Below are 71,480 nucleotides of genomic sequence, written 5' to 3'. Positions count from 1 at the left end.
ATCTCTTCCCCTCGCTTTCCATTTGGCAACCATTAGTTTATTTTCTATGTATGTGGGTCTGTCTCTTGTTTGTATACAAGCTCATTTGTATCATTTTTTGTAGATCCCACATATAAGTGATATCATATGCTATTTGTCTTTATCTGGGTTACTTCACTTAATATGAAAATCTCTAGGTCCATCCACGTGGCTGCATCGGGCATTATTTCACTCTTTTTTATGGCTCCAGTGTGTGTCTCTGTGTGTGTAGCACATATCTTCTTTGTCCATTCATCTATCAATGGACGTCAAAGTTGCTTCCATGTTTTGGCTATTGTAAATAGCACTGCAATGAACATTGGGGTAGATGTGTCTTTCTCAATTATGATTTTCTCTGAATATATGCCTGGGAGTGGGTTTGCTAGTTCATACAGTAGTTCTCTTTTTAGCTTTTTAAGGAACCTGCTTACTGTTCTCCATAGCAGCCACATGAATGTACAGTCCTACCAACAGGGTAAAATGGTTCCCTTTATCCCACACCCTCTCTGGCATTTATTATTTGTAACTTTTTGATGATGGTCATTCTGACTGGTATGAGGTAATACCTCATTGTAGTTTTGATTTGCATTTCTTGAATAATTAGCTATGTAGAGCACCTTTTCATGTGCCTTCTGGCCATCTGTATGTTGAAGTGAAGATCTTAATTTTAAATTAAAAACTAGATGTCATTAGGGATGGCTCTATGAATGTCATTTTGATAAATCAATGAGGAATTAAAAACTGATTCCTAGTACTACTTCCCTTCAGGTGTTCTCCTCATATTTCCAACATCTATATAATTTAAACACTACAGAACATGTATGTTATTTGTGCTAGTAGTTATGATCTTTTAAGGATCTGGAATGACCTAAAAGAAATCAGAGAGACCAGTCCAACTAGGGTGATGTTGGACCAAATTCCAGAATCAGCAATCTGAACAAAGTCTTTCCAAAACGGGGTGGGCGGGAGGGGGGGGGGGACTTTCACCCAATGCAGCATTCCCTCCTCCCTTCCATTTGTAGTTTCTTCTAGACATCCACAAGTTATAATGGAAGAAAAGGGATGGGGTAAATCAGCACACATGTCTCCAGGTGGTGCATTGGTAAAGAATCTGCCTGCCAATTCTGGAGACGCAGGAGACACAGGTTCGATCCCTGGGTCGGAAGATCCCCTCAAGTAGGAGATGGCAACGCACCCCAGTATTCTTGCCTGGAGAATTCCATGGACAGAGGAGCCTGGTGGGCTACAGTCCATGGGGCTGCAGAGTCGGAGGTGACTGAGTGGCTGAGTATGCATGTAAGTCAGCGTGCCACCAGGCCGTTTTCTGTCACACCCAGATCTGGGAAGGAAGGACCTTTGCTCAGGGACTCGGGCTTTAGAGGGCCAGACTCTGGCCTTCTCTACTGTGTCCTTCCCCTCGGGGAGAAGATGTGTTGGACCCAGAGGACAAGCCGCCAAGACACCAAACCTGTAGAACTTTCTACCAAAATGGCACTGGGCTTACACCCAAGGCCTACATGAGGCTCTCCCCTGAGTCTATCCCCCACAGTGTGTGTGCTCCTGGGCCAGGAGGTCACGAAGGGGCATTTGCCTACTAGGAAGAGGACCAGAGCTTGGACACATCATCTGTAGTGCCCACACTCGTTCACTCCATGTCTGGGGGCCCCTTCCAATGCAGACTGGAGTGGAGTGGGGCAGGGCGGGGAGAGAGGAGCAGTGAGTCCCCGGGTGAGGCGGGGAGAGCGGGGCGGGAGTGGATGGTGGGCCTGGCCATGCTGCAGTGCTCTGACGTAGAACTCTGAGTGAAACAGGAGGGAAGGGGCAGGGCACAAACTCTAAAAGAACGACATAGCCCAAAAACATGACACAAATTGATCAGAATCAAATGGGTCCAAGATGTCGGATGAGTCGACTTTCACTAGACCTTGGGCAGTATACACTCAGTTAGTATATTAAGCTTCCCAGGTGCTGCTAGTGGTAAAGAACCCACCTGCCATACAGGAGGCATAAGAGTTGTGGGTTCGACCCTTGAGTAGGGAAGATCCCCTGAAGTAGGAAATGGCAACCCATTCCACTACTCCTGCCTGGAGAATTCCTTGGACAGAGGAACCTGATGGGCTACAGACTATAGGTTCACAAAACGTCACAGAGTTGGATGTGACTGAAGCAACTTATCAATATATTTTTGTTGTTCGGTCGCTCGGTTGTGTCTGACTCTTTGCAACCCCATGGACTGCAGCATGCCAGGCTTCCCTGTCCTTCACCAACTCCTAGAGTTTCCTCAGATTCATGTCCATTGAATCAGTGATGCCATCCAACCTTCTCATCCTCTGTTGTCCCCTTCTCCTCCTGCCTTCAGTCTTTTCCAGCATCTGGGTCTTTTCCAATGAATCAGCTCTTTTCCAATGAATCACATCAAGTGGCCAAAGTACTGGAGCTTCAGCTTCAGCGTCAGTCCTTCCAATGACTATCCTGGGTTGATTTCCTTTAGGATGGACTGGTTTGATCTTCCTGCAGTCCAAGGGACTCTTAAGAGTCTTCTCCAGCACCACAAAAACTAACCATGCCGTATTTCTGTGTATCTCTAAGTAAATCCACTTCTTACCTGTCACTTTGTCTCTCACTGAATTCTTTCTGTGATGAGACAGCAATTACTTGAACTTCATCAAGGCTTGAAACCAAGTGTGTGATCTCAGCTGAAAGACTAGGCTCCAGCCCCAGGGAGGGTTTCGCCAGGCTTGAGTCCCTGCCTTGTGGGTGCCAAGTCCCAATCTGAATCACAATTTCACGAGGACTCTGAAAATTCCAAATTATGAGAGCTGGTTTGTCAAAACATGAGGGCAGGACTTCCCTGCTGGTCTAGTGATTAAAAACCCACCTGCCAATGCAGAGGACACAGGTTCAATACCTGGTCCAGGATGATTGCCACTGGACAACTCAGCCCACGCAGCACGACTACTGAGCCTGCATGCCCAAGAGCCCAGGCTCTGCAGTGAGAAGCCCGCCTCGGCAGGGAAGACCCAGCGCAGCCAAAAAATAATAATAAAGTGAACCATTTTTTAAAAAGTAAGAGGGCAGAATGTATCCTGTGTAACGGTTTCTATGACTGATTCATAACGGTACCTCCATCTGCTGCTGTCTCCATACAAGCTGAACAGGAACAGACTCCGGGCTGTTTAGGCTCAGTTCAGAGTAGCTCGTTCCGGGTCGTATACACTGATCTACCTGGAAGCTCTCGCTGTGAACGGTGCCTTCTCTTGGCAGAACTCCATTCGCCTTTGCCCTGCTTCATTCTGTATTCCAAGGCCAAACTTGCCTGCTACTCCAGGTGTTTCTTGACTTCCTACTTTTGCATTCCAGCCCTCTGTAAGGAAAAGGACATCTTTTTTTGGTGTTAGTGATAGTTTACAGTGAACAGTGTTGGATTCTTGATCTCCAAAGAGGAAGATTTAGCTTCGGAACCAGGGACCAGGCTTGATCACTTGAGAGCTTTTGTGTAGCAGAGTTTTATTAAAGCATAAGAAGGACAGAGAAAGCTTCTGATGTAGACATCAGAAGGGGGACGGGAGTGCCCCCTCACTAGAGTTAGCAATGGAGCTACATACTTTTTAATTAGTTATTACAATAAATCAAAAGAAAGTCTCAAGTTTGTGACAATTTTACCAGACCCGATCCCACAATTTACACTTTAGGATTAGAACTTAACAATAGAAAGATCCTACCAGACCCACTCCCATAATATACATTCTAAGATATCAGGTTTAGTGAGAAGATTTTCAGGAAGGAGAAACTGTCCTCAAGCAGGATACATTGTTACTGTTGTGGTATAATCCCTAGTACAGAGTTTAAACTGAGTTGTTTGTTGTGTAATCATCAGATTCAGATTTAAAGGAAAAAACCATTTTATGTGACTAAAAATAAGGAATGTAGAGAAAACAAAGATGTTTGTCCCTTTCCTCCATCTTGAGAACCCCAGTTCCCCTCTCTCCTTGGGGACCCCTGGACTACTTATCAACCTGCCTAGGAATTGACTCTCTCATTAGTTCTAGAAGGTCTTGTAGGTCTTCATAGATCCATTCAACTTCAGCTTCTTCAGCAAAGCTATGGCTTTTCCAGTATTCATGTATGGATGTTAAGAGTTGGATTATAAAAAAAGCTGAGTGCTAAAGAATTGATGCTTTTGAACTGTGGTGTTGGAGAAGACTCTTGAGAGTCCCTTGGACTGCAAGGAGATCCAACCAGTACATCCTAAAAGAGATCAGTCCTGGGTGTTCATTGGAAGGACTGATGCTGAAGCTGAAACTTCAGCACTTTTGGCCACCTGATGTGGAGAGCTGACTCATCTGAAAAGATCTGGATGCTGGGCAAGATTGAAGGTGGGAGAAGAAGGGGATGACAGAGGATGAAATGGTTGGATGGCATCACCGACTTGACAGACATGAGTTAGAGCAAGTTCCAGGAGTTGATGATGGACAGGGAGGCCTGGCGTGCTGCAGTCCATGGGGTCGCAAAGAGTCAGAAATGACTGAGCAACTGAACTGACCCAATCTGAACCTGGAAGCTCTTAAGATCTTGTGTAGCTCAGCCAATGACCTTGAAGGATCTGGGTTTTACTAGTATCTTGGTTCACTCCTCAGTGTTCACCTCTAGTCAATAAAGCAAATAACCAGAATTACATAAGTCCTGTTTATCAACGTGTACAGAAGCAGAACAAAAGGAGTACAGAGTACAGATTATCTCAAATGGATCTGCTTGATTAGATAAACAAATACCAAGTAATAGATGACTCTGAATAATGGGTGACCTTGACTCCAAACCTCAGATGCTTAAAGTCTGAATTCTCTCTCAATCTTGCTGGAATCCACCTCAATCTTTTATTTTCTAGTAAACATATAACATTTATTCTAATGTGATTATCAGCTAATACACGTTATTAATTTATTATTTGGCTTAAGCATCCGGGGCAGTTCCTTTCAGCAAACATTTGACAACCTCTCACATGGCAAGTATTTTACATGGTGCAATAGGAGATACAGTGTGAACAAGGAGGATTTTGAACCTATTTGCAGGGCAGGAATAGAGATGCGGACGTAGAGAACAGATTTGTGGGCATGGGGGGAAGGGGCTTGGATGCACTGAGACAGGAGCACTAAGACACACACATTACCATGTGTAAAACAGATAGCTAATCTGAAGCTGCTGTGTGGCACAGAGGCTCGAATCTGGCGCTCTGTGAAAACCTGGAGGGGTGGGATGGGGTGCGAGGTGGGAGGCAGTTTCAAGAGGCAGGGGACATATGTGTACTGGTGGCTGAGTCACACGGCTGTATGATGGAAACCAGCACAGCAATGGAAAGTGATTATACTCCAATTAAAAATAAAATTAAAAAAAAGAAAGATATAACCTTGCCTTTGAGGAACTCACAGTCTGGCAGAGAGATACACATTAAATAAACACAGTTAAATAATTCTGGAGATAACTAATAGTAATTCTCATAAGTGCTGCAAAGGAAAGTACAGACTACCCAGACAGTAGATAACAGGGGAACATAACCAAGTCTCGGGATGCAGAGAGAGCGACCCTGAGGAAGTGCAGTCCCCTCAGCCAGTGGGGATGTGTTCCAAGCCCCCAGTGGAGGACCGAAACTGAGAATATATCAAACTTTGCATATACTGTTTTTCCCTATAGGTACATTGCTGGAGTAAAGTTTGGCTTTCCTGGTGGCTCAGATGGTAAAGAATCTGCCTGCAATGCAGGAGACATGGGTTGGATCCCTGGGTCGGGAAGATCCCCTGTAGGAGGGACCAGCTACCCACTCCAGTATTCTTGCTGGGAGAACCCCATGGACAGAGGAGCCTGGGGCGCTACAGTCCATGGGTCGCAAAGAGTCGGACATGACTGAGCGACTAAGCACAGCACGCAGATAAAGATAAATGTGCAGGTTAGGCACAGTAAACGACTAAGACAAGAAATAATAAAATAGAACAACTATGACAACATACTATAGTAAGAAGTATGTGAATGTGGTCTCTCTGTTCCAAAACATCTTGTACCAATATTATGCCCTTGCCATTTTAACTAAGCACTTTTCATGCACTGTGACCTTAACTTTGGCAGTCTGAAGTGTGACAGGCAAACTAGCACGAATTTCTTCTTCCTTCTTCACTATTTCACAGGTAAAAGATTTGTTCCTACTGTCAGTCTTAGCAACTTCAGCATATGATTTTTTTTCTTTCCTTATTAAGCCAAGAACTTTCATCTGTTCACTTAAAGGAAGCACTTACTGCTTCCCTTTGGCATGTGGGAATGGCCAGCATCACTACCCTGGCGCTTTGGGGCCACCATTAAATGAACTGAACAAGAGCGCCGTGATGCCATAACAGTCAGTCTGGGAACCTGGCAGCTGCTGGCTGATGGGCCAGATACACCTGACAAACGGGTGATTCAGGTCCCAGGCTAGATGGAGCCATTGGCGTGAGAGTTCATCATGCTACAAAGAGGCGCACACAATTTTAAACTAATGAATTGTTTATTTCTGGAATTTTCCATTTAACATTTTTATACCATGGGCTCACAGGTAACTGAAAATACTGGTAGCCTGGACAGTAAAGAATCCACCTGCAATGCAGCAGACCCTAGTTAGATCCCTGGGTTTGGAAGATCCCCTGGAGAAGGGAGTGGCTACTCATTCCAGTGTTATTGCCTGGGACATTCCATGAACAGAGGGGCCTGGCAGGCTACAGTCCATGGGCTTACAAAGAGTCAGACACAACTGAAACCGCAGGGGGTTTAAATACTGTGGTATTTAAGCTGAAGGCTGGGCTTCCCAGGGGGGCTCAGTGGTAAAGAATCAGCCTGCAAAAGCAGGAAATGCAGGAGACGTGGGTTTGATCCCTGGTCAGGAAGTTCGCCTGGAGCAGGACATGGCAACCCACTCCAGTATTCTTGCCTGGAAAATCTCACAGACAGAGGAGTCTGGTGGGCTACAGTCCATGGGTTCCCAAAGCGTCGGACACGGCTGAGCAACCAGGCGCTCGCGCAGGAGCGGGCCAATAGAGACCAGGAAGTATCACCGCGTGAAAGCCAGCATTCTAAGGAGGAAGGCGCACGTGCAAATACGCCTGAGGCAGGAAGAAACCTGGCTCAATAGAAAAACCGGAGAGAGCAAGGATGGGACCTAACATACCAGAGGGCTCGGGAACGCGGGAGGGAGAGGCCAAGGTCAGACGGGACAGGTCTTTGGAGACCACGTATAAAATAGGAGTTTTCACAGATACAGAGAAGAGACTTGTGCTTGCCAAGGGGCAGGGGAGGGGGGGAGAGACGGAGTGGGAGTCTGGTTTAGTAGAAGCCAATTATTATATATGGAATAGATAAACAACAGTTCCTACCGTATAGCACAGGGAAGTATATTAAATATCCTAGGATAAACTACAATGGAAAAGGACATAAAAAATGTCTGTATATAAACTGAGTCACTTTGCTCAGCAGAAATTAATACAACATTGTAAACAACTGTATTTCAATAAAAACAGATTCAAAATGAAAAAGTAAAATATGGAGTTTTATTCAAAGAGCAACAGAAGCCTTCAAGGTTTTGTTTTTTGGTTTTTTTTTTTTTTTTTTCATTTATTTTTATTAGTTGGAGGCTAATTACTTTACAATATTATAGTGGGTTTTGTCATACATTGACAAGAATCAGCCATGGTTTTACATGTACTCCCGATCCCGATCCCCTCTCCCACCTCCCTCTCTACCCGCTCCCTCTGGGTCTTCCCAGTGCACCAGGCCCGAGCACTTGTCTCATGCATCCCACCTGGGGTGGTGATCTGTTTCACCATAGATAATATACAGGTTTCGATACTGTTCTCTCGAAACATCCCACCCTCGCCTTCTCCCACAGAGTCCAAAAGTCTGTTCTGTACATCTGTGTCTCTTTTTCTGTTTTGCACATAGGGTTATCATTACCATCTTTCTAAATTCCATATATATGCGTTAGTATGCTGTAATGTTCTTTATCTTTCTGGCTTACTTCACTCTGTATAACGGGCTCCAATTTCATCCATCTCATTAGAACTGATTCAAATGAATTCTTTTTAATGGCCAAGTAATATTCCATGGTGTATATGTACCACAGCTTCCTTATCCATTTGTCTATTGATGGGCGTCTAGGTTGCTTCCATGTCCTGGCTATTATAAACAGTGCTGCGATGAACATTGGGGTGCACGTGTCTCTTTCAGATCTGGTTTCCTCAGTGTGTATGCCCAGAAGTGGGATTGCTGGGTAATATGGCAGTTCTATTTCCAGTTTTTTAAGAAATCTCCACACTGTTCTCCATAGCGGCTGTACTAGTTTGCATTCCCACCAACAGTGTAAGAGGGTTCCCTTTTCTCCACACCCTCTCCAGCATTTATTGCTTGTAGACGTTTGGATAGCAGCCATCCTGACTGGTGTGTAATGGTACCTCATTGTGGTTTTGATTTGCATTTCTCTGATGATGAGTAATTTTTAGCATCTTGTCATGTGTTTGTTAGCCATCTGTATGTCTTCTTTGGAGAAATGTCTGTTTAGTTCTTTGGCCCATTTTTTGATTGGGTCATTTATTTTTCTGGAATTGAGCTGCAGAAGTTGCTTGTATATTTTTGAGATTAATCCTTTGTCTGTTGCTTCGTTTGCTATTATTTTCTCCCAATCTGATGGCTGTCTTTTCACCTTGCTTATAGTTTCATTCTTTGTGCAAAATCTTTTAAGTTTCATTACATCCCATTTGTTTATTTTTGCTTTTATTTCCAATATTCTGGGAGGTGGGTCAAAGAGGATCCTGCTGTGATTTATGTCAGAGAGTGTTTTGCCTATGTTCCCCTCTAGGAGTTTTATAGTTTCTGGTCTTACATTTAGATCTTTAATCCATCTTGAGTTTATTTTTGTGCATGGTATTAGAAAGTGTTCTAGTTTCATTCTTTTACAAGTGGTTGACCAGTTTTCCCAGCACCATTTGTTAAGAGGTTGTCTTTTTTCCATTGTATATCCTTGCCTCCTTTGTCGAAAATAAGGTGTCCATAGGTTTGTGGATTTATCTCTGGGCTTTCTATTCTGTTCCATTGATCTATATTTCTGTCTTTGTGTCAGTACCATACTGTCTTAATGACTGTGGCTTTGTAGTAGAGTCTGAAGTCAGGCAGGTTGATTCCTCCAGTTCCATTCTTCTTTCTCAAGATTCCTTTGGCTATTTGAGGTTTTTTTGTATTTCCGTACAAATTGTGAAATTATTTGTTCTAGTTCTGTGAAAAATACCGTTGGTAGCTTGATAGGGAGTGCATTGAATCTATAGATTGCTTTGGGTAGAATAGCCATTTTGACAATATTGATTCTTCCAATCCATGAACACGGTATGTTTCTCCATCTGTTTGTGTCCTCTTTGATTTCTTTCATCAGTGTTTTATAGTTTTCTATGTATAGGTCTTTTGTTTCTTTAGGTAGATATACTCCTAAGTATTTTATTCTTTTTGTTGCAATGGTGAATGGTATTGTTTCCTTAATTTCTCTTTCTGTTTTCTCATTGTTAGTGTATAGGAATGCAAGGGATTTCTGTGTGTTAATTTTATATCCTGCAACTTTACTATATTCATTGATTAGCTCTAGTAATTTTCTGGAAGAGTCTTTAGGGTTTTCTATGTAGAGAATCATGTCATCTGCAAACAGAGAGAGTTTCACTTCTTCTTTTCCTATCTGGATTCCTTTTACTTCTTTTTCTGCTCTGATTACTGTGGCCAAAACTTCCAAAACTATGTTGAATAGTAGTGGTGAGAGTGGGCACCCTTTTCTTGTTCCTGATATTAGGGGAAATGCTTTCAATTTTTTACCATTGAGGGTAATGCTTGCTGTGGGTTTGTCATATATAGCTTTTATTATGTTGAGGTATGTTCCTTCTATCCCTGCTTTCTGGAGAGTTTTAATCATAAATGGGTATTGAATTTTGTCAAAGGCTTTCTCTGCATCTATTGAGATAATCATGTGGTTTTTATCTTTCAATTTGTTAATGTGGTGTATTACATTGATTGATTTGCAGATATTAAAGAATCCTTGCATTCCTGGGATAAAGCCCACTTGGTCATGGTGTATGATTTTTTTTTTAATATGTTGTTGGATTCTGTTTGCTAGAATTTTGTGAAGGATTTTTGCATCTATGTTCATCAGTGATATTGGCCTATAGTTTTCTTTTTTTGTGGCATCTTTGTCTGGTTTTGGAATTAGGGTGATGGTGGCCTCATAGAATGAGTTTGGAAGTTTACCTTCTTCTGCAATTTTCTGGAAGAGTTTGAGTAAGATAGGTGTTAGACCTTCTCTAAATTTTTGGTAGAATTCAGCTGTGAAGCCATCTGGGCCTGGGCTTTTGTTTGCTGGAAGATTTCTGATTATAGTTTTGATATCCTTGCTTGTGATGGGTCTGTTAAGATCTTCTATTTCTTTCTGGTTCAGTTTTGGAAAGTTATACTTTTCTAAGAATTTGTCCATTTCTTCCAAGTTGTCCATTTTATTGGCATAGAGCTGCTGGTAGTAGTCTCTTATGATCCTTTGTATTTCGGTGTTGTCTGTTGTGATCTCTCCATTTTCATTTCTAATTTTGTTAATTTGGTTCTCCTCTCTTTGTTTCTTAATGAGTCTTGCTAATGGTTTGTCAATTTTATTTATTTTTTCAAAAAACCAACTTTTAGCTTTGTTGATTTTTGCTATGGTCTCTTTAGTTTCTTTTGCATTTATTTCTGCCCTAATTTTTAAGATTTCTTTCCTTCTGCTAACCCTGGGGTTCTTCATTCTTCCTTCTCTAGTTGCTTTAGCTGTAGAGTTAGGTTATTTATTTGGCTTTTTTCTTGTTTCTTGAGGTAAGCCTGTAATGCTATGAACCTTCCCCTTAGCACTGCTTTTACAGTGTCCCATAGGTTTTGGGTTGTTGTGTTTTCATTTTCATTCATTTCTATGCATATTTTGATTTCTTTTTTGATTTCTTCTATGATTTGTTGGTTATTCAGAAGCATGTTATTTAGCCTCCATATGTTTGAATTTTTAACAATTTTTTACCTGTAATTGAAATCTAATCTTACTGCACTGTGGTCAGAAAAGATGACTGGAATTATTTCAATTTTTTTGAATTTACCAAGACCAGATTTATGGCCCAGGATGTGATCTATTCTGGAGAAGGTTCCATGTGCACTTGAGAAAAAGGTGAAGTTGATTGTTTTGGGGTGAAATGTCCTATAGATATCAATTAGGTCTAGCTGGTCCATTGTGTCATTTAAATTTTGTGTTTCCTTGTTAATTTTCTGTTTAGTTGATCTATCCATAGTTGTGAGTGGGGTATTAAAGTCCCCCACTATTATTGTGTTACTATTAATTTCCTCTTTCATACTCGTTAGCATTTGCCTTACATATTGCGGTGCTCCTATGTTGGGTGCATATATAGTTATAATAGTTATATCTTCTTCTTGGATTGATCCTTTGATCATTATGTAGTGTCCTTCTTTGTCTCTTTTCACAGCCTTTATTTGAAAGTCTATTTTATCTGATATGAGTATTGTGACTCCTGCTTTCTTTTGTTCTCCGTTTGCATGAAATATTTTTTCCTGCCCTTCATTTTTAGTCTGTATGTGTCTCTTGTTTTGAGGTGGGTCTCTTGTAGACAGCATATATAGGGGTCTTGTTTTTGTATCCATTCAGCCAATCTTTGTCTTTTGGTTGGGGCATTCAACCCATTTACATTTAAGGTAATTATTGATAGGTATGGTCCCATTGCCATTTACTTTGTTGTTTTGGGTTCACGTTTATACAACCTTTCTGTGTTTCCTGTCTAGAGAAGATCCTTTAGCATTTGTTGAAGAGCTGGTTTGGTGGTGCTGAATTCTCTCAGCTTTTGCTTGCCTGTAAAGCTTTTGAATTCTCCTTCATATCTGAATGAGATCCTTGCTGGGTACAGTAATCTAGGTTGTAAGTTATTCTCTTTCATTACTTTAAGTATGTCCTGCCATTCCCTTCTGTCCTGGAGGGTTTCTATTGATAGATCAGCTGTTATCCTTATGGGAATCCCTATGTGTGTTATTTATTGTTTCTCCCTTACTGCATTTAATATTTGTTCTTTGTTTTTGATCTTTGTTAATTTGATTAATACGTGTCTTGGGGTGTTTTGCCTTGGATTTATCCTGTTTGGGACTCTCTGGGTTTCTTGGACTTGGGTGGCTATTTCCTTCCCCATTTTAGGGAAGTCTTCAGCTATTATCTCCTCGAGTATTTTCTCATGGCCTTTCTTTTTGTCTTCTTCTTCTGGGACTCCTATGATTCGAATGTTGGGGCATTTCTTATTGTCCCAGAGGTCCCTGAGGTTGTCCTCATTTCTTTTTATTCCTTTTTTTCCTCTCTGCTTCATTTTTCCACCATTTTATCTTCTACCTCACTTATCCTATCTTCTGTCTCCATTATTCTACTCTTGGTTCCCTCCAGAGTGTTTTTGATCTCATTTATTGCATTATTCATTTTTAATTGACTCTTTTTTATTTCTTCTAGGTCTTTATTAAACATTTCTTGCATCTTCTCAATCTTTGTCTCCAGCTATTTATCTGTAACTCCATTTTGTTTTCAAGATTTTGGATCATTTTTATTATCATTATTCTAAATTCTTTTTCTGGTAGATTCCATATCTCCTCCTCTTTTGTTTGACTTGGTGGGCATTTTTCATGTTCCTTTACCTGTTGGGTATTTCTCTGCCTTTTCATCTTGTTTAGATTGCTGTGTCTGGAGTGGGCTTTCTGTATTCTGGAGGTCTGTGGTTCCTTTTTATTGTGGAGGTTTCACCCAGTGGGTGGGGTTGGACGGTTGGCTTATCAAGGTTTCCTGGTTAGGGAAGCTTGTGTCGGTGTTCTGGTGTGTGGAACTGGATTTCTTCTCTGTGGAGTGCAATGGGGTGCCCAGTAATGAGTTTTGAGATGGGTCTATGTGTTAGGTGTGACTTTGGGCAGCCTGTATGTTGACACTCAGGGCTATGTTCCTGCGTTGCTGGAGAATTTGCGTGGTATGTCTTGCTCTGAAATTTATTGGCTCTTGGGTGGTGGTTGGTTTCAGTGTAGGTATGGAGGCTTTTGGATGGTCTCTTATTACTTAATGTTCCATGTAGTCAGGAGTTTTCTGGTGTTCTCAGGTTTTGGGCTTAAGTCTCCTGCCTCTGGATTTCAGTTTTATTCTTTCAGTAGTCTCAAGACTTCTCCAACTATACAGCACTGATAATAAAACTTCTAGGTTAATGGTGAAAAGATTCTCCACCATGAGGGACACCCAGAGAGGTTCACAGAGTTATATGAAGAAGAGGAGAGGAAGGAGGGAGATAGAGATGAGCAGGAGGAGAAAAGGGGGACTCAAGAGGAGAGAGACAGATCTACGCAGTTGTCTGTTCCCAGAGTGTTCTCCGTAGGCCAGACACCCACAGAGATTCACAGAATTGGATTGGGAAGAGAAGGGGAAAGGAGGAAATAGAGGTGATCTGAGATAGAAAACGGAGAGTCAAAAGTGGGAGAGAGTAATCAACACACTCCTGAATAAAAATGGGAACTGAATATATGGATTCTTAAACGTCCAAAATTTATATCACATACTGAAAAACAAAGTTTAAAAATCTAGAGTAGAGGTTAGACTCTTAAAGATACAATATTAAAAACAAAAACACAAAAAATTTTAGAGATATATATAAAGTTCGATTTAAAAATAGGGCTTTTCTTTTTTTTTTTTTTGCAAGGTTATAGTGAAATGAAAATGAAAATTAAGGAGTAGTAGAGGAGTAATAGAGGACTTTAAAAGAAAATAAGAGAAAAAGAAAAAAAACAAGAAAAAAATTTTTTTTCCTAATTAAAAAAATCATAAAAATATATGAAAATGAAAGTTAAGGAGTAGTGGGGGAGTAATAGGGAATTTTCAAAGAAAATAACAGAGAAAAAAATAAAAAAGAAAAGAAAAGAAAATTTTTAATTAAAAAAAAAAAAAAGGTAAAAATATATCTAGGAATTTCTCTGGAGCTGTTGCGGTCAGTGTGGGTTTGGCTTAGTTTCAGATAGCTCCTCATTCCAGCTTACACTTCTCGATATCTACAGGCCTCTTCCGGTGTAGTTGGTGTTTTCTAGAGGGATTTTAATCTGTTGCACCAGTCCCTTCTGAAGCGGTTCCCTTTGTTTATTTGGCTTCTGTTTGCCGGTCTCTTCAGAGCCTCATTTCCGCCCTGACACAGGCGGGCGGAGGTGGTCTCTTGTTCAGGTTCGCTAGTTCCGTCGCGCTGTGGGGAGGGGCGCTGCTTTCCTGGTCTACGCTGCTCAGGCTCCCGGCTGCTCTATATGTAGCGGGCCCTGCGCTGCGCGCGGTTCCAGTTTTCGGGTTTTCCACAAAAGCGCGGACTCGGTTGCGCCTGCGTTTTGTGCCTTCCCCAGCCAGAGCAGCTCAGGTGGCCAGGAGCTTGACGGGCGCACTCTCCCCGGGTGTGGCGCGTCTTCTCCCCTCCGCGGCCCCAGCCTCAGTTTTTGCCCGTGCTGGTCGGGTGCATGCGCCTTGTGTTTAGCCGCGACCCTCCCGGCGGATGTCGACCATCCAGAATCTCAGGAAGTCTTTGGATAGAAACTGGAGGCCTGTTTGCAGTGTGGTAGGGGATGCCGTCTTTGGGGCCGAGTTTGCCCCTTTCCCCTCCCCCCTGCCTCCTGCCTCCAGCGGGGCTGGGCCGGTCCGTAGCCGGCTAGCTCCTCTGGACTTGCTCGGTCCCTTTGTTCTGCGAACGGCCAGCAATGTGTTCGGGCCGGTTAATTTTCTCTCTCTCTTTTGCTGTCCCACAGTTTAAGTTGGAATCTCACGAAAGCTCCCTCCGATTGCCCTCAGGGCACTCAGGCCCGGTCCTTACCCTAAGCAACGCCGCCCGCTCCTCTCCGTCCTGTCCCCACTTGCTGGTGGCGGATGCGGGTGTCTGGGGTACTTTTCTGCTGGGAGTTGTTTTTAGGCATGTAATCTGTGGGTTTTATTTATTTTTCCTCCCAGTTAGGTTGCCCTCCGAGATTTGAAAACTTCCCCCAGACCCGCCAGTGCGAGGGTTTCCTGGTATTTGGAAACTTCCTCTATTAAGACTCCCTTCCCTGGACGGGTCTCTGTCCCTAGCTCTTTTGTCTCTCTTTTTATCTTTTATATTTTGTCCTACCTCCTTTTGAAGACAATGGGCTGCTTTTCTTGGCTCCTGATGTCCTCAGCTAGCGATCAGAAGTTGTTTTGTGAAGTGTGCTCTGCATTTAATTGTTCTTTTGATGAATTTGTGGGGGAGAGAGTGGTCTCCCCGTCCTATTCCTCCACCATCTTGGCTCCTCTTCTCCATCAAGGTTTTAACCAGGAAGCAACTAATCATAAATATGGTTCTGAAAAGTTATGGTTTTAGGTGTGAAACTGAATACTCCACGCCCAAAGAGTCATAGACATATTTTCAATTGTAAGGGGATTTAAAGGACTTTTTCACACTAGATCAGCACAATGATAAAATATCTCTTCAGCAAGGAAAATTCAAAACTGACATTTTTATACATTAAAATCTTAGGGGAGTGTATGTCAAACTGTGTTCCTTGAGAATTCCTTTCCTTTAAATGGTGTCTATGTATTAGCCAAGTTTGATAATTACTGCTCTAGCAGGTGGATGGAGAATGAATTTGAAGGGTGTACACGTGGCTATGAAATGAAAAGACACTTGCTCCTTGGAAAAAAGCTATGACCAACCTAGACAGCATATTAAAAAGCAGAGACATTACTTTGCCAACCAAGGTCCATCTAGTCAAAGGTATGGTTTTTCCAGTGGTCATGTATGGATGTGAGTTGGACTATAAAGAAAGCTCAGTGCCAAAGAATTGATGCTTTTGAACTGTGGTGTTGGAGAAGACTCTTGAGAGTCCCTCAGACTGCAAGGAGATCAAACCAGTCCATTCTAAAGGAAATCAGTACTGAATGTTGATTGGAAGGACTGATGATGAAGCTGAAGCTCCAATACTTTGGCCTGCTGATGTGAAGAATCGACTCATTGGAAAAACCCTGATGCTGGGAAAGATTGACGGCAGGAGGAGAAGGGGATGACAGAGGATGAGATGGTTGGATGGCATCACTCGTGGACATGAGTTTGGACTCGATGGACTCGATGAACATGAGTTTGAGCAAGCTCCGGGAGATGGTGATGAACAGGGAAGCCTGGTGTGCTGCAGTCCATGGGGTTGCAAAGAGTTGGACACGACTGAGTGACTGAACTGAACAAGTGGCTAAGACGAAAATTTGGAAGTTATGATGAGGGTGCAGAAATTATGGTAATTTAGATTAGAGTCATGGCACTAAAGGCTGAAAGATGCAGGTTCCTAAAGGCACAATGTTTGACACTGGTAAGATCAGTGATTGGGGAAGACAGAGGTTATCAGGCTTGACAACAAGATGTCAGGTATATACAACTGAGTTGATAGTTATTAGTGAGAAAATGAGTTAACAATTATACTGCCTTTTATGTACTAGGTACTATTCTAATCACCCTTTTGGTAACCAATCATATTTTTACAAATCTTAGGAGACAAGAGCTGTTAGTATTTACAGTTTACTGACAGGGAAACTGAGATCCCAAGAGGTTAAAGCACGTACCTAAGATTACACAACTGCTAAATAGCAAAGATGGTGAAATGAAAAAAGTCACTCACATGTGTCTGTCTCTCTGTGACCCCATGGACTGTAGCCCACCAGGTTCCTCTGTCCATGGGATTCTCCAGGCCAGAACACTGGAGTGGGCTGCTGTTCCCTTCTCCAGGGGATCTTCCCAACCCAGGGATCAAACCCAGGTCTCCCACATTGCAGGGGGATTCTCTTCTGTCTGAGCCAGCAGGGCAGCACAGCAAAGATGGCAGTACTAAAGAAGGAGCGAGTTATCAGGAGAAGAAAAAGATTTCAACTCTGGGTACTCTAATTTTGAGATTCTTAAGTTATAATTCTTTGAGTTATGCAAGCAGAAATGTGGAGAAAACATTTGGCTATAAGTTGGGGCTCAGAAGGGAATCTAAGACAGGAATAAAAATTTGGGAAATATTTGAATATTTGAAGGATTTGACCTGGATGTGAGAACACCTAGAATATGCAGCTTGAGAAAAAATAATAGTTTAATACAAAGCCCTGAGAACATAAAGCATGTAAAGTTTAAATATATATACAGTGAGGACAAAGAAGGAGCAGTCAAAAAAAAAATAAGGAGGACAATCAGGGGTGGAGGTTGGTGCTATTGCTAAAGAAATGATGTGGGAAATGTGTCTCAAATTGGAGCATCAGCTATATTCAAGGCTTTTAGAGTTCAGGTAGAAAAGACGGCCAACAGAATGGGAGAAGTTATTTGCAAATCATATATAAGGGACTTGTATCTAGAATATACAAGGAACTCTGCAACAAAATACTAAAGAGATAAATGATCCAATTTAAATATGGGCAAAGGATCTTTTTGGAGTGGTGAAAATGTTCTATAATTGATTGTGGTGATGGCTGCACTGTCTGAATACATGGAAGACCACTGAACCAAAAACCATTGAAACTACCTTATATGGCTCAATTGTATAGGATATAAATTATATCTCCCCACCAAAAATCTGTTTTTTTTAAAAAAGTGATCAAGTTAGGAAAAAAGTGAAAGCTTTAGGGGATCCTAAATTAGCCAAGATCAGATGACAGTACTTAACCATCAAAGACAAGATTGGAGCAATTACTATAATTAGTAACAGAACCAGAGTGACAATGAGAGTGTTTTGCCTGATAGACATTATTTAATGAATAATGAAGTAGCTAGAAATTAAATAGATGGTCAGCTTACAAAAGTATTGCTTGAACTATATAACTGGAAAAGCATGGTATCTAAGCATGGCATCAGTTATATACTGTGGCATAGCTAACTACTCCTAAACCTAGTGGATTAACAATCATTTTCCTAAAAGTCTGGGTCAGCAATTTGCTCTGGGTTTAGCTAAATAGTTATTCATGTTATTTTATTCATTTGGTGGCTCAGCTGATGTGAAACGATCTAAAATCACCTCTCTCCATGTCAGGAGTTGGCAGCCTGACAGCTAGACTGTCTCGGTTCCTCACTATATGGTCCTTCCAGTAGGCGAGCTTTATCCACATACAGTAGGTCTTCAGATCTGCACAACAGAACTCAGTGCAAAAGCAATTTTTCAACCTTCCTGTTACATCACATTTTCTAACTTCCTGTGGACCCAAGTAATTCACATTGCCAAGCTCAAATTCAAGCCTAGAATTAAGCAGATCTCCTGTAGGGAGACATAAATTTTACAAACATTCATATCCAGGTGTCACTTAAAGCCTTGAGATTTAGGGACTTTCCTGGCAGTTCAGTGGCTAACACTTTGTCTTCCAATGCAGAGGGTGTGGATTCAATTCCTGCTCCAAGAGGTAAGCTCCCATATGCCTTGAGGCTAAAAGACCAAACATAAAATAGAAGCACTTTTGTAACAAGTTCAATAAAGACTTCAGAATTTTTTGTTGTTCACTCAGTCATATCCGACTCTTTGCAACCCCGTGGACCACAGCACACCATCAGGCTCCTCTGTCCTCCACTGTCTCCTGGAGTCTGCCCAAATTCATGTCCATTGAGTTGATGATGCCCTCAAGCCAGCTCATCCTCTCTCACATCCCCATCTTCTCTGGCGCTCAGTTTTTCCCAGCATCAGGGTCTTTTCCAATGAGTCAGCTCTTCGCATCAGTTCAGTTAAGTTCGGTTCAGGTGCTCAGTTGTGTCTGACTCTTTGCCACCCCATGGACTGCAGCACGCCAGGCCTCCCTGTCCATTACCAACTCCCGGAGTTTACTCAAACTCATGTCCATCGAGTCGGTGATGCCATCCAACCATCTCATCCTCTGTCGTCCCCTTCTCCTCCAGCCCTCAATCTTTCCCAGCATCAGGGTCTTTTCCAATGAGTCGGTTCTTCATATCAGGTGGCCAAAGTATTGGAGTTTCAGCTTCAACATCAGTCCTTCCAAAGAATATTCAGGACTGATTTCCTTTAGGATGGACTTTAGGATGGTTGGATCTCCTTGCAGTCCAAGGGACTCTCAAGAGTCTTCTCGAATACCATAGTTCAAAAGCATCAATTCTTTGGTACTCAGCTTTTTTTATAGTCCAAATCTCACATCCATACATGACTACTGGAGAAACCATAGCTTTGACTAGATGGACCTTTGTTGGCAAAGTAATGTCTCTGCTTTTTAATATGCTGTCTAGGTTGGTCATAACTTTCCTTCCAAGGAGTAAGCGTCTTTTAATTTTATGGCTGCAGTCACCATCTGCACTGATTTGGGGGCCCCCAAAAATAAAGTCTGCCACTGTTTCCACTGTTTCCCCATCTATTTGCCATGAAGTGATAAGATCAGATGCCATGATCTTAGTTTTCTGAATGTTGAGTTTTAAGTCAACTTTTTCACTCTCCGCTTTCACTTTCATCAAGAGGCTCTTTAGTTCTTCTTTTCTGCCATAAGGGTAGTGTCATCTGCATATCTGAGGTTATTGATATTTCTCCCAGGAATCTTGATTCCAGCTTGTGCCCCATCCAGCCCAGCATTTCTCATGATGTACTCTGCATAGAAGTTAAATAAGCAGGGTGACAATATATAGCCTTGACATAGTCCTTTCCCAATTTGGAACCAGTCTGTTGTTCCATGTCCAGTTCTAACTGTTGCTTCTTGACCTGCATACAGATTTCTCAGGAGGTGGGTCATGTGGTCTGGTATTCTCATTTCTTTAAGAATTTTCCAGTTTGTTGTGACCCACACAGTCAAAGGCTTTGGTGTAGTCAATAAAGCAGAAGTAGATGTTTTTCTGGAACTGTTTTGCTTTCTTGATGATCCAATGGATGTTGGCAATTTGATCTCTGGCTTCTCTGCCTTTTCTAAATCCAGCTTGAACATCTGAAAGTTCACAGTGCACGACTTTTGAAGCTGGGCTTGGAGAATTTTGAGCATTACTTTGCTAGCGTGTGAGATGAGTACAATTATGCACTCATCTCATCAGGTGGCCACAAAGTATTGGAGTTTCAGCTTCAGCATCAGTCCTTCCAATGAATATTCAGGGTCGATTTCATTTAGCATTGACTGGTTTGATCTCCTTGTTGTACAAGAGACTCTCAAGAGTCTTCTCCAACACCACAGTTCAAAAGTATCAATTCTTTGACCTTCAGCCTTCTTTATGGTCCAACTCTCACATCTGTACATGTCTACTGGGAAAACCATAGCTTTGACTTCCTGTGGATCCAAGTAATTCACATGACCAAGCTCAAATTCAAGTCTAGAATTAAGCAGGTCTCTGGTGTGAAGATATAAATTTTACAAACATTCATAACCAGGTGTCTCTTAAAGCCTTGAGATTTAGGGACTTCCCTGGCAGTCCAGTGGTTAAGACTTCACCTTCCAAAGCAGAGGGTGTGCAGATTCGATTCTTATTTGGGGAGGTGAGATCCCACATGCCTCATGACCAAAACACCAAAACATAAAACAGAAGTGATATTGTAACAAGTTCAATAAAGACTTTAAAAAGGGCCCACATCAAAAAAAAAAAAATCTTAAAAAGCCTTGAGATTTAATGAGATCTCTAAGGAAAAAGAAGAATTCTAGGAACCGAACCCTAGAATGTTATAACTTTTAGAAAATCAGGCACCTTAGGGTACACCAGTGAGAGGAAACCAAAAAGTATCAGTCAGAAAATTAGGGGGGAAACTCCATAAAAGGATGGTGTTCCAGACTATTAGAGTAAGTCTTTAACAAGAAAAAGAGTACCCAATTCTCAGGTGAGGTAAATGAGAATTTTAAAACCATGTTGAACATAGCAGTGTGGAAGTGACACGTGCTTGTGACTTGAACACCCCACCACACCCCAGGTTCAGAGAAGGAGTAGGGGATTTCAGGTCTGAACAGAACAGTTTTAAGACAGAAATGAGAACGTAGTTGGTAGCTGCAGGACATTGTTTCTGATATAATAACTAGGATAGCATGACACATTTTAAAAACCATATTTTGAAGAGATTGGAGAACTGTACAAGTAATACAGACAAAATGAAACAGAGGTGGTAGAATATTACCAGTAAGTGAATCTGTCCATTGTAATGGGCAAATGAGGCAAACCCAGGGATGATCAATATATTAGCCTTAGCAGAAGAAAAAAATGGAGGAAAAGACAGCATAATTAAGTCCATAGCTAAGCTGATAGATTCTATTTCTCCCAACTTTACTGAGATATAATTGTCAAAAGTTGTATATATACATTTAGGTGATCAACAAAATGATTTGATATACACATATATTATTAAATGGTCACCATAATCAAGTAATTAACATATCCATCATCTCATATGGTTACCATTTTTTTATATGTGAGGGGGAGAACATGTAAGATCTACTCTTAGCAAAATTTCAAGCTTACAATATAATGTTATTAACTATAGGCACTACGCTGTACATTAGATCCCCAGAATATATTTATCTTATAGCTGAAAGCTTGTACCCTTTGTCCAACATTTCCCTGTTTCCCCCAAGCCACAGCCCCTGGCAACTACCATTCTACCATCCACTTCTATGAGTCTGACTCTTTTTAGATGCTTTTCTCTAACTTATTTAACTTAGCATAATGCCTTCAAGATCCATTCATTTTGTTACAAATGGCAGAATTTCCCTCTTTCTCATGGCTGAAAAATGTCCCAGTGTGTGTGTGTGTGTGTGTGTGTGTGTGTGTGTGTGTGTGTGTGTGTGTATCCAGTTTCTTTATTCATTCATCAGTTGACAGACACTTAGGTTGATGCCATAATCCTGGCTATTGTCAACAATGCTGCAAAGAACATGAGGCTACAGATACCACTTTGAGGTACTGTAATCATGCTTGTTTCACAACCAAAGAATTGCCCATGGTTAAAGCTCGGGGGTTTGGTGGACTGGTTCCTTGTTCACTCAGACCTTTTTGCTCTCTTTCTGTCTTTGTTCCTGTTTTTTGGGAAATATATGACTACTGGCCCATAGAACAAACGTACTGACCTGGACAATGTAATGACCACAATCAAGTTCCAACATGAAGGCATCTCATGATGAGAAGAGCAGCGTAGCCCCAGCACATAGCCTGCAGCCATTTCCTGCTCCCCTTCTTGTGTAAATCCCGGATAACACCTGGGGCATTGGGAGTTGGTTCTTTCGGACAGTAGTCCACCTCTCCCCAGGTTGCAAACTTCCTTAAAATAAAGCTACTTTTGGTTTACCCAGCACTTGTCTCTCAGTAAGGTTTCTTGAGGAACAAGCAACAGAGTCCGAGCTCTGCAACAATACTGATTTCATTTCCTTTGGATGTACACCCCAAACTGAGATTGCGGAATTGAACAATAGTTCTATTTTTTATTTCTTAAGAAAATGCATGCTGTTTTTCATAACAAAAAGCTATGACAAACCTAAACAGCGTTTAGGTTTAAAAAGACCAGACATTACATTGCTGACAAAGGTCTAGTCAAAGCTATGGTTTTTCCCGTAGTCAAGTATGGATGTGAGAGTTGGACCATAAAGAAGGCTGAGTGCCGAAAAACTGATGCTTTCGAACTATGGTGTTAGAGAAGACTCTTGAGAGTCCGTTGGACTGCAAAGGAGATCAAACTAGTCAATCCTGAAGGAAATCAACACTGAATGTTCATTGGAGGGACTATTGCTGAAGTTGAAGCTATAATACTTTGGCCACGTGATGCAAAGAGTTGACTTATTAGAAAAGACTGATGCTGAGAGAGATTGAGGGCAAAAGGAGAAGGGGGCAGCAGAGGATAATATGGTTAGATAGCATCAGTGACTTGACGGACATGAATTTGAGCAAACTCCCGGAGGTTGCGGAGGACAGAGGAGGCTGGCGTGCTGTAGTTCAAGGGGTCACAAAGAGTCAGACACAACATGACTGAGGGACAACAACAACCTTATCAGATATAAGGTATCTAATAAACATTTTTTCTCCCATTCTCTAGGCTGCCTCTTTAGTTTGCTGATGATTTCCTTTGCTGTGCAGAAGCTTTTCAGCTTGATATCGTCCTGCTTGTTTATTTTTCTTTTTACTATTTACACTCTTGGTGTCATATCCAAAAAAATCATTGCCAAGACAAATGTCAAGGAGTTTCTTCTTCCCTCAGTTTTGTGTACATCTGTCAGGCCTATTTACTGGTTTCATTCGGTGGTGTCATGTCTGCCTGCTTCTTTGTAAACTCAAGTCCGTTTCCTTTGGTTTGCTTTCTCAATACAGCCCTCCTTGAGGACTCCACTGGGGTTTTACAACATCCTACCTGAAACCTGAAGTTTTCAGGTTGGAACTTTTGTCCATGAATGACTGCTAAAATAACTATTTCTATGGGGGGCTGTATCAGAGACTTTGTATTCCACCACCTTGCTGACCCTGAGCAAACCTTTTAAAGCCAGAGTATTCATTAGTAGCTTTTGGAAGAACCAGGATGGACATTTCTTACACGTGGCGTGGAGCATCCTTCCTGGCACCCTGAAAATCCACATCTGATGTATATCTCAGTGTTTTCCTCCTGGGCCAGAAAACTTTCAGGGAAAACTCTTAGGGAAAAAAATCTTAGGTCAAAAACCACTGTGCCTAAAATGTTTTTAAATAAAAAAAAAACAAACAAACACAACTATGCCAAAGATCTTCCCATATGCCAAGCTCCCCCATCCTGTCTGCTCCAACTTCAGAATTACAACTTCTGTTTCCATTTGTATATGTCGTAAGCCCTGCCCCCATCACATTTAATCTCTCAGGAGACATAATTTGCTTATACATCCAGAGTGAAATGGGAAGGAGGAAACATTACTGAAAACAGTCATTCACATAATTTATTCTCATTGGACTGAAGGGAATTTGAACCCTAATGGTTTAAGATGGGAAATAAAGAAATATTATTTCCTCATTCTCCCTAGCCATACCTTTCAAATCTTCCTGGTTTATTACGTTACTTGGGCAAGCGCACTTGACCACACCTCCTGACATTACTCAATATTTGCTTAAGTGAAAGAGACTGAGACAAATGGAAGGAGGAGCACCCAGCACCCTCTGTCCATCACCCATAAAGAGCCAGCCCAGCCTCACCACTCCTGAGCGAGCTGGAGAGATGAGACCACCACGCCAGCTCCCCCTAATGGGGCTGCTATTCTTTTCTCTTATTCCAAGTCAACTATGCCAGATCTGTAGTGAGTATGCTTTGAGCTAAAATTGCGCTAAACTTTGAGCATTTTGAGCTATGAGCTAAAAACAGCACGACAGTCTCCTGGAGGCTACTGTGTCGTTACCTGAGGAAAGGCCCGACTCCAGTGCTGGGCATCGCTGGACTCTGCGTGACTGAAGGGTGGCAGGGGGTGGTGGGGACAGGTCTACGACGCGTGTTGTTCTAAGTGGGCTCAGAGGTTCAGGATTTACGTGTTTCACTCTTCTTCCTAGACTAAGATCCTTTCTCCCACAACAGCCCTGTCAAGGAGCTGTCTTTGCTCGTTCCTTTTTAAGAACAGAAAACTCATGATCTCAAAAAGTTTTCAGATCATGGAAAGATATCTTGTGACCTTGAGATACAATCTATTTTTAAGAAGTTCAACCCAGAGGTTTTGGGTTAACTCCTTGTAACTACACAGAAAAAAGTAATGTTAATAATGTCTTTCAAATAATGAAGATTGCTCTCTTGTCCTTACTGAGTTTAGATATTCTAAGCGGTACATCTTCCTCTTTTCAACTCTTCCCCAGAGGACATGGGTAAAAACCCATCATCTCTCCTTTGGGTATAGGCTCCAGAGAGTATGTGATTCTATTAAAAAAAATACTGAGAGAAAGAAAAGCTGGTCTCAGGTTTAGTGTGACCCCTTAGTAACTGAATGTACCACTGTCTTTTTAATGTTTATTTATTTGTTTATTTGGCTGTGCTGGGTCTTAGCTGTGGCATGTGGGATCTAGCTCCCTGGCCAGGAATCGAGCCTGGACCCCCAGCTTTGGAAGCACAGAATGTGAACCACTGGACTGACAGGGAAGTCCCATGGATCATTTTAACTTCATCCAGAAATGAGGAATAACCAGAGAAGGTTGTTGAAGCAGGTGATTTGTTAAAGTATTATGTAGCTCCACAGGTATGATTTCTCTATTGGAATTCTTTACCATGGAATTGAGCTTCAAACCAGGCCAAAGGTGATGCTACTATGTGGTACCACCTGTGGCTACATCTCCCTGGTCTCTCTAGCCTACAAGAAGAAATCCATCCCACAGTGGGAAGATGAAAGCTCAGAATCTGCCAGCTCTTAATTCTTTCTCCTGGCCTGTTATTTCCTCAGTTGTGGCGTAAGAACAGGGGTTCTCCATCGAGCTTTGGAAGCTTCATTCACAGTAGAAAATAATTAACTTTGCTTTTAGTGGGTAAGGAAGTTGACCTCAGTTGTTCCTTTACCAGGAACTAAAGAAGTCTATTTCAGTGCCCAAAAAATCTGCTGAACTGAATCTCAGAGGTGACTCACAATTGTCCAGTTATGCCTGCTAACAAACCATGACCTTTCTCAATCACTCTGTTCAGATCTTCCTGACTCTCTCTATTAAAGGCAGATGGGCAAGAAAAATAACATTTCCTGGACTCGCTAAGGATAGTGACAGAAGCTAGAGTTGAGCTAGAAGTAATAATACATACAGTATCTTATGGCTTATTTGGTGGTTTCTTGTCCATTATCTTTGGCTATTTCTTGACTTCTTGAAGTCAGGAAAGTTGCATAACTTACCCCCAGTTATAAGTTAAAGAATAAAGACCCCAGCAAAGATCTTCCTGAGCCCAAGGTTCACATTCTTTTCACTATTCCCCAAGCCCATGAGATAATCTGGAGATGGGAAGGATTTTCTTAGGTGATGGTCAAGGTATGCTGAGAAATATTTTCAGTGATGGTTAACTCTTCTTCTCCTCCAGGTTTATTGGGAGCTCTGGATTCTCTTTTTAATTCCACAGTATAGGAGGACTCCCTCCATCCTTGCCCCTGGGAATTGGACACATTGTAGGCTAAAACTGGAAGGTTTTCAAAGGGTCCTCCCTGCTGAATAATACCTTGATCTTGATGCCTGGCCAGTTGGGCAATCAGACAATGCAGCTCTGGGTCACTGCAGTCAATCACTAATGACATGTAGAACTTCTGCTTTCTCTTCTCTCTCCTTCTTGTCAGCATTAACCCAGGTGAATAAGAAGAAGATGGAGGAGAAAATGACTGAATCCAAAAAGCAGATGGGGTTACAGGCGGGGACTTGGAAGATGTGCATTGCAGTCTCAGTTAGAGCTCCAATTACCAAGGCCCCTTAAGGACTCCCTCTGGGCCTTAGCGGCTAACATACACACACACACACACACACACACACACACACACACGAGCTACCAGGCAGGACACAATGGTAAGGCTGAACCAGTTGTTTAAATATTTAACACTTCCATGCTGGTTGGCAAAAAAACAATACATGGCAGAGTGGGGCGCCAGACCTCCCTTGCATCATTCCAGCAACATTGCCAGTGGCCACCAAGTGGGTCTGTGTCTATGCCATATCTGTTACTAAATATTTTACTATCATTCCTGTTCTTAGCCCTAATATTCTATGTGTGTGCCTCTTATTTCCTCTCTCCCTTCCACAGAGGTAAATAAAACAGACTTCAGGTGTCTAGAACCTCTGATAAACACGATGCTAAAGGCAAACTACACCAAAGGGATCCAAAATGCCAACGTCCTGTTGACCCTCAGACTTGTTGGGATTAAGAATCAAAGCCTAGAACAACAGCTGAGTCAACAAATCAAAGAAGACATAAATAGCAAAGGTGAGTGCCTATATTCCCTGGAATATTTAGAGAAAGACTTACCCATCTATAAAGATCATCTCCAGTGAGTCCTAAAAGTTGTGTGTCCAATTCATCCCTGGTACATCCATCTTAGCTGTAGAAAACTTGAGATGAACAGGAGTAGAAATAAAATATTGTACACGTGAAACTTACATAATGTTATAAATGTTACCTACATTTTTTTTTTTTAAATCTAGTCCAAGTATGTAGTGGGGTTTTTTTTTTTTAAATAAAGTTTACATAAGATTTTTTAAAATTGAGGTGACAAAAAGGTACCTCAAATCCTCAACCCCCTGCCGCTTACTGTAGAGTGAAGCTTTCCTTCTCTGGGCCCTGAAAATAGGAAAAGCAAAAGAAATTGTACACTCTCATCCATTGAGATTTACATCATTAAGTTGAGTTCACGACCAGACAAGAGCATGGGCCACAACCAAGAAAGCTGACAGCAGAGAGGTGACCATAGAGTTGTGGAGATATGGACTGGAATTGAGACCAGATTCCATATTGAAACTTTCATTTCAACACTGAGCTTTCTAACGAGTATAAGGGGAAGATACAGCCACCGCTACCTACCCAACAATATTATTGTGAGGATAGGAGGAGCCTGAGAATTTGGATATTTTAAATACAGGTCGATTATTCCTATCCTGGCGAGAAGGCACCCTCAAGGAGGAAGATCCCAAGGCTTTATTATTTATCTATTTCTATTCTTTGTTCAAGGATTTCTTGATTCCAAAAACAGCCCACAATTTCATGGGAAAGACTAAGATCTAGGTTGCATTTATACAGTACTGCTAGAAAAGGCTCTGTTTGGGGGGGATAAAGAAGAGGACAATAAAACATTAACAAAGAGTAGAACAGGACAAAAAAAGTGACAGCAATATAAATCACAAGGAAGACAGGAGGCCAAAAAAATCACAAGCATGTGCCTTGTTTAACTTGAATACTTTTCTTTTCAGAGATGGAGTTAACCTCGGGACAGCTTGCCTTGGGTATTCTGGCTTTGGGAGCATGTGAAAATCCGGATGAAGAGTTTATACATGGTGCTCATCTGGTTAGCAAACTTGGAGACAAATTCCAAGCAGAAATTCAGAATATGGGTGAGAATCACATGCTCAGAGACCCTGGATGTCTTTGTCTCCTCCACTGATTCAGAACTGTATGAAGTTTCTACCTACTCGTTCCTTCTCTTCTTCACTCCACTCATCCCACGTGTAGAAGATCTTCCCTTTGTACCTCCCCCTGTTCCTTTGAAGACCACTTTCCCTTCTTTCTTTCAGATGTGTCTTGAGTTTTCTTTTCCAATATCTTCAGTTAAGCATTGACCCTATGTCAAGCTTACCTTACACTGGATGATAAATACACACACCCACATGCAAACACATGTGAATTAGTGTTTTCTCAGGATACATGCCCAGGATTGGGATTGCTGGGAGAACAGTATTTTTATCTCTTTCATGCTGAATTGCCTCAGGCATAAAATAAAAGGAGTTGAGTTGAATTTGGTGGCCCTGGAAAGTGAAAGTGTTAGTTGTTCAGGCATGTCTGACTCTGAGACCCCATGGACTGTAGCCCGCCAGGCTCCTCGTCCATGGGGATTCTCCAGGCAAGAATACTGGAGTGGGTAACTGTTCCCTTCTCCAGGGGATCTTCTCGACCCAGGGATCGAACCTGGGTCTCTTGCATTGCAGGCAGATTCTGCACTGTCTGAGCCGCCAGGGGGGCCCTTGGTGGACCTTAAAAGCCTTTAAATGTCTCAAGTTCGCTGTTTCTCTGAGCAATCTCTCCCCTCTCTCATTCATCTCTCTTTAAATGTAAAGAAATGGAGATAGAGTATGTAGAAATAAGCTTAAAATGTACTATTCCAGTACCACCTGTGTGAATAAGGTATTCCTTTGCTCCCCGACAGAAACACACGATGGCAACCCACTGACTAACTATTACCAGCTCAGTCTGGCCCTGTTGGCCTTGTGTCTGTTCAATGGGAGCTATTCAATCACCAGTGTTACTTATTACTTCACTCCTGAAAATAAGAACTATTATTTTGAGGACCAGTTCTCAGTAGGTAAGTCATTAAACCCAATTCCCTTGGTTTCAAGGACATGGGCACTGGGAGGCTTTGTCTTTTATATTTTTCTACCAATAAGTGCTTGAATTTTTTCTTTCCTCACTACCCTAGTCTTCTCAGAAGAGAATTTTTTTTTAGGAGGGCAGATATGGGATGGTTTTTAAGCCTCTTTCTAGGTGTGCAGTACAGAGCAAGGACCCAGTTCCTTCTCCCCCTTTTCTCTGAGTAACCAATGGATGTTAGCTCTCAACTTTAATTTTCCCACTGGTAAAATGAGGCTAGATCATGAGGATCAATAAGGCATCTTAGGAAGCATAAATGTTAGACAAAGGGGGTGTGGTGGAATTCACTTATCTCAACGCTGCATCATTCTCTAACCCATTGGGATCATTTGGATGCATGGGCTTACTTGAACAATACAATCTCTCCACTGGTAAGATGCAATATTTTGATCAATAAAGTGTGTATCCCCCATGGAAAAGGACCAGAAATTTCCCACTGGATCAGCTTACACATCCAAAAAGAAGTCCACTTTAGACAGATCCACAAACTCATTTTTCCCCAAGAAGCTCTAAGAAAGCCACCGTTCAGTGTCTCAGAGTAACAAGGAGAATGTGAATTTCTTACATTTCTCTTCCTATGAGAAGGATGGCACCAGGCCTAAAGAAAACAGAAGGAACCAAGAAATGAGCCAGAAAAACAGATCTTATCCCATTCTTCTAATCTCTTGCCATATCCTCCCCATTAAGAGTGTTTACTGAATAAACAGTTCTCCTAAGTGCTATTTTCAAATCAGTCTAATGAAAAACTTGGAAATTTAGAGACATTTTTGTTTGGTACGTCATCCTCGGTTTTCTCAATTTCTTTGCCAACGTGGCTGAAAGATGAAAAAGATGAGAACAACCACATTGTAAAGGCAGACTGCTTGTATGTTTGCACCGACAAATTGATAAGTGTTTCTATGACCAAGATGTGAGCCCCTGAGTGCAAGGCTCGTGGTTATCCACATAAGGAAGGAATCTTGACATACTTGAGAGGTCAGGGCGAGAGGATGGCTACTGTATCTGGAAATTCTTCTCTTGCATCATTAACTAGCATGACCAAGCATCCCATTCTGCCCAGAGTCCTCCTATTGTTAGTTCTGAAAGTCCCACATACCAGGAAACCACTTAGCCCAGGATGAACCCAGGAGGATTAGTCACTCGGTCACCAGCGTTTTGCTTCCTGACAGATACTGGAGCGATGGCCGTTCTTGCTCTAACCTGTGTGCAGAGGAATAAAACACAAAAGAAAATGGAAGCAAGTACAGAGGATAAAATCAATAATTATACAGCAACACTGGCAAAGAAGATCCAGTCTGAGGGAAAACAGGGTCTCTTCAGAAACATATTTAGCACGGGAGAAGCTATGCAGGTAAGTCAGAAGGCAAAACAGGAGACAGAGAACCGGGTCATGGCAGAAAGCAGCTCCTTCCTCCCTCCCTCTTGGTCTCCTGAGGACTTGCTATCCACCTGACTTTGTTTCAATCACGTGATGTCCCTCCCCTGCCTGAAATGTACCCCCTCTCTGTCACTCTCCACATCCAATGTCTCTATGCAGCTTTTCCTGACCACATTAAGAAATGCTAGTGCCTACTGCAATCTATTTTGTTTTTCTTTAACATGTCATTTCCCGCTTTACCACATACCATTGTTCAGTGTTTCATCTTACCTCCCAAATTAGGTTATTGTTATGGAAATAAGAAGTAGTAGAGGCAGTAACAGCAGCTGATAATTATTGACATTGTCACTAATGCACAACCACCCAATGGAGAAAGAATTTTTACCTCCATTTCCTAGAATAAGAGCATGAATCACAGAGTACCAGTAAATTGCCTAATAGAACAAAGCCAAAGGGTGATGGAGAGGCGATAGGACCAAAATAATTGGTGTCAAAACTCACATTCAATGCTTACACTGTCCTGTATATGTTCTTTGAAGACCAAGAGTTTATTCCTGAGTTTAGTCATTGATCAGCTCAACTCTAAGGGGTACATACAAGAAGAGATGAGGAAAAGCATATAGGTGGAAAAAAGGATTTCACCAAGTCTTTGGTATGAATTGGGGCCTGCCAGGCTGACCCAGGATGAGAGGACTTTCACAGGGAGAGAAGAAGCGAGGAAAAAAGTGCAGAGGCACCTTCGGTAATTGAGGGAGATCAGAGCGTGCAGCCCAGCCAGTACAGGGCTCCTGCGAAGAACAAGATGAGGCTGACGATGTGAGTCAGGGTCCAGTCTTAAAGACTGTCCGTGTAGCTGTTCCTCTTTACACTTGCTCTGCTAGAAATTACTACAGAGCAGAGGCTTCCTGTTCTGGGTGCACATCTGATTTCCCTATGGAGAGGAGCTTTCAGGAAGTGCTCATGTTTACACCCCACACCAATCAGTTAATACACAATTTCAGGTGTGGAGCCTGGGCTTGGTCTTGATCAGCCTGTAGGTGGTATTCATTCATGGCAGGATCAAGAGCTGCTTACCCACCACATTGTTTATAAAAGAAGATATAATGTGATGAGTTTTTTCAGGATGACCTTTTTAATTTTTATTTATTTTTTTGGTCATGTCCCAAAGCATGTGGGATCTTAATTCCCAGACCAGGGATCAAACCTGTGCCCCATGCATTGAGAGCATGGAGTTTCAACCACTCCACCCCATGGAGTTTTAACCCCTGGACCACCAGAGAAGTCCCTTATGAATTTCCTTTCTGTGTTGTTTTTAATAACTCACACACAAACACAAAAAAACACCCTGATTGACCACTTGGTTATCTTTAACAGTCTTCAAGAAAAGATAAAAAGGGGAACTGTCCTTCCTCGAGAAACTCCAGAACAATATCTTCAAGCTCAGTCCATCTTAGTCCTTGTCTTACTCTTGTTGTTGTTTAGTCATTAAATCCTGTCCAACTCTTTTTGGACCCCATGGACTGTAGCCCCCAGGCTCCTCCGTCCATGGGATTTCCCAGGAAATTAATTAATACCCTCTTAAATTTTCCTACCCTGTAATTTTGCCCCTTGAGTCCACTTTACATCTGCTGCCTGGAGGGTTTCTGTTCAAGAACCTCTTAGACTTCCCACTGCCCAGCAATCACCCCATGACACTCAGGGTCGGCCGACCCGGCTCCAGCCCTTGTCTCCAGGCTGTCCTCCTGCGATGCTTTGTGTGTGCTCTCGACACCAGTCCTCCGAAGCCAAGAGGAATCCTCTGGGGAGCTTCCTGACACTCAGACACTGTCACCACAAACAGGCCAGGCCCTGGCCGTTCCTACGCCCTTCAGTCAGCTGTTCACCTCCGCATGTCGCCTGAGACGCCACCATGGCGCCAAGCCCTGTTCACATATCGTCTTCCCTGCCAAGCCTTCCTCCGTCTCGCTGATGTTTAGGAGCTCTTCCCCTTCAGAAGGACCGTGCCGCTAGGCGCTTCTCTTAGGCTTGCGCTGTGCTTAGTCGCTCAGTCGTGTCTGACTCTGCAACCCCATGGACTGCAGCCCGCCAGGCTCCTCTGTCCATGGAATTCTCCAGGCCAGAACACTGGAGTGGGTTGCCATTCCCTCCTCCAGGGGATCTTCCCAACCCAGGGATCAAACCCAGGTCTCCCGCATGGCAGGCAGATTCTTTACCAGCTGAGCCACAAGGGAAGCCCAAGAATACTGGAGTGGGTTGCCATTCCCTCCTCCAGGGGATCTTCCCAACCCAGGGATCAAGCCCAGGTCTCCCGCATGGCAGGCAGATTCTTTACCAGCTGAGCCACAAGGGAAGCCCAATACTGGAGTGGGTTGCCTATCCCTTCCCCAGGGGATCGCCCCAACCCACGAATGGAGCCAGGGTCTCCTGCATTGCAGGCAGATTCTTTACCAGCTGAGCTACCAGGGAAGCCCTTCTCTTAGGGCAGAGGTCCTCAACCTTTTTGGCACCAGGGCCCAGTTTCATGGAAGACAATTCCATTTTTCCGTGGAAGGGGGTGGGGGGACGTTTCAGACAGTTATGCAGTCAGAGGTTCAGGAGGTAAGGTGGGCGATGGGGAGGGGTAAGGGAAGCTTCCCTGATTTGTCTGCCACTCACCCCCTGCTGTGCGGTCCCCAGGGTGGGGGTGGGCGTTGGAGACACCAGTCTTAGGGCCTTTATCTTAGGGACTCCTTTACAAGAATCTGTTAACACTATCTGACAGTATTTCATACGGTTAACATTATCTCATAGTTAACACTATCTCATATGGTTTCAGTGTCAGCAATAAAGAGTAAATACGGTAGAGAAAGACTGTTTTCATTGACACTATGAAAGTTTGAGTGATTAAACAATCCCCACCTCCCCACCCAAACTAGCTCATAAGCTTCTTGAAAGGTATCTTAGCAGTCTAAGGTGGTTCCCATGTAGTCAGTGTCCAAAATAGATTTACTAAATTAGATTCAAGCTTTCCCACGATGTGAAGTCTCTCCCATTCATTCTCATTCTCTCTCCTTCTCTCTCTTTCTCTCTCTCACACACACTAGGCTCTCTTTGTCTCATCGGACTATTACAAAAGTAAAACAAATTGTCAAGAAACTCTACGCACAGTATTTTACAACATTTCTCAGAAAGCATTTTCCCTGCCGATTGCTGCAGCCCAGATCTTACCTGCCTTGATGGGAAAGACCTATTTGGATGTCACCAACACTTCTTGCAGCCACAATCCAGGTATAGCACTAATGAGCAGACTGTTCTGCCTTTCAGCGTAACACCCACAGTGTGTAAGACTGAGACGTCCTCGGGAGCCAAAAGGGACCAGTTAAACCTCTAAAGTATAACAGTTCCCAGACAGATCCCAGACAGAACTCTGTCCTCCATGTCATCAGGGACCATAACTGCCAGAGGATTTGTCCTTATCAAGGTAGTACACACTCTTCTTGGTTCAAACACTGACAACAAGGTAGCGTTGACTGAAGGATAAGCATGCTTGCTGAGTTGTGTCCCACTCTTTGGGACCCCCCCTGGACTGTAGCCCAGCAGGCTCCTCTGTTTATGTGATTTCCCAGGCAAGAATGCTGGAGTGAGTTGCTGTTTCCTGCTCCAGGGGATCTTCCCTGCCCAGGGATTAAACCAGCAGGCTCCTCTGTTTATGTGATTTCCCAGGCAAGAATGCTGGAGTGAGTTGCTGTTTCCTGCTCCAGGGGATCTTCCCTGCCCAGGGATTAAACCAGCCTCTCTCGGGTCTCCTGCATTGGCAGGCGGATTCTTTGCCACGAAGCCAGCTGGGAAGTGACTAAACGGTGTCAGTGTCTCAAGGGGTGCTTTCTGATTTCTGGATACAGAGAGATTTTCTGAGCATCATTCCCAACCTAAAAAGTATAATGTCTCTGGCTTCTCATTAGGCTTGATGCGTGCGCACCCAGAGACAGGCCGTTAATGGGGAAAGAATGTGGCAGTGTTATAAGAAAGTTACAGCTTGAACCATTAATCAAACCACTGATTTTGCAACAAGGTATAAAGAAAGGAGACTTTTCCTTCTGTCTTGGTCATTTCCGGTTCAGCCACATATAGGTTTACGGAGCTTGGACAAAACCTTAAGCTTAAAAGTTTTCTACTATAAGAAATGTAAATGATAATAGTATGTATCAGGCATTAGTAAGGATTGAAGAAGATAATTCATGCAAGATGATTAGCACACAGTGCCCACACGTAATGTTCTCTATAAATGTTAATAAATAAAAGGGCAGGGAGTTGGGAAAAATCTGGGAAGGATGCTAAGAGACACAAACTTCCTGTCATAAAATAAATACTTCATGGCAGTGTAGTGTGCAGCATGGAGAATATAGTCAATGGCATCGCAGTGACTTTGCGTGGTGACGGGTGGTTACTAGAGTCCCAGTGCCGACCACCTCCTCATGTATATAAATGTCGAATCGTGTTTTACATGTGAAACTAACATGATGCTGCGTGTCAATAATCCAATGGAAAATGAACAGGCCCAGGGCCTTCCCTGGCGGCTCAGTCACGCGGGATCCACCTGTCCCTGCGGGAGACGTGGGTTCAGTCCTGACCCGGGACGGCCCGACATGCTGAGGCGCACCTCGGCCGCGCACCGCGGCTCCTGAGCATCCGCGCTCCAGCCTGGGAGCCGCGGCCCCTGGAGGCCGGGTGCCCTGGAGAAGCCGCGGCAAGGAAAACCAGAGCGTTCTCACCTCGCAACTAGAGGCAGCCACCCCACTCACCGCGTCTAGAGCAAGGCCCACACAGTAGCAAAGACCCAGCACGGCCAAAGCTAAACACATAAATAAATGACTTATTTTTCAAAATCACAAAAAGGAAAAAAATCAAAAATCACAAGAAAAAAGAAAAGAAAAGGGCGGGGGGGAGGGGGGGCGGGCATTATTGTATGCTGCACCAATGCAAAACAAAAAAGAAAAGTCAGGAGCCTCTGTGAGAAATGGGAAATGGGGCAACTGATCTGCTGCAACAGCTGGAAGTTGAGGCAAACACAAGCCTTCACAAGCCGGTGAGTATCTGGTTTTAATTCGTGCTTTAGTTGTTTGAGAGATAACCCCCCCCGCTCCCCCGCCCCCAGCTCCGATTGCTGACCCGGGCTCCTGGTATAAACCCTCTTCCGCATTAACCGGGAAAGAGTTGTTGCACAGGGTTGGAGAGGTGTGCAGACTCTGACATCGTTTTTATTCTTCTGAATAATAATTCTCCTCTACTTTTCTGTCTCTGCCAGTCAAATTCAACATCTCCCCTGAAAAGCCTGCTGCTGTGGCGCCTACGACAGCACCCTTGAATATCTCAGTCAAATACTCTGTGCGAATCAACCAGACAAGTCACACCGAAGTCACCTTGAGAAAGGGTTCTGTCTTCCTTGACGTCATGAAGGCCGCTCAGGAGAAAAATGAGACTCTGTTTCGGTACGTCTGTGCAGTCCGTGGAATTCTCCAGGCCAGAATCTTGGCGTAGGGAGCCTTTTCCTTCTCCAGGGATCTAACCCAGGTCTCCCGCATTGCGGGAGATTCTTTACCAGCTGGGTCACCAGGGAAGCCCAAGAATACTGGAGTGTGTAGCCTCTCCCTTCTCCAGGGGATCTTCCCAAGCCAGGAATCGAACCAGGGTCTCCTGCGTTGCAGGCGGGTTCTTTACCACCTGAGCTATGAGGGAAGCCCGATAGATAACCTAAGATTAAGGAACTTAATGTGATCATGACTCAGCAGGAACACATCCGCACCAGAGTACAATGTGCATTTAAAACACTTCTCAGCAGCTTCGCTGTTCATCCTCACAGCACAGCAGGGGTTTAAAAAAGGGAGGTGAAACCTTTCCTCTTCCAGCCCATAGCAGATATTAATAGATAGATAAATAAGTACCAGGGATTGCTCTTCCGTCAGTAGAGCTCCTTCAATTAACAGAATCTAAGTCAGACGTTTTGTGTCTAGAATAGTGGTTCTTAACTGTTTTTTAATCACTGACCCCTTTGAAAGTCCGATGAGTGGGATTCTCATCCCAGAAAATGAACAAATGCATAAAATGTGTCATTTGTCATTTTTCATTTTGTATTGGAGTGTGGTTGATTAACGATGATGTGTTAGTTACAGGTATGCAGCAAAGTATACCCGTAAGAGTCTCTATTTTTTTCAGATTCTTTCCCCATTCAGGCTGTTATAGACTGTAGGGCAGAGTTCCCTCCGCTGTCCAGCAGGGCCCTGCTGGTTGCCTGTTTCACACACAGCAGTGTGGGCATCTCAGTCCCAAACTCCCAGCCTATGCCACCTCCCTCCTCCGCCACCCTTTCCACCCTGTTAACCACGAGTTCGTTCTCTAAATCTGAGTGCAAGACTTGTCACTTGAATCTGAGGTTTCACAGACCCTGGGAAGCTTCTCCAGGCCGCCTCCACCTTACAGGAGATTCAGGGACTCCTCAGCTAAGGCTCCCTGGCCTAGAGAGGTCAAATATTAAATTGAAGATATTGACTTTGCCTCTGAAAAATATGGCTTAAATGGCTCCTTAAGCCTAACTGGCATTTATTGTGTCTAATAACATGCTCTAAGATGCAACAGAGAAAATCATATACAAGGAAATATGTATCTGTGTGTATATATATATAAAGCCTGTTTTCAAGTGTTCCCAGGAAGGTAGAAAAATCTGACTAAAGAATATGAGACAAATACCAATTATGTCACTTCTTGATAAGTAAACATGAGCTATTAAATTATCCTTTCCTTTTTCCCGAGTACCTCTAGGACAACTGGTTAACACTTTCTTGTACTGTTTAGCATCTTCAACTGTTACTGTCTTGGGTAGAAGATTAGGAACTGTTGATGTCAAAGTGTCTACTATGGCAGGAGAGAGGGGCAGAAACCACGGGCAGTGTTTCTATAATGTGCATGGGTTGTAGACTGCCTGCCTCAGAATGACCTAGAATGTTGATAAAACATGCAGATTCCTGGTTCTGGCCCAGATCTCCAGAATCAAGGTATCTGGGAAGAAGGCCAGGAGGTCTGTGTAATATCTTCCAGTGACTCTTAGGTGCACAAAAGAAGTGCCCGTGGGAGGGTTGCCTTTGAACATCCTGAATCCGTGTACCAACTCACTGTTCCCCACAGCTTCACAGTGGAGGAGACCTCGTGGGGCCCCTACGTCACCTCTGTCCAGGGCATAAGGGCCAGCAGTAGTGACAGAACCTACTGGCAACTTCTGAGCAATGGCCAGCCACTGAGCCAAGGTAAGGCGGAGGACGAGAACAGCCCTGCAGAGCAAGGCGCCCGAAGCGTTCACGTGTGCGTGTGTGAGCTTCGGCGGGGACATGTCAAGGGTGTGAGCGTGTGCCCAGCCTCGCAGCCGTGTCTGCCTCTCCATGACCCCGTGGGCTGTAGTCCGCCAGGCTCCTCTGTCCGTGGGATTTCCCAGGCAAGAACACGTGGTGGAGGGGGTTGCTGTTTCCTTCTCCGAGGGTCTGGGAGCGCCAGATCCATTATTTGATGATTTGGTGATCAAATCATTGGATCCACGTCTCCTTCTTCCTTTTCAGGAGCTGGGAGTTATGTTGTCCAAAATGGAGACAACTTGGAGGTTCGTTGGAGCAAATACTAATAAATTCAAACCTCCCTCAGCTGGGTCTGAGCCTTCTGTGGTACAATTCTATGTGGAAATTGATCTTACACATTCCTTTTTGTTTATATCTCAATCCTCACAGCACATCAATAACCTCTACTTCTCTCTTTGAGTGTCCAATAAAAGACCAACAGCTACACAAGAAGAGCACGTTCTAATCATTTAATATCAAAGGGAATTACTATTAGAGGGAAGACTACCTCAGGAAGAAGCGAAGTGAGAAAGATTAGACCCACCTGTCTGAGAAGTTGAGTTCTGCTCACGGTTCCCCTGGTGACTTTCTGGGTGACCTGAGGCAACTGGGGGAAATGGAGAGAAGGTTCTGAGTCAGACGGCACAGCAACAACCAGTGAAATCAGGAGGCGTCTCATGGGGAGACTGAGCTCTCTGAGACCCGGGGCGAGGGAGGAACTGAGGAGACACATTGGCCTCACACAGGCAGCAAGTGGGTAGAGAGAAAAATACTGCCCTAGGCAAAGTAAAATGTGAGGCCTGTCCATAAACGTCAGAGCACAGGGTTTGAGGAACCACTTCATCCCCATCTCCAGCAGCCTTCCCTAGGTCCCACTTCTCTTATTTCACCATGAAAATCTTATTTCTTATTTTTCTCTTATTTCACCACGAAAATCACTCTCATAGTCACGTCACCAAATCCACATGCAAAAAAAGAAATGACTCCAATGTTCAGTTCAGCAGAACTCACCTTAAAAAAAAAGCTGAATCGTGTCTAAGCCTGAACTGGGTTACACCGTATACTGAGTATCTGAGCTGTGGGCACATTCAGTTAGGAACCAGAGATGCCTTTAAGATGCCAAAGGTGCTTCAGATGAAGCACAAAGCAACCCATTTAAAGTCACCTGCAAGGGACTCCCCCGGTGGTCCGAGGCTGAGGCGTCACCTCCCAGGGCCGTGGCGCAGACTCGGTCTCTGGGTGGGGAGCTAAGGCCGCCCGTGTCTCATCCACAGGGGAAAACAGTAGCAGCATTTTAACAGGTCTACTAAAGACCTCACAAATGGTCCACATTAAAAAAAATCTTTAAAAAACATGATAGTAGTCTCCAAAAGGAAGAGGCCTGCAGGTCGAATTAGTGAACTTGTTTCAGCAACATCTCTCTCATTTCTCCTTGTGTTTTCAAGATTCTCTTCTTTCCTCCCCCAACCAGCAGCCCTGCTTTACAGTCAGGGGCTGAGCGCTCCTCCTGCCCACTGCTTCGGGCACTGATCGTCGACTCTCAGATCCACCCCTGCCCTGGTCTTCATGAACCGGTGTGAACGCGGTCTTCTCAGCTGCAGAGCGATGGATTCCATCCTCTGGGGTCTGCGTCACATCCTGAGAACTCAATTAGAGGCAGGGGACTTCCATGGTGCTGTGAGCATGGGGTGCCAGCTGTCAGATATATTTATAGACTATACAATCTACGTGAAATTGGAGAATAACGGCTTAAGAGTCTTGTTGTTGTTCAGTGACTCAGTCGTGTCTGACTCTGTGACCCCATGGACTGCAGCACGCCAGACCTCCCTGTCCATCACTCTCTCCTGGAGCTTGCTCAAACTCATGTCCATTGAGTCAGTGATGGCATCCAACCATCTCATCCTCTGTCATCCCCTTCTCCTCGTGCCCTCAATCTTTCCCAGCATCACAGTCCTTTCTGTTCAAAATCTCAGAACTGGCATTATTGTCCATCATAGTGGGACCATACAGTTTATCATCCAACCACAACTCTGTTAAAAGTGAAAGTGATATGGAGAACAGTATGGATGTTTCTTTTAAAAATTAAATAAAGAACTACCAAATGATAAAAAAAAAAAAAGTGAAAGTGAGTACTATTAATAATTACACTCAGAAAAACAACAGGTTAAAAACGGGGACTATTCTGGAAAAACCAGTACAATGTTGTCCATAAGAAAGCTCAAGTAAAAAATACAAACACATATATGTCAAAATGACAGAAAATACTGCCCCTGAAATTAACCAATGAGACTTAATCTCAATATAACAAAGCTGGAATAGGTCTCTCCAAGATCCCTAACTCTCTCTCAATAATTCTCACTCATTTTCTTTTCTTTTTTTCGGCTGTGTCATGCAGCCTGTGGGATCTTAGTTCCCAGACCAGGTATCAAACCTGTGCCCCCTGAAGTGGAAGCACAGAGTCTTCACCACTGGATCACCAGGGAAGTTCCATCTAGCTTATTTTCAATAATATTCAGTCAATAACAGTAAAGTTCAGATCAGTTCAGTCGCTCAATCATGTCTGACTCTTTGCAACCCCATGAACCACAGCACACCAGGCCTCCCTGTCCATCACCAACTCCTGGAATTTACTCAAACACATGTCCACTGAGTCAGTGATGGCATCCAACCATCTCATCCTCTGTCATCCCCTTCTCCTCCCACCTTCAATCTTTCCCAGCATCAGAGTCTTTTCCAATGAGTCAGCTCTTCGGATCATGTGGTCAAAGGATTGAAGCTTCAGCTTTAGCATCGGCCTTCCAATGAACACCCAGGACTGATCTCCTTTAGGATGGACTGGTTGCATCTCCTTGCAGTCCAAGGGACTCTCAAGAGTCTTCTCCAACACCACAGTTCAAAAGCATCAATTCTTTGGTGCTCAGCTTTCTTTATAGTCCAACTCTTACACCCACTGGAAAAACAATAGCTTTGCTTAGATGAACCTTTGTTCGCAAAGTAATGTCTCTGCTTTTTAGTATGCTGTCTAGGTTGGTCATAACTTTTCTTCCAAGGAGCAAGCGTCTTTTAATTTCATGGCTGCAGCCACCATCTGCAGTGATCTTGGAGCCCCCAAAAATAAAGTCTTTTACTGTTTCCATTGTTTCCCCATCTATTTGCCAAGAAGTGATGGGACCAGATGCCATGATCTTAGTTTTCTGAATGTTGGGTTTTAAGCCAACTTTTTCACTCTCCGCTTTCACTTTCATCAAGAGGCTCTTTAGTTCTTGTTCACTTTCTGCCATAAGGGTGGTGTCATCTGCATATCTGAGGTTATTGATATTTCTCCCAGCAATCTTGATTCCAGCTTGTGCTTCACCCACTCCGGCCTTTTGCATGATGTACTCTGCATATAAGTAAAATAAGCAGGGTGACAATATACAGCCTTGACGTACTTCTTTTCCAATTTGGAACTAGTCTGTTGTTCCATGTCCACTTCTAACTGTTGCTTCTTGACCTGCATATAGGTTTCTCAGGAAGCAGGTCAGGTGGTCTGGTATTCCCATCTCTTTCAGAATTTTCCACAGTTTATTGTGATCCACACAGTCAAAGGCTTTGGCATAGTCAATAAAGCAGAAGTGGATGTTTTTCTGGAACTCTTGCTGTTTCAAAGATTCAGTGGATATTGGCAATTTGATCTCTGGTTTCTCTGTCTTTTCTAAATCCAGCTTGAATATCTGGGAGTTCACAGTTCATGCATGGTTGAAGCCTGGCTTGGAGAATTTTGAGCATTACTTTGTTAGTGTATGAGATGAGTGCAATTGTGTGGTAGTTTGAACATTCTTTGGGATTGACTTTCTTTGGGATTGGAATGAAAACTGACCTTTTCCAGTCCTGTGGCCACTGCTGAGATTTCCAAATTTGCTGGCATATTGCATGCAGCACTTTCACAACATCATCTTTCAGGATTTGAAATAGCTCAACTGGAATTCCATCACCTCCTCCACTAGCTTTGTTCATAGTGATGCTTCCTCAGGCCCACTTGACTTCACATTCCAGGATGTCTAGCTCTAAGTGAGTGACCACACCATTGTGATTACCTGGGTCATGAAGATCTTTTTTGTACAATTCTTCTGTGTATTCTTGCCACCTCTTCTTAATATCTTCTGCTTCGGTTAGGTCCATATCATTTCTGTCCTTTATTGAGCCCATCTTTGCATGAAATGTTCCCTTGTTTTCTTGAAGAGATCTATAGTCTTTCCCATTCTATTGTTTTCCTCTATTTCTTTGCATTGATCACTGAGGAAGACTTTCTTATCTCTCCTTGCTAGTCTTTGGAACTCTGCATTCAAATGGGTATATCTTTCCTTTTCTCCTTTGCCTTTTGCTTCTCTTCCTTCCTCAGCTATTTGTAAGGCCTCCTCAGACAACCTTTTTGCCTTTTTGCATTTCTTTTTCTTGGGGATTGCTGCCTCCTGTACGATGTCACAGATCTCCATCGATAGTTCTTCAGGCACTCTGTCTATCAGATCTAATCCCTTGAATCTATTTGTCACTTACACTCTATAATTGTAAGGGATTTGATTTAGGTCATACCTGAATGGTCTGGTGGTTTCCCCTACTTTCTTCAATTCATGTCTGAATTTAGCAATAAGGAGTTCATGATCTGAGCCACAGTCAGTTCCAGTCTTGTTTTTGCTGACTGTATAGAGCTTCTCCATCTTTGGCTGCAAAGAGTATAATCAGTCTGATTTTGGTGTTGACCATCTGGTGATGTCCACGTGTAGAGTCTTCTCTTGGGTTGTTGGAAGAGGGTGTTTGCTATGACCAGTGCATTCTCTTGGCAGAACTGTTAGACTTTGACCTGCTTCCTTCCATACTCCATGGCCAAATTTGCCTGTTACCCAATTTCATTAGACTGATTTCCCCAAAAGTGGTGTAAGAAATTAATCTCCTCAGTATATCAACATGGAATCAAACACTATGCCCTCATAGCATGAAAGTCATTTTCTTTGCAATTCTCTTTTAATTCTGAGTGGGTAAAGCATCAAACCTCACTTTATGCACAATGCTTTCCAACACTTCCCTTTAGCACAGCTAGCCTCAATTTCTGGCAGAGAAAGATGAGTTTCTCCCAGTCAGTGGTCTCTAAGTAGAAGGTAGTAACACTGCTGTCTGATAGAAATGGCCTCAATCTCAGAAACAGACAAGAAGGTCAATGGAGTAACATTCCTTTAGCATGTCACTAATATTGGTAAGTGAAACCTAGTTCTAGCCACACTTGCATTCTGAGAAACTCTTATAGTTTGGGATTATATCAGAACATAGATTGAGTCTGAAGGCAGAAACTTATGCCTGCAAAGAAGTAATTAACACAAATAAACCTTTCAGATATCCAGAGAGACTCTGGGTACTTTGATACCAAAAAATGAGGCACAGGAAAAAACAAAGAAAGAAGTCCAGTCAAGAGTTAGCCAAAGACTGTCAAAACATACTCCTTAAGAAACTATCGGCTCTGTGGTTCCTGTTCTGGAAGTTGTTTGTTAATGGAAACAACTGTGTCAACATGAAGCAACCATGGCTGTAAGAGGTAATGTACAAGAAAGTGGATGTTCAAACAGAAGATACATCAAGGGTGCATGGGTTATCTCAGGCTGGTTACCGCAGGCTCTGGAGCTCAAGGTCAGCATCATGCTGGTTCCCAACCCTGTATGAAATTCTTACTGCTGCTGTAACAAATTCCCACAACTGTACTGGCTTAAAACAGTATTATTCTCACACTTCCGGAGGTCAGAAGTCTGAACTGGGACTCTCTGAGCTGAAATCAGAAGTGTCAAAAAGGGCTGTCTTCTTCTAGAGCTTCTAGGGAAGAATCACTTTCTCTCATATTCCAGCTCCTGCAGGAATCCTGCATTCCTAGGCTCTCAGCCCCACCATCTTCAAAGTCAGCAGTCAAATCATGCTGACCTCTGCATCCTTCATCACATCTCCTCCAACTCTAACTCTCCTGCCTCCCTCTTCCGCTTACAAGGACCCCTGTGATGACACTGGGCTCATCAAGATAGTCCACAATAAAAATAAGGAATCTCAAGCAAAAAATACAAAGAAAATATAAATAATTACTAACCAGGATTCTTGGTCTCTTTAATCAAAAGAAGTTGATCAGAGGCCAGAAAAGATATTCAGAAAAGGCTTTATTGGGACCCCTGCAACAGCAGAGGGCAGCAAGAACAAATAACAGAGTTCCCTGCTAGCTCGTTCCCCCAGCAGAGGCGAGCTGATTCCTTACATGAGGGTGAAGGTAGTGGTGTGTGTCCACGGGTCAGGCAGGAGGGGTAGCGTAGGTGATTTGCCCACCTCTTTGTGGCTTTGTGCACAGAGGGGCCTACATAGTACCCTGCTTTTGCTCCCAGCTCTTTAGAAGTGCGAGCTGAGCTTTTTTGATCTTTATGTATCTTTTGTCCAGAATTTGTCCCCATTGCGCATGCATACAGTTATTTTCAGTCCTTTATCATTTCTTTCTATTTTGTGGCTTGAGGAGACTTTGTCCAGGTTGAAACACTGCAGCAAAGGGTCCCAGGTCCCAGCCTGTCTCACCTAACCTAATCCATTCACAGATTCCAGGGATTAGGACGGGCACATCTTAAAGGTGTGAGGATCATTCTACTCCTTCACACGGTGGACAAGCCTCTCCAGAAATGCAGACCAAAACTGCTTCAGTTCAGTTCAGTCGCTCAGTTGTGTCTCACTCTTTGCGACCCCATGATCTGAAGCACGCCAGGCCTCCCTGTCCATCACCAACTCCCAGAGTTTACCCAAACTCATGTCCATTGAGTCGGTGATGCCATCCAACCCTCTCATCCTCTGTCGTCCCCTTCTCCTCCTACTTTCAACCTTTCCCAGCATCAGGGTCTTTTCAAATGAGTCAGCTCTTCGCATCAGGTGGCCAAAATATTGGAGTTTCAACTTCAACATCAGTCCTTCCAATGAACACCCAGGACTGATCTCCTTTAGGATGGACTGGTTGGATCTCCTTGCAGCCCAAGGGACTCTCAAGAGTCTTATCCAACACCACAGTTCAAAAACATCAATTCTTCAGTGCTCAGCTTTCTTTATAGTCCAACTCTCACATCCATACATGACTATGGGAAAAAACAATAGCCTTGACTAGACGGGCCTTTGTTGACAAAGTAATGTCTCTGCTTTTTAATATGCTATCTAGGTTGGTCATAACTTTCCTTCCAAGGAACAAGCATCTCTTAATTTCATGGCTGCAATCACCATCTGCAGTGATTTTGGAGTCCAGAAAAATACAGTCAGCCACTGTTTCCTCATCTATTTGCCAAGAAGTGATGGGACTGGATGCCATGATCTTAGTTTTCCGAATGTTGAGCTTTAAGCCAACTTTTTCACTCTCCCCTTTCACCTTCATCACCGCCCACCAAATACTGTGTATTAGTCACATATTGCTGTGTAACAAGTCGCCCTAAAACTTAGTGGCTTAAAACAACAACACGTCATCTCACAGTTTCTCTGGGTGAGGAATGGAGGGACAGGTTGCCTGGGTCCTCTGGCTCCAGTCTTTCATGAACCTGCAATCAAGATGTCAGCTGGAGAGACTTCCCTTGAGGCCCAGTGGCTGGGTCTCCGAGCTTCCACTGCAGGGGCCATGGTTTTGGTCCCTGATTAGGGAATTGGCATTTAGCAAGCTGTGCGGCAGAAGAAAAAAAAAAAAAAAAACTCAAACTGAATAAAAATGAAAATATAACAAATCAACTTTAAAAAATAAATTAAAAAAAAAAAAGATGTTGGCTAGGGCTACCTTCATCTCAAAAACTCAAGTGGGGAAGGAGCTGCTTTCAAGCTGCTTCACGTGACTGTGGCGGAATTCCTCCCTGCCTGGCTGTGGGCTGGAAGACGCTCTCAGCTCTTCCCCACACAGGCTCTTCCATAAGGAAGCTCACAACACAGCAGCTGCTTCATCAGAGCAAGAAGCAAGAAGAGCCAGGGACTGCCAGCCAGACGGAGCTGCTCTTCTGCCACCTCATTCCATCACTTTTCCTGTATCATGATTATTAGAAGCAAGGTCAACTCATAAGCTAAAGAAGTTCAGTTCAGTCGCTCAGTTGTGTCCGGCTCTCTGTGACCCATGGACTGCAGCACGACAGGCCTCCCTGTCCATCACCAGCTCCCGGAGTCCACCCAAACTCATGTCCATTGAGTCGGTGATGCCATCCAACCATCTCAAGAGGACTGATTATATAAGGGCATGAACGCCAGGAGGTGGAAACAGATGATGTTAGACGTGTATCACACCCTAATATGTATCCTGTGTTCTCACCCACACCACCACCGACATTGTCCAAGAAAGAAAAAAAATACTTTATCACCTATGCTATATATTTGTTCATTAATTCACTCATTCAAAAAGTATTCATTTGATAATGCTGTTTGTAGCAACACGGAGAGATGTAGAGATGATCACACCAAGTCAGACAAAGACATCATTTCTTATGACATCATTTATATGTGGAATCTAAACTGTGATACAAACAAACTTACTTACAAAACATTAACAGATACACCAATTTAGGAAACAAATGTACTGTTACCACAGGGGAAGAGGGGTAGGGGAGGGATAACTTAGGAGTTTGGGATTAGCAGATACACACTGCTATAGACAAAATAGATAAAGGTCCTACTGTATAGCCCAGGGAACTATATTCAAGATCCTGTAACAAATCATAATGGAAAAGAATATACATATGTATAACTGACTCGCTCTGCCGTACACCAGAAACTTACACAACATTGTAAATCAACTATATTTCAATGAAAAGAGAAAATAAAAAACGTTTAAGTATTCCTTTGATGCAGACTAGGAGCGAGGCAGCGTCTCACGTCCCTGGGACAAAGCCGTGGACAAAACAGAGGACGTCCGGGCACTGTGGAGCCGACACCCTCGTGGGAAGGAGGCGGGCGGGACACGCCGCGCGCAGTGTGACGGAGGGTGAGGACCGCAGCAGACGCGCGGCGGGTGTCGGGCGGAGGCCGACCCGCACACAGGCGTCGGGGAAGGCGTCTCTGAGCGCTGACCTTTGACAGGGAACTCCGCTCCGAGCTCCGTGGTGACCGCCGGGAGGAGACCCCAGGACGGGCTGTGCGCACACACGTGGCTGATTCGCTGTGCCCGGCAGCAGGAATGGACGCCTTGTGAAGCAACTATACGCCAATTAAAAGTTTAAAATTAAAAGGGTAAAAATGAAACGGGAACAGGAAAATAAATAGAAGCTGGCCTTTGGGCTTCCCTGGTGGCTCCGTGGCGTGGAATTCGCCTGCCAACGCAGGGGACACGGGTTCAGTTCCTGATCCGGGAAGGTCCCACGCGCTGCAGAGCAGCTAAGCCCGCGTGCCACAACCACTGAGCCTGCGCCCTGGAGCCCGCGAGCCCCAGCGACTGGGCCGCGTGCCCCAGAGCCCGCCCTCCACGGCAGGAGAGGCCTCCACAGCGAGCGGTCCACGCCCCATGACCAGCGAGCAGCCCCACCTTGACGCACACGGCAAGGAAGATCCAGCATCGTCAAAAGTAAAAACATAAATGAAATTGAAACCCTGAGCCCTGAGCAGAGTAGTGAAAGAAGTGAGGGAGCCATCTTGCCAGTACTTGGAGTAACCATGTGCCGGGCTTGGGGTGCAGCAAGACCTAAGGTGACCGACGGTTCCAGGAACAAGGGTGCTGCAGAAGCTGCAAGGGCGAGGCAGCGAGTGGATGGAGGTGAGGTCCAGAAGGAAGCCAGAGGGCAGATCTCGCAGGGCCGGAGGTTGTTTGAAGGACTTTGAATCTTAGTTTAAGTTGGGAGTCACTGGAGAATGGCCTCCTAAAAGAAGCTACTTAAAATAGGTCGTTCAGTTCAGTTCAGTCGCTCAGTCGTGTCCGACTCTTTGCGACCCCATGAATCGCAGCACATCAGGCCTCCCTGTCCATCACCAACTCCCAGAGCTTACTCAAACTCATGTCCATCGAGTCGGTGATGCCATCCAGCCATCTCATCCTTTGTCGTCCCCTTCTCCTCCTGCCCCCAATCCCTCCCAGCATCAGGGTCTTTTCCAATGAGTCAGTTCTTCGCATCAGGTGGCCAAAGTATTAGAGTTTCAGCTTCAGCATCAGTCCTTCCAATGAATATTCAGGACTGATCTCCTTTAGGATGAACTGGTTGGATCTCCATGCAGGCCAAGGGACTCTCAAGAGTCTTCTCCAACACCACAGTTCAAAAGCATCAATTCTTCGGCACTCAGCTTTCTTGATAGTCCAACTCTCACATCCATACATGACTACTGGAAAAATCATAGCCTTGACTAGACGGACCTTTGTTGACAAAGTAACGTGTCTGCTTTTTAATATGCTGTCTAGGTTGTTAGAAAAGAAAAAAAGTAGTTCCCTCCTTCATAATCTCATTATTTTCAGTTCTCCATGATAAGGAGGCTTGGTTTGCTTTATTATACAGCCACAATCCTAAAAAAATTAATATATACATATTACTTAATATAGTTCATTGATCCCATGTTTTCCAATTACTTACTTTAAAAGACAATACCTGAAAGCCCTGGGTGTTTGAAACTGCTTTCTTCCTCAGATAAGAAAGAGAAATTAAAAAATAAAAAATTCTGGGGAACTGGGGAACCCAAGTCATGATGACTTAGTTCGTTGCATAAAGCCAGCCCTCACCCCCGACGCTCACCTGAGAGCCTCAGAGGACTTCTCGTGAAACAAGTGCCTCAGACTGTAAGTGAGGGGTTGCTGTTCATCACCAAGTCATGTCTGACTCTTTGCAACCCCATGGACTGCAGCACACCAGGCCTCCCCGTCCATCACCATCTCCCAGGGCTTGCCCATGTCTCCCCTTCACAGATTCCATCACCATCTCCCGGGGCTTGCCCATGTTTCCCCTTCATGGATTACTGCCTCCTTGTGACGAAGGGGCTTGCATAACTCAACGAAGCCATGCTGTGCAGGGCCACCCAAGATGGACGGGTCACAGAGGAGAGTTCTGACAGAATGCGGTCCACTGGAGGAGGGAATGGCAAACCACTCCAGTATTCTTGCCACGAGAACCCCATGAACTGTAAGTGATGTGGGGCCTTAGGAATCACCCCAACTTCAATGAAGTGGTTGCCGATAAATAGCCAAGAGGTTTCTGGGCATGAAAAGGCTTAGGAGAAAGTCTCCTAAAGACTCGCCCATTAGCCAGCCTCCCGGGACTTTAGTAAAGGACACTTGGCCTTCGTCGTATACTAAGTCCCGAGTGATTCCTATGACCGTGCTGCCTAGACATGACCTTCAGACACCCTGGAAGGTCTGGAGTAGCTAAGCTTACATAAGCAAACGGAAATCAGCATAAGCGGTTAGGAGTGGCTGGGATGGGGAGGCAGGCAGACTGCTTTACAAAGAGCAGCATACATAAGGGGAAGTAGAGAAACGCGAAACCTGCATACACTGGGCTTGGGAACAGGAGACGTGGACACACCAGCAGACAGTGGGATGGCCCGGGCTGCCCTCCAGCTCCTGACCCTTCTCTGGGCTGTGACAAGGACCAGCACCCAGACCCAAAGCTCATGCTGTGAGTAGGGCATTTTTTCCAAGGAGGTCAAGGAAGCGGTTACCCTGGGGACAGGCAGAAACCTCAGACACTGACATCTAATGATGAGAGAGCGCCTGAAAGTAGCAATCGTGACAGGAGTTCCACTACAGGGTGTGTGTGTATGGTTCATCTCTCCTGACTTAATGGCATGAGTTCTTTGAGAGGCAAGTCTCTGCATTTTACATTAAGAGAAATTGAAATACTGTTGCAGGAATGATGGTCGATGATTTGGGGGGAGACCCTCAGTGACTATTCTGACCATGTGCCACTAGCAGTGAGAATGTTGGGTACCTGCTGAGGATAGGTCAGAGCCCAGATCCTTCTTATATCTCATGTAAAAGTGAGAAAAAGAGGGATGCAAGGAAATCAGTGATTTCTGGGAACATGCTAGAAATAGATGAAATGTCTGTGAGCCATAGCATTTGATGCTGCTAAGTGAAAAATCACTTTCTTAAAGATCACAGTTCTTTGGAAAGATGTAGGGACTAACTGGGGTTTCCCAGGGGCTCAGAATCTGCCTGCAATGCAGGAAACACAGGTTCGATTCCTGGGTTGGGAAGATCTCCTGGAGGAGGACATGGCAGCCCACTCCAGTATTCTTGCCTGGACAATCCCATGGACAGAGGAGCCTGGCGGGCTACAGGCCATGGGGTCATAAGAGTCAGACATGACTGAAGCGCCTGACCATGCATGCAGGGACTGACTGGCCTCAAAAGGAAACCTCAGCGTTTTCTCCATTTCTCTTTAATAATCACCCCTAATGGGGGCATCCCCAAGGATACTAAGAGATGCTTTCTCCTAAGTGATGCAGAAAACATTTCTGAGAAGAGACAGTGAGGATGAGGGGTTTAGTAAATGGCTTTGCCCTTTGCAGCTGTTCCCTCAGCAAAGCAGCCTTGGGTCAATGGCATCCAAGTGATCATGGAGGACTCGGTGATCAACTCCACCTTCCCAAACCCCACCATCCTGATTGCCATGAACCTGGCTGGAGCCTACAACTTGGAAGCCCAGAAGCTCCTGACTTTCGATCTCATGGCCAGTGACACAGCCGGTGAGAAACCAGAGCCCCTTAGCGGGCTCCCTGAATCTCCACTCCCAGACCCCCCTCCCCAAGTCCTTCCACCCCAACGCTACCTGTGATGGGGCTTGAATCACCCAAACACCTTGCCCTGCAAGGGTGTTCCATCCCTGGAAGGGTGGAACCTCGAGTCCGGGCACTCACATAGGAGGGCAGTAAAGCAGAAAGAGCTCTAGATTAAACATAAATGAGCAGGCTTCCAGGTCTGACTCTGCCACTTATTAACTCTGTGCCCTTGAAGTGGTCACAGATTCCCGTCAACCTCACCTCTGTCATTTACAAAATGCTGGTCATTCGAATAGCAATAACACTAGTAGCAGGATTTCCTTGACGGTCCAGTGGTTAAGACTCCACACTTCCAATGTAAGGTGATGCAAGTTCAATCCCTGGTTGGGGGAGAAACTAAGACCCCATGTTCCATATGGCATGACTAAAAAAATAAACACGAACAGCAATAATAACAAAAGCAATAAAATCTCTGTTCTGCCTACCTCACAGGAGTTGCCTTGAGGTCCAAGTTAGAGAAACGAGTAGAGTTAAAAGTGTCTTGTAACTAGACATGTTTCCATGTGAATTTGCAGGGGTATTCTTGCTGCCTTTCTAGGAAATCCGAATGAGGTGGTCAAACCACATAGAGGCCACCAGGTTGAACATTCCTGCAGTGTTTTCCCCCACCTCTTTCCTTAAGAAAGGTCAAAAAAACTATCTGATCACATTATTTTTGAAAAAATGAAAATTATCTGGAAAGAAGCAGAGAGCTCAGCCTGACCACTGGAGCACTCGCCTCTGGGAATGCCTTTGTTTAACGGTTTTCTCTCCTCCACAGGTCTGACCACTGGTCAGCTTGCCCTCACCATCATGGCCCTCATCTCCTCCTGCCGAGACCCTGGGGACAAAATATCGACTCTGTGGACACAAATGGAGGACTGGACACCTTCCAGTAAGACCTCATCAGAAGGGGGGCGGGGAGTGAGGCCCTTCCTGAGAATTTCTGTAAAGAGAAGACGGAAGGGTGGACATGGAAGGAAGAGACCCGGTGTTCCTCCACTCAGGGACACTCTGATAATCCCCACGTGAGGTCCCCACTTCCGGTCCAACGAACTAGAAAGACCGCCCTCCCGGGAGGACATGACTGCATGCCTTCACCTGAAGACAGCAGCCTCCCTTTTATTCCGCTCCCCTGCCAGCTGCCATTCTTGTTCTGAGACACAGGAAGTTATCTCTTGCTGATACGGTATCTTTCTTTTTGGACAGGATTTCTAGCCATGTCCATTTCAAAGGTCTGGCTTTTCCTTTTTCACAAACACCTTCCTTGTGGTGAACGTTAGTCTTACGCAGGCTCCTGTCCCCTCTCAAGGCCTCGATTCCTATGCTTCCACCTTCTATGGGCCCAGTTTGGCCATCCTGGCTCTGTGCCAGAACAACCCAGAGACAGCCTTACCCATAGCAGCCCGCTTCGCCAAGATCCTGCTGGCCAGCTCGTCTCCCTTTGACGTGGGTAAGTGGCCGGTTTTTAACGCTGCCCTGAGCTTGGAACACCAAGGTCACTGAAGGGTAGAGCTGGGGGTGCTGTGCGGGGCGGGGAGCTTTCCACGGAGGAGGAGGGGAGGACCAGGAAGATGTCCGCAGGTGAGAGATGCTGGGCAAACACTTGGTGGGCGTGTGAGGGATAAACGAAACGTAAGGCACACACGAACAGAGAAAGGAAAACAGAAAACCAGGGCAAAACTCGACGTGTCTGGCAGTTACAGGATCTCCATGGGAACCAATAAGCGTGTCATCCAAGTCAGGAGTCATTCCCAAACAGCAGTTAAATTATTAAACCAACGTCTAGACTCAGCCCCACCCTGAGCCTCCCCTTTAAACCCTACTGAACTCCGGGAGTTGGTGATGGACAGGGAGGCCTGGCATGCTGTGGTTCATGGGGTCGCAAAAAGTCGGACACGACTGAGCGACTGAACTGAACTGAACTGATGCGTCCACACTCTGTTCTTCTCAGGGCTTCTCCTTACAATGTCCAAACATTCTCTTTATATTAAACAGCTCCTCTCTGAACCTTAAAGCCATGGCGCTCTCCTTCAAGGGTGCCCTGGAACCTTCTTATTCCTGCATCCTGCAAGGCTGCCTATGAACGGAGACTCTCTCCGCCACCCCGTCACACATAATGACCCCTTCTCGGCACGATGCCCTCTGTGAGGTCCCTCATCTGTGGTCATCTTTTCTCCTCCACCACTGTCTAAGCAATGGCATCAGCTCACGTTTTCACCCCTCACGCATGATAGGCAGCTTCAGCGGCCTCTCTCATTCCAGCCTCTGTTAGACCAACACTCAGGTCGAGGTTTGCTCAAGTATCTTCCCTGTGGGTCAGACACAGACTGGCCTCTGTTTCTCATCAGGGACTTTCCCATGACTGGGGCATCTCTGCCAGTTCAGGAAATTGGGACTTCTCGGCCAACACTGTCATCCTTAGTGAGATGATGCAACTTTTGGATGGAGATTAGGGTGGGGAGGAAAAGATTAGTGAGGGAAAAAAATGCCATCTGGCGAGTCTCTGGTTTGTTCCGGTCTCACTGTACCAGAGTTTGCCCATTTAGTTCACACGTAGTAAGAAGGAAAGGGATGAGGACCCCTGTAACCGGGTACCCCGGAGGAGGCAGGCCCCCCCTTCCCCTTCATCCAAGAGTTCACCGCCAAGGACCCCTGTATCAGGTACCCTGGAGGAGGCAGGCCCCACCGGCCCCCCTCATCCGAGAGCAACAGGAGAGAGGGCCAAGAGGGAAAAAGAGGTACAAGCAACGAATGCTGAAGGAGTTCAGAAAAGAGACCGCGCCTGTTGGGTGGGATGACAGAGGAGGCTTCACTGAGAAGTGACGACGGCTGGGACTCCACCAAGCACTGACTTTTTGAAAGATAAATGCTGGGACGTGGGAAGCAGGGTTGAAAACGCTACCAGTCAACTTTCATTCCAGGCGTGAGCCTTGGCGTCGTGCGGAGCGGCTCTCAGGTCCTTGCTCCTTACTAGCTGTGCCGCCCCTGGGGGGTTCCCCAACCTCTCTGAGTCTTCACACTCATCCTTGGAATGGAGACCATCAGAGGTCCTATCTCACAGGCTGTCCTGAAGGGTCAGGGAGGTTACTGAACACAGTAAAGTGAAAAAGTGAAGTCAGCCCCACAGTCGTGTCCGACTCTGCGATTCCATGGACTGCAGCCTGTCCCCCTCCTCTGTCCGTGGAATTCTCCAGCAAGGGTGCCAGAGTGGGTTGCCATTTCCTTCTCCAGGGGATCTTCCTGACCTGGGGACCAAGCCCGGGTCTCCTGCACTGCAGATTCTTTACCAACTGAGCCACTAGGAAAGCCCCCATTGAACGCAGCAATCCAACAGTAAAACGTGGGTTGTTCCTATTGTGGAGGGGGTGGTGGTCTTACCCTCTGCTCTGATTCACAGACGCAGGAGCAGTGGCGACCTTGGCTCTGACCTGTATGTACAACAGGATCCCCATAGGTTCGGAGGAAGGGTACCTCGCCCTGTTCGCTCAGTCACTAAAGAAGATCGTGGAGGATATCAGCACGAGGATCCGAGACAACGGCATCATCGGAGACATCTACAGCACTGGCCTTGCCATGCAGGTAAACGCATGCTGCAGGAGACGCAGGTTCAATCCCTGGTCGGGAAAATAGACCCCACATGCTGCACAGCCTGGCAAAAAAAAAAAAAAAAAAAATGCAGGTAAGCCTTAATTCCCCTAACTTCACCAGTAAAGTATAAAAACAAATAAACATGAACTCTTTGTTTCCTTGGGGAAAAATAATAAATCCAAGAAATGTATTTGTTTGCTATTAATAATGATCAGTTTGTTCATAAAAATTCCCACGTGGCCCTAGTGGTAAAGAACCCACCTGCTAATGCAGGAGACATAGGAGACCCAGGTTCGATCCCTGGGTTGGGAAGATCCCCTGGAGGAGGGCATGGCAACCCACTCCAGTATTCTTGCCTGGAGAATCTCATGGACAGAGGAGCCTGGCAGGGTACAGTCCATGGGGTGGCAAAGAGTCTCGGACACAATTGAAGTGACTTAGCACGACAGTTTGGTCTATTAAAAAAAAATAAGGCTATTAGAGTAAGTCCTCAAATAACATTGACTTTTCTGACTTCATCTTGCCAATCAAATGTTCTTTTATCAGCCTTATATCTTGATCCAAAAAAAGTGGGATCATTCAAAATGATTAATGAAAGTAAGCCAAAGCTGCCTAGACAACTAATTTTTGTCAAGCTGTTTTACTCTGTCGATGTCATTTCAACCTCACAAAGATCCCTACTACACAACAATGCCAGATGTGTATGGCCATCCAGTTTAGACTCTGTGCAGTGTTCCCCTGGGGTAGAGTCTCAGGCTCGGATGCTGTGAGATGCTGCTTGATATAGCTCCAAATACAACCACACACACACACACACACACACACACACACACACACCTCCCTCCGTTGATTAGGGCAGCAGCCTCCTATGGAAAACACACCAATAAAATAGGGAGAGAGAGAGCCAACTAGAATCAGAAATTAAAGGGTTATCTGCAGCCAAATCATCTCAAAATGCCCTGTGAAGTGAAGTCGCTCAGTCGTGACTCTTTGTGACCCCATGGACTGTAGCCTGCCAGGCTCCTCGGTCCATGGGATTTTCCAGGACAGAATACTGGAGTAGGAAGCCATTTCCTTCTCCAGGGGATCTTCCCAACCCAGGGATCGAATCCGGTTCTCCCGAATTGCAGGCAGACTCTCTACCTTCTGAGCCCTACAGGAGTAATAGAAAAACTACATTATGACCTTGCCAACATGGAATGCCCAAGAACTAGAGAATCATAATATTATGCTTAGTGAAATAAAACAGGCAGAAAAAGACAAATGCTATATGATATCACTTACATGTAGAATCTAAAAAATAATACAATGAATGTATATGCAAAACAGAAACATTCTCGTAGATATAGAAAACAAACTTGTGGTTACCAAAAGGGAGTGAGAAGTGGAAGGACGAATTGGGGGCATGGGGTGAACAGATACAAACTACTAGGTATAAAACGGATCAACAACGAGGGTATGCTATGTAGCACAGGGCTTTATAGCCATTATCTTGTAATAACCTATCATGGAGTATAACCTGCAACAATACTGAAGCACTATCCTATATGCCTGAAACTAAAATAATATTATACAATCCATGAAATTCTCCAGGCCAGAATACTAGAGAGGGTAACCATTCCCTTCTCCAGGGGATCTTCCCAACCCAGGGATCGAACCCAGGTCTCCCACATTGCAGGCAGATTCTTTACCAGCTGAGCCATCTGGAAAGCCCATAAATCAACTGTACATCAATAAAAAATAAAGAAACAGAATCATGGTGTTATGATGCCAACCCTAAATCTAATTTAGTTCTGGATTAGTGCAGGAGGATGTATAGAATGGTTTGGTATTCTGTATATTAAATTAGCAATGCAATGTACAGCATGGTGACTATAGTTAATAATACTATATGATATATTTAAAAGCTACTAAGAGAGCAAATCTTAAGTTTTCATCACAGTATAAACACAGTGGAACTATGTGTGGCAATGGATGGCTAGACTATATTGCAACCATTTGACAGTATATACAAACATAAAACATACAGTACACCTGAAACAAATATAATGTTACATGTCAATTATATCTCAATTTTTAAAATATTTTTAAAATTAAGATTAAAAAATCAGCAAAGGCCATAAGTAGACTAGAAATTTGTTCATGTTACAGATAAGAGTGGATACAAAATCCCCAATGTGCCATGGAACCAACTAGTGAAAATAAAATCAGTTTCTACATTATGTTTCGGTCAGTGGAATTTTGCCAGAGAACAAAACACCGTTTTACTGGCTGAATCACACAGGAGCATTCCCAGGGCTCTGGTCTAGAAAGCTTTGTAGTGGAACAAAGGAAGTCTGGAAGAAATTCATGGTGTTTTTTTCATGACTCACTTAAAATAACCTTGCTCTCTTTAGTGCCAGAGAGAGAAGTGTTTGCTTTTGCTAATTTAGTTTGTCAATTCTGCAAGGTACACTGTGATAAGCTGTACCTGAGAATTAAAAGTTTCCCTTGGAAAAAGGCAGGGCCTCATTCATATGCAAATATCAAAGGCCAGGTGGATTTCTCGTCAGTTACATAGCCTCTCCCTAACTCCATCATGCCAGGGTTTCTTACCCAGGCAATCTGAAGTTTGAAATAACCAGGTATCTACTATATACACTTTTTCTAATCTAAAATATTCTGGTGTCAAAAGCCAAGTGTTTCTGTTGCTGTTCAATCTCTCAGTCGTGTCCAACACCATGGACTGCAGCACGCCAATCTTCCCTGTCCATCACCATCTCCCAGAGCTTGCTCAAACTCATGTCCATTGAGTTAGTGATGCCATCCAACCATCCCGTCCTCTGTCATCCCCTTCTCCTCCTGCCTTCAGTCTTTCCCAGCATCAGGGTCTTTTCCAATGAGTCAGTTCTTCACATCAGGTGGCCAAAGTATTGGAGCGTCAGCATCAAGGTTTCTAAGACTCTAACAACTTGAGCTTGAATCCCAGATTGACCACCATCTTGGGCAAATATTGACTCTCTTGAGATTTCATTTTCCCCATAATAGCAAAGGTACAAAAAAAAAAAAAAAATCACAGACATAACATGGCTTTTAATAACTGAGGTCTCTCCCAAGGGAATAAGGTGAATTAAGCTTTCTCCGCAGCCTTCACTTACCTCTGCCTGCTATCATCGCCCTTCAAGTGACCTAGGCCACTCACATTGTTTCCCAGGGGCACTCATGGGGCTTTCCCTCTGTTCCTGAATCCCTGCTCTTTCTTCCATCAACATGCCAATGCTTTCAAGTTTCCTCTGGCAAGAACTTAACTTGGAGAGGTAAACTTCTCCTGCCAAGCTACTACTGACTTCTAACAATGAACGCATCGCTGTTGCTGTTCTGTCACTGAGTCGTGTCTGACGCTGCAAGCCCACGGACTGCAGCCCCGTGCACTCCAGCAGGCTCCTCTGTCCTCCACCATCTTCCCAGGCTTGTTCAAATTCATGTCCACTGAGTCAGTGATGCTGTCTCACCATCTCATCCTCTGCCGCCCCCTTCCTTTTTGCTTAATGCATCACTCCTTTCTAGAGAGTTGCTGTTAGTAATGTTTTATCCCAAAGGGACACAGATCACTTAGCAGGATCTGGGAGAGGAACGTGGCTAGCAGACAAGACGTGGTTGCTGGGAAATCCCAATGGATGCCCTTTAACCAAAGAGCCCAGTAAAGCGGACTCTGGGAAGAGCCACTGTCATGGTTGCGGAGGTCAACAGTGCCTGTCAGAACTGCCTGTTTGCTGACACTGTTGCCTCCAGCTCACAACCGCATCTGGCTCCCCTCTCGCATCTCCCATTTTTCATTTGAAGCATCACATGAACCAGTTGTCAGCAACTCCAATCCATTAACATGCTCTGGTGGCTGTGATCAGTACAACCCTAAAGAGAGGGAGATGGGAGGACAGCTTCCACATCATACATTAAAAAATGCTGCTGCAGGGACTTCCTCGACAGGCATGTCATTAAAACTCTGTGTTTCCACTGCAGGGGGCACAGATCCCATCCCTGGTTGGGGAACTAAGATCCCAAGAGACTTGGCCAAAAACAAATTTTTTTAATTAAAAAAGATGCTTTTGCACAGTATCCCATCTGAAACTCCAATGACTACCCCTAAGGTAAGGCAGGAGCTACGATTTCTAATTTACCCATGAGATAGAAAACTCAGTAGAGTGACTTCCATGGTATATTCATCAAGACTCATTATGCAGATAACAGAAACTCGAACAGTTTTTGCTTAAGAAAAAAAAAAAACAAACTGAGATTTGCTATTTCACATAAACTAGAGACTCCAGGTGATTTCAGAATTAATCAGAATAAAGGTCTCAAATAAAATACCAGGGATCAGTCTATCATCGTCTCTCAGTCATGATTTTTCTGCTTCTCTCCTGCTTCTTCAAAGTGTCTGAGAAAAATGGTCACTAGCGCCTTCAGTTCAGTTCAGTTCAGTTCAGTTCAGTTGCTCAGTCATGTCCAACTCTTTGCGACCCTATGGACTGCAGCATGCCAGGCCTCCCTGTCCATCACCAACTCTCAGAGCTTACTGAAATTCATGTCCATTGAGTCAGTGATGCCATCCAACCATCTCATCCTCTGTCGACCAGTTCTCTTCCCGCCTCCCATCTTTCCCAGCATCAGGGTCTTTTCCAAAGAGTCAGTTCTTCGAATCAGGCGGCCAAAGTATTGGAGTTTCAGCTTCAGCATCAGTCCTTCTAATGAACACCCAGTACTGATCTCCTTTAGGATGGACTGGTTGGATCTCCTTGCAGGCCAAGGGACTCTCAAGAGTCTTCTCCAACACCACAGTTCAAAAGCATCAGTTCTTCAGTGCTCAGCTTTCTTTATGGTCCAAGTTTCACATCCACATATGACTACTGGAAAAACCATAGCTTTGACTAGATGGACTTTTGTTGGCAAGTAATGTCTCTGCTTTTCAGTAGCCTGTCTAGGTTGGTCATAACTTTTCTTCCAGGGAGCAAGCCTCTTTTAATTTCATAGCTGCTGTCACCATCTGCAGTGATTTTGGAGCCCAAAAAAGTAAAGTCTGTCACTGCTTCCACTGTTTCCCATCTATTTGCCAAGAAGTGATGGGACCGGATGCCATGATCTTAGTTTTCTGAACGCTGAGTTTTAGGCCAGCTTTCTCACTCTCCTCTTTCACTAGCGCCTTAGTGATTACTAACCCGGAAGGGGAAGAGAAGAGGCTTCTCCCTCAGGGGTCTGTATGTCAGGGAAGGACTCTGATTGGCATGTGCGTCCGCCAATCACCGCCACCAAGAGGACGCACTCGGCGATTAGCCCCGCCCCTGCGTCGCCGCCTAGGCCCGGGCTACGGAACCTCTGGCCGGCGCTCCTGTGTGATCAAATGAGGGGCCAGTCCCCCGAAGGGTGTGCGGAGCAGAGAGTGAAGAGGTCTACCTCTGTGAGACGGCCAGGTTGTCCTAGACGAGAGCTCCCCAGAGGCTTGCTTTGCCAGCTCTCCTCGCCCTTCTCCATCTAAGAACTGTGAGCAAATGCAACCGCCCGGATAGCGCTCCCTGGATCTAAGTGTTGTTCAGTCCCGAAGTCGTGTCCGGCTCAATGCGACCGCGTGGACGACAGCCCGCCAGGCTCCTCTGTCCATGGGATTCTCCAGGCAAGGATGCTGGAGTGGGTTGCCATTTCCTCCTCCCAGGGATCTTCCCGACCCAGGAATTGAACCTGCGTCTCCTACCCCTCCTGCATAGGCAAGCAGATTTTTTTTTTTTTTTTAACCGCTGAGCCACCTGGGAAGCCTCCATCTAAGTGTAGCTCAGATATTTACCGAGGCGCTGCTATGTGACAGACACTGCACTAAGCAGGGGGGACACATCTGTGAATGAGACAGACATTGTCTGGAACCTCTGGCTGATCACAAAGGTTAGTGATGGAGTCTAACCCTCACAGGACTTACAAAGGCCAACTTTGGGCTATACCTAATGTGTGTGTGTGTGTCTCTTCCCCCTGGCCCCAGGCTCTCTCCGTGACACCTGAGAGACCTAACAAGGAGTGGGATTGCCAGCAGACCGTGGATACTATACTGGACGAGATCAAGGAGGGGAAATTCCAAAACCCCATGTCCATCGCCCAAATCCTCCCTTCACTGAAAGGCAAGACCTACCTAGATGTGCCCCAAGTGTCCTGCAGCCCTGGTAAGGACTCTGAACATCTCTCTCTACCTATAAGGTGGCGTCTTATGCCAGGAATGACAGGTGGACCTCAGTGGTATATGTAATGACAGATGGACCTTAGTGGACCAATCGTAAGTGGCATAAGGGCTTCTTATACCCGTGACTTCCAGGCAGACAGAGCCACGTCTGACGTCCGGTCCCCCAGAGCTGTGTGCCAGCAGGCAGCCATGCTGTCCTGCCCTTGGAATTCAGCCCCATGTCCACCTCATTCAGCACACGTTTATTGAGCACCTACTATAGGTAAGATGTTTTGTGGGATGCTGGTGAAGAGAGGTCCATGGTCCTAACAAATTAATGACTTCATTCATTCATTTGACAAGTGCAACAAGCATGATGCAGGATCTTGTCATATCTGCTCGTTACAAAGCCAGGAGATAAAGTGTAGACAAAAACTACAGTATTTGGAAGAGTGAAATAAATATTAAGTAGGGACCTCCTGGCACTCCAGTGGTTATGATTCCATCTTCCAGTGAAGGAGGGGAAGGGTTGATCCCTGATTAAGGGACTAAGACCCCATATGTGTTCACTCGCTCGGTCATGTCCGACTCTGTGTGACGCTATGGACTGCAGCATGCCAGACTTCCCTGTCCTTCACACCTCACAGCCAAAAACCCAGAAAACAAAATGAAAGCAAAATTGTCACAAATTCAGCAAAGACTTTAAACAATGGTCCACATCAAAAAAAAACATCTTTAAAAAGAAAGAAGTACTGAGTAGAAATAGAAGCATCTCACACTGCAAAAGCGAAGAAAGTCTGACCAATCATGAGTTTGCCTGGGAGGCTTAGGGGAAGAGCAAAGTTGACTCTACAGTCAAGACTTAGAGATGCAAGAATATGCTCACAGCGCACCGCAGGGATGGGCTGAGAACCTGGCACAGAGATGTTATACATTTCCTTCTAATGACATACTAACATAAAATGTGATTCTTCTTACATTACATGGACTTCCTGGTACAAGCAGTGATTAGCAAGCTCCTTGTCACGCTCAGTACAGAATCTACAGACACCACAATTAAGCAATCCAGTCCCAATTGTACCAAACTCAGCTACACTCACCTAACTCCTTAGGCTGCTTACCAAAGATTTCCCAACTTGAGCAAGGTAGCCATAGAGTCCTTCCTAGGATTCCACACTAGTTACCCAGGTATTTTGTTAAATGGTCTGAAACGTATTACCTTTGCTTCCAGATTCTTCGGGTTAACAAAAAGCCCCAAGTGAACAGGGAGTGTCATGTACAATATGTGACTTAGGGGTCACAATCTTCCCTTCAGTTTAAAAATTCTTTCAACAAAAGAAATGTTCATTGTTAAGGGAGCTGTCGGTTCTTTGGCTGTGACCATTTCTCTAGAAGGGTAAACAGCTTCATAGATCACACCAGTTTCTCAGAACACCCCACAAAGCCCACAGAATCACTGTCATTTCTTGAAATGTTTCTGGGATGCTCTGCCAAAGACAGAGATGCTCACCTAGACTGCGAACTCCGTAGTCTTTAACGAGTTTGGCCTCTGTGCTCTTCACAGATCAAGAGGTGAAACCAACTCAGTCCGACTTTCCCAGCCCTGTTCCCACCTCAGCCTCCAACATCACTGTCGTCTACACCATAAGTAACCAGCTGAGGGGCGTGGAGCTGCTCTTCAACGTGACCATCAGTGTGAGCGTGAAGAAGGGATCCGTGCTGCTCGTCGTCCTGGAGGAAGCACAGCGCCGGAACCCCAAGTTCAAGTGAGCGCTCCAGTGACTCTCGCCGCTCCTTCCAAGTTCAGTCTGAATCCCCATTCTCTCTCTCCTTCCTTCGTGTTCTTGCTTTTTTCCCTTCTGATAAAGTAACAGATCTTTATCGAATAGCCCCTTGAGGTGCCTGCGATCTAGTAATGAAGCAAGGCCCTCATGAAAATTAAATCACTCAAGTGATTTAATAGATAATGGAGTTTTCCAAACAGGAATTCAGAGAGAGAGCACAGAGTAGATTAGAAGGGTCGAGGAATGCTTTTGATCGCCTCAAAGAATAGGCCTCATACAGGAAGATATGAAAGGATGGTATTCCAAGAGGAGGGGATTTTATCACCCCAGAGATAACAAGTTTGGGTATAAATTCCTTGAACTCTTAAAGAAGGACAAAGCATTTGAGACAGAACTGAGCAAGGAATTTAGGGTCAATGAATAAACCAGCTTGACTAGAGAACAGAATACAGGCCTGAACTAAATGAACGGTGCCTGAAGGGATAGACTGGGTGATACTGTAGACAGCCTGAAATCCCAGGCTAAGGAAATGGGACTTCACGCTGTGGTGAAGCATTGCAAGTTTTTGAGTAAGATAAGTGTTGCAAAATGTTAACTGGGTTGGAGAATGAATGACAAGGAGGAAAGCAGGGGCGTGACTACAGAAACGGAGCTGTTACACAAAGTGAGGAGGACTTTATCTAGGAGAAACGCACTCATGCCAAGGAAGATGCCCCAGGGCTTGTGAGGGACTGGACGTGGAGGGGCAAGAGAAAGAAGCTTCAAAACTGTTGATGGGAGAGTCAGGAAGAAAGAGTGTCCTTCAGAGAAAAACAATCCCTTTAGACATGTTTGATTGTCTGAGTTTGAAGTGGAATCATCAGGAAGCTTTTGGAGGTCTGAAAGAAGTCCTAGAAAAAGAGGGCAGGGTAAGCAAAAGAGACTGGGTCCTCATCCGACAGAGACGATGATGGAAGTTAAGGACTGTGTAGTAGGTGGCAGATACAATGCTTCCACTAAAACCTGAGACAGATATAATTATTCCCATTTTACAGACAGAACCACTTATATCCAACACAGTTAAGTAATGTTCTAAAGATCACATAACATGTCACTAGTAGAGTTGAGATCTGAAGCCACATTTAACTGATTCCGAAGCCCATGTTCTTCCCACTGCCCAATTGGGGAAAAAAATTAAATAAAAAGGAGAACATTAAGCTTTGGGGAATATTTGTAGTTTGCAAAAAGAGGAAACAGTAGGGAAATATGGAGAAGCTAAGCTGTAAGAGGGGGAAAGGGAAGATGCTAAGCCATGGAAAGGAAAAGATGAGTTACTTTCAAAGGAAAGATGACATAATCCAAATTCTGCAGAGAGATGTCCGGGAGAAAGACTGACAAAGGCCAAGGAATTGACGAATGGGTGACGCGGGAGCAGTGGCTCAGGGTTAGAATAAGTACACAGGTCTGCAGACCAGCTCAGAGCTTCTCCAACTTCTGTAGAACAGGTTGGGATAAAGATCACATTTCTAGAATTAAAATTAACTTAATTTGCCAACAATCTTCTGAATATACTTTACTTCCTCTCAATCTTAGCTTTAATTTTGCCTGAATTTTATTTTTCTAATTAAACTGTAGTAAATATACATAGGATAAATTTTGAGGGGGAAAAGCGTAAAGAAGAAAATAAAGCATCCATAGTCTATCCAGAACATAATCACTGTTGATAGTTTTTATAATTTTACAGGTATTTTTTCCATGTGTATTACAAATAGTTGTGATCCATATATACATGAAATAGATAAATATTTCTCATCCAATGTGTACCCCACATTTTCACTTAATATTATTGCATAAGCATTTTTCCATGTCACTGAAAACTATTGAAAAATATGCATTTTATAACTGCCAAAGAGTCAATCTTGGATATTTATTCCATCACTCACCTAATTTTTTTGCCCATTGTTGGACATTAACATTTTTTAATTTGCTTATTGATAAGTTTTTTAAAACCCATGTGTATTTTTATTTAATTCCAAGTGAAGTAAATGATTTGTTCATTAGTCATTTTCACTTTCTCTTTTAGACGTCTTTTTCTGATCTTTGAAGCATTTAGCAGGTCTCTGGCCCTTCATCTTTTCTTATTGCCTGACTTGGAGTGAGGCATTAATCATGTATGATATTATTCTCACAGATTTGAAACAACCATGACATCCTGGGGACTTCAGGTCTCTTCAATTAACAATATCGCTGGAAATGTTAATGACAAGACATACTGGCAATTCCTGAGTGGCAAAACACCTTTAATAGAAGGTGAGTGAAGAAAAGGAATGTAGGCACTTTTTCCACTGTTTGAAGTCTAAATTCTTTCATTTCCAAATTTAATTCATTCATTTATTTAATCAATAAATAATTGTGAGAGTATGTGTATATACAATAGTTGTATATATAGCAGCTTTGTATGTACATATGCACTTATATCATGAATATACAGTGGTGTTAGATAGATAAATAAATAGAACAAATGAGTAATTATTTTTAAATGTTTTTTAAAAAAATCAAGAATCCTGGGACATCTCTGGTGGTCCAACAGTTAAGACTCCACACTTCCACTACAGGGGACAAGAGTTTGATCCCTGATCGGTGAACTAAGATCCCATATGCTGTGTGGCTCAGAAAAAAAAAAAAAAAAAATCAAGAATTCTAACATCACTCTGAGCTAGTGGAAGAAAAAAAATTCAGTGAAGAAAAGTGGATTGACCTAAAGTAATAAGAGCTAAAGAAAGAAAAAGCAGATGTGAGAAAGACTTAAAACCAACAAAAAAACAACAACAACAAAAAAGTGTGTGATCTAAGAAGATGGCCACTTTAGGGTTAAAAGACACATATGCGTGAAACAAGAGAACAGCAAACTCACAGCCAGAGGAAATCAATGAGGGATAAAATAACAGCTATCAATGTCGTGATGTTACTTTATTTCCTGTTCACATCAACTCTGTAGGTATTAGTGACTGTCCTTTTAAGCAGAAAAAAAAAACCAAACCTGTCTCAGAAAGAAAAGAGACTTGCCCGAGGCACATACATAATATGTGATGGAGCAGGAATCAAGTCCACAGCTTCCCTCAAAGTCCATTTTTCACCTTCTTTCATAGTAGTGTTTTTAAAAATTGCCAAAAAGAAGAATGTTTGCTTGGAGAAATTGCGAAGAATGAAACTCAGACTCAGCAAAAACCTTAACTATCTCCAAAGTGTTTGCACAAACGCTAAAATATTCTCTGACTTAAAGAGCACTGGTCTACTTTGTCTAAGGATGATGTTAAGTTAACCAGATGTTCACAGAGAGATGTGACCATCCCTTCACACAGTTGTGAAGTCAGTAGAGTCATAGCAGAGTCGGACTGGAGCTTTGTCAAGATGCTTCATTATCCAAGATAACAACGAGAGAGATGTCTTTCCTAGCACCTGTCATGAATTGAACAAAATCTGGCCTGTCAGAATTGGTGGAATTGCAGCCAAGCATATAAGAAAGATTTTAGAGTCTCATAAGCCTTGGTTTGAAACCCCCCCTCTCTCTCTTGTTTAGCCACATGGCCCAGCTTGTGGGATTTTAGTTCCCCGACCAGGAATCAAACCTGGGCCCTGGCAGTAAGAGCACTGAGTCCTAGCCATGGGACCAACAGGCAATTCCTAAAGCCCCTTTCTTATTTTCTAGCTACGCTAAGCAGACAATGACTCTTCTCTGAGCCACGGTGCCCACAATTGGAAATAGCAATGCCCTTTAGATTATTGTGAGGATTAGAAATAACACATTTGAAACGAGTAAGTTCACTGCCTTTTGCATCGTATTTGTTCAAAAATGCGTATCACTCTTGTTATCAATTCTCTTACAGTTTTCATCTCATTAATTGCCCTGGAAACTTAAATCAGGTTTATTCTCCTGTCTGCTAGTTACTTTTCTTCTCTGGGGGGAAAAAATGTCCTCTGAGATCCAAGAAGATTTGGGCCTGGAATTGTCATGCTTTCTGACGCCTGGCTACTTCAAACTTAATCATCAGTTATGTCATAGTCTGTGTTCCCTGCCCAGAAAGACAAAAATTCTCAACCAACTGCCCTTATTAAACCCTCCAAAATGTAGGCATTCCCAACTTGAATGCTCTAAATTTGGCTTACATGTGCCATTTTAATAGTAACAACTTTCTTGCACATTTATTATGTATTAGGTACTGTATTAGGCACTGGCAGTCATTATTTCTAATCCTGGAAATAATTCTTCAGCATAAATACTAGTAGTCCAGTTGTATATAGGAGGGAAGGAGTCTGGGACAACCTAAGGGGTTTGGCCAAACATTTGCTCCACATGGCAGCTGAGAGCCTGAAAAATAAAAGACCTTGAAGTCTCAACTCCATGCTTCCTTCATACTAGTTAACTCTGGAGATCTTGTTCCCCTAACCAATTTAACGGGCTTCCCAGGTGGCGCTAGTGGTCAAGAACCCGCCTGCCAATGCAGGAGACGTCAGAGACGCAGTTTTCATCCCTGGGTGGGGAAGGTCCCCTGGAGAAGGAAATGGCACCCCACTCCAGTCTTCTTGCCTGGAGAACCCCAGGACAAAGGAGCCTGGCAGGCTACAGTCCACGGGGTCACCAAGAGCTGGACACGACTGAGGCGACTCAGCGGCCCACTGGCAGCCAATGTAACGGGGGATCCTGCGGGCGGCGGGCGTGGCCGCGGGCACCGCGGTCACTTCCGGTGGTTCTCTGCCTGTTTCCAGGAGTCGCTGACTACGTACCCTTCAACCGCGAGCACATCACAGCCAACTTCACACAGTACTAAGAGAAGCGGGACTGAGCTTCTATCAAATGTCCCCAAAGGATGGCTGGAATTGTTTTTCACATCATTTGAAATCTATGCAAAAAAAAAAAAAAAAAAAGTGGGTATTTACGATGCCACCATATTACTGGTTAAAATATGGAAACCACAATGTGAAATAAATGATGCAAATCGCCGGAGTCTCAATGTCTGTGATCCATGAAAGAAGTCTGGTTTTTCACGACGATGATGGCCAGACATCATTTAAATGTAGGGTGAGGGAAAAGGGGCCCCTGGCTGATATATTGGAAGGTCATTCTGATCTCTTTTTGATTGATTAACCAACACAATCTTTTATTCTATAAAGGAAATCTTAAAAAAAAAACTTTTTATATCTTATACCAAGTACTCCTTTTCAAATCACCTATTGTAAACATAGACACACACATATTCATCCATACATGTGACAAAAATTATTCCATATGAAACTCCCAGAAGGTTCAGAACTAGATCAATGATGTTATATCACAACTCTCCCCTTCCATTTCCAATATTTGTTCTGGGTAAATCACATTTCAAATATATTTGATATAATTTATATTTATGCATAATTATATTTAATATTAATATAAATTTAGCATAAAAAATGTTTTATATATTAAACGTAGACATATATCTGTAGCTGTGCTCCATAAATAATACATATAATATTTTGGATGTAAAATATAGGTATGTATCTATAACCTCACCCTATCCTACATATGTATATATATGTGTACACACACACACACACACACACACACACACACACACACACACGAAAGGTGAAAGTGAAAGTTGCTCAGTTGTGTCCGACTCTTTGCGACCCCACCCATGGGCTATACAGTCCATGGAATTCTCCAAGCCAGGACACTGGAGTAGTTACAGATCTTTGGGAGAAAAATTTAAGACAATCAAACTCTAAACTCTGCTTGTTGGAGTCAATATTGGTACAAACTTTCTAGAGAAGAATATGAATATGTGTATCAGAAGACCTAAGATATACTCAACTTTGACCCCCAAAAGTCCCAATTCTGAAATTTATAGGAAGGGGGAAAGCATAAGAGGACACAGATATGTAAGAATCAAAACATCAGCTGGGTGTGACTCCGGAACTCAAACCCGGTTCTGTAACAACCTAGGGGGTCGAATGCGGAGAGAGTTGGGAGGGACAGTTCAAGAGGAAGGGGACAGGTGTATACCTATGGCTGATTCACGTTGATGTTCGGCAGAAACCAACACAATTCTGGAAAGCAATTATCCTTCAATTTAAAAATAAATTTTAAAAAAGTCAGCTGGCACAATTAGAGAATAAGCCTTAGATGTGCAGCCTCAACAGACTTCCTAGAACTGGACCCAGACGTGGACAGGCTTAACTGCCGCATCACAGGCCACCCCTCCTGGCATCTGAGAGCAGGAACCTGCCCTCCGGTAACAGTCTGGCCCCCAGGAGAGAAGCATGGCCCACAGGCCCAGGTCCCCACCCCGTCACGGCTGTAAGGCAAGTCACAGGATCCCGGACAAAGGCCAGGACCGTCACCGTCGCAGAAGGAGCCCTCAGGAAGTGGCGAAAACATGCGCTTCCCAGGTGGTGCTGGTGGTAAAGAACCCACCTGCCAACGCCGGAGACATAAGAGATGTGGGTTCGATCTCTGGGTCGGGAAGATCCCCTGGAGAAGGGAATGTCCACCCACTCCAGTATTCTTGCCTGGAGAGCCCCATGACAGAAGAGCCTGGTGGGCTACAGTCCATGGGGTCGCAAAAGAGTCAGACACGACTGACACAACCTAACGCGCATGCACATTTCTTCTACACTTAATTTATTGTGTTTTTTTACGAGTTTGTTCCTAGGTCAGGAAGATCCCCTGGAGTAGGAAACGGCAACCCACTCCAGTGTTCTTGCTTAGAAAACTCCATGGACAGAGAAGCCTGGCAGACTCTGGGGTCACAAAGAGTTGGATACGACTGAGTGCGCACACACATGATGTATCGTAACATTTGTAGCATGGGGAAAATGGAAGCCATCTGTACGTCCAACAAAAGAGCAAAAGAGGCAAACCCCTTGGATCTACATGATGGGATTCTTAAAAGTCACTAAAATTCATGTTGGAGATAAATACTTGACAACATGAAAAGACGTCCATGCATAGCCAAGTGAAGAAATTAGACTACACAACATTCCAATATCATCCATCCCAGGGTGTGATAGTGGTTACCTCTGCATGATAGAATGACTAGTGATCAATTTTTGTCTATTTGTTTCTGTTTTCTAAGTTGTCTCCATTCAACACATAATAGTTGAGCAGTGGAAAACGGGGGAAAATTTTAAACAAAGATGACTTTGGGACTTCCCTGGTGGTTCAGCGGTTAAGACTGCATACTGCCAAAGCAGGGAACACAAGTTCAATCCCTGGTCAAAGAACTATGTAAGATACCACGTGCTGCATGGCACAGCCAAAAAATAAAAATTAAACCAAGACGACTTTTTCTCGTTTAACAATAAATTTGGTAACAATTGCAGGCACACACAAAGGAAAGTGTGTGTGTGTGTGTGTGTGTGTGTGTGTGAGTCCCGCACCCAACATTTGCTCTAATGATAGACATTAAAGGAAGAAGAGGGGCATGGAAGACAAAGAGAGGGGATCCTAGGCTGATTTCATGTGTGAAAACCTCCTTTTAATTACCTGCCTAGTAATTGACTGAGTTTCCCAGGTGGCCCTAGCGGTAAAGAACCTGCCTGCCAAGGCAGGAGACATAAAAGACGTGGGTTTGATCCCTGGGTCGGGAAGATCCCCTGGAGATGGAAATGGCAACCCACTCCAGTGTTCTTGCCTGGGAAACACCATGGACAGAGGAGCTTGGCTGACTACAGTCACAGAGTCGACACGACTGATGTTACTCAGCACACTAGTAATTAGCTGTGTTCATCTGTGTTGGCAGGGGTGGGGACAGGGGAGTGAGGCTGACGATGGGTCTGCTATGAGGAATTGCAATTCCACTTTGAGGAAGTGCCTTAATTAAATGCAGTCTGTATGTGTTTATTTTTGCATAACTGCTAATGCACCAGACAGCATTCTGGTGTTTCAGTGACTATAATAAGCGCTTTTGTGACCTCTAGTGGTCACAGCTGGTAAAGGCTAAGTTTGCTTCCCGCAGGAAGTAGTCAGTTAAGTTCAGCTCAGTCACTCAGTCGTGTCCAGCTCTTTGCGACCTCACGGACCACAGCACGCCAGGCCTCCCTGTCCATCACCAACTCCAGGAGTTTACTCAAACTCATGTCCATCGAGTCGGTGATGCCATCCAACCATCTCATCCTCTGTCGTCCCCTTCTCCTCCTGCCTAATCTTTCCCAGCATCAGGGTCTTTTCCAATGAGTCAGCTCTTTGAATCAGGTGGCCAAAGGATTGGGATTTCATCTTCAACATCAGTCCTTCCAATGAACACCCAGGACTGATCTCCTTTAGGCTGGACTGGCTGGATCTCTTTGCAGTCCAAGGGACTCTCAAGGGTCTTCTCCAACACCACAGTTCAAAAGTAGTCAGGAAGTGGGCAGTTGGGCCCAACTACTTTTGTGAAGATGCAAGGGAAAGAGGAAGGAAGATTACCACCAAATACTATCCCCCATTTTAAAATAACACAGAACACAAAGTGCATATAGAGGGAATATTCCTCAATATGATGAAGGCTATATATGACAGTCCTACAGCCAACATCTTACTCAACCATGAAAAGCTGAAAGCATTTCCTCCAGGCTCAGGAACAAGACAAGGATGCCCATTCTTGTCCCTTTCATTCAACATAGTATTGAAATCTCTAGCCAGAGCAACATTGTAAAGCAATTACCCTCCAATTAAAAATAAATAAACTTCTTAAAAGAAAAATAAATGAAATAAAAAGCCTACCCTCTCATGTTTTCAAAGGAACTAACCATATACCTGGAGGAATTTTTAAAAAACATATGAAATGAAACAAAAAAGAAAAGAACAGTTTTAAATTTTATCATGAAGATCAAGCATGCAAAATGTGCCATAATATTTTTTTGCAGAGTAAAGTGCACAAGTGAAGAACTTGATGAGATGTATGTAAAAATGTGTAATAAAATAACAATAATTAAAACAGTGTGGCACTGGTTTCAGAAAGAGAGATTATGGGAGTGGAGTTCAGAAGGAACTCAAAAAAATTAAAATGTGGGAATTTAGTACATTATAAAGTCACATATCAAATGAGGATTTTCAACTTGGAAAAGAATTATGTTAGAGCCTTACCTCTGTTCCTTATAATCATATGATCAGTCTCAAAGACTCTGAAAATTACTGGTAGATTTTACTGCTTAAAAAATTATTATCATCATGCCTCAAAATAATTAAAGGATGTACTGAAAGATGAAAAAAAATCAAAACACATACAACTGAACAGGAGTTAATATACATAACAAGAAGCTTTGAATCCAGAAGAAAAAAAAAATGAACAGTGTGATTAAAAAACAAAATACACAAGAAAGTGAATCACACAGAAAAACAGACAAAAAGATATAAAACCAAAAATATGAGAAAAGTTCAT

The 71,480-nt window shown here is 44.0% G+C and overlaps 2 protein-coding genes across 2 annotated transcripts; both read left to right on the top strand.

Annotated features, from left to right (window-relative positions):
• The first annotated feature begins 24,140 nt into the window (after positions 1–24,140).
• Positions 24,141–38,262, top strand: TCN1 (transcobalamin 1). The gene is made up of 9 exons (XM_061142652.1): positions 24,141–24,295; positions 26,743–26,922; positions 27,903–28,043; positions 28,853–29,008; positions 30,243–30,424; positions 33,535–33,718; positions 35,736–35,919; positions 37,610–37,728; positions 38,035–38,262. Exons 1-9 carry the CDS (start codon positions 24,217–24,219, stop codon positions 38,094–38,096), a joined length of 1,287 nt encoding a protein of 428 aa, XP_060998635.1. The 5' UTR covers positions 24,141–24,216; the 3' UTR covers positions 38,097–38,262.
• Positions 38,263–49,324: 11,062 nt separating this feature from the next.
• CBLIF (cobalamin binding intrinsic factor) lies at positions 49,325–67,068 on the top strand. The gene is made up of 9 exons (XM_061142640.1): positions 49,325–49,403; positions 50,299–50,475; positions 51,329–51,442; positions 51,860–52,000; positions 53,948–54,129; positions 60,140–60,317; positions 61,878–62,079; positions 64,268–64,386; positions 66,844–67,068. The coding sequence occupies exons 1-9, from the start codon at positions 49,325–49,327 to the stop codon at positions 66,903–66,905; spliced, it is 1,254 nt and encodes a 417-aa protein (XP_060998623.1). The 3' UTR covers positions 66,906–67,068.
• The last annotated feature ends 4,412 nt before the right edge of the window (positions 67,069–71,480 follow it).

This window comes from Dama dama, chromosome 1 (assembly GCF_033118175.1).
Source record: "Dama dama isolate Ldn47 chromosome 1, ASM3311817v1, whole genome shotgun sequence".
Lineage (NCBI taxonomy): Eukaryota > Metazoa > Chordata > Mammalia > Artiodactyla > Cervidae > Dama > Dama dama.
The sequence above is the reverse complement of the archived record's forward strand: the minus strand, read 5'-3'. Positions and strand labels throughout refer to the sequence as shown.

What these genes read in the sequence shown, in the direction of transcription:
- TCN1 (XM_061142652.1), top strand. Translation starts at nt 24,217, where the DNA reads ATGAGACCACCACGCCAGCTCCCCCTAATGGGGCTGCTATTCTTTTCT. An exon ending in TCAACTATGCCAGATCTGTA is followed by an intron (nt 24,296 to 26,742) that starts GTGAGTATGCTT and finishes TCCCTTCCACAG; the next exon opens with AGGTAAATAAAACAGACTTC. An exon ending in AGAAGACATAAATAGCAAAG is followed by an intron (nt 26,923 to 27,902) that starts GTGAGTGCCTAT and finishes TTTTCTTTTCAG; the next exon opens with AGATGGAGTTAACCTCGGGA.
- CBLIF (XM_061142640.1), top strand. Translation starts at nt 49,325, where the DNA reads ATGGCCCGGGCTGCCCTCCAGCTCCTGACCCTTCTCTGGGCTGTGACA. An exon ending in CCAGACCCAAAGCTCATGCT is followed by an intron (nt 49,404 to 50,298) that starts GTGAGTAGGGCA and finishes TGCCCTTTGCAG; the next exon opens with CTGTTCCCTCAGCAAAGCAG. An exon ending in CAAAACACCTTTAATAGAAG is followed by an intron (nt 64,387 to 66,843) that starts GTGAGTGAAGAA and finishes GCCTGTTTCCAG; the next exon opens with GAGTCGCTGACTACGTACCC.